Raw genomic sequence first — 72,089 nt, 5'->3', positions numbered from 1 at the left:
GATGTCATCTGCAAAGAGTATGAGAGTGTTGTGTTTGATGTATTCTGGGAATTCATGTAAGGGAATGTATTGAGCCCAAACAGGTTCCTTGAGGTACTCCTGATGTTACTGGATTTTTTTTTCTGATCGTTTCTCTTCAAGTACTACTGTTTGGGTACGGTGTGATAAGAAGTCTGTAATGTAAGTGTTTGTCTTATGATACCATAATATTTAAGTTTATACGGTAGGCGTTGGAGTCAAATGCTTTAGCAAAGTCGATGATAATGATGATTTCTGTGTTTTATTTTCGTTATTGTTTTGTGTTGTGTATGATATTGACTAGTTGTGTTTCAAGTGATCAGGACGCTTTGAATCCATGATGTGTCAATCATAGAGAATGCTTTTGTTTGCATGGTGCTTCATTGTAGATCTTATAATAATGTGTTCCATTAGTTGGCATGAATTTGGGGTGAGTGAGACTGGTCTATAATTGGTAGGGTTGGATTTTGTCTGTTTTTGTATATAGTGTGAAAGTGTGTATGCTTCCAGTCATTTAGCAGATTTCCTGTGGTGAGAGATGTCGTGAATATCTTTGTGAGAATTGGTGCAGTTACGTCTTTTAGTTCTTTGAGTATTTCCCCGTGTATTGGTTTATGTTTTCAGGAATTTCTGTAAATGTGTATATAGAGCATAATAGTGTGTGGGGATTGACCTTTGTTTAGTATTGTGGTTCTGTTCTGCTGTGATTGTTCTTTGAAATTATTGATTGATGACATTTGCTTTTCCAGTGATGTCTGTTAGAAGATGACCATATTTACGTAGGGCTGTGATATCAGTGTTTTCTTTTCTGTTTTTTGAGGTAGCTGAATAGTGTCTTAGTGTTGTACCGTTTGTGTGCTGTTGGCTTTCCTGGCTCATATGTAGGGAGATCTTTGATTTTTTTCAATGTAAGAACGACATGCATTACGTGTCTGTTTTTGTACCTCTGATTGAATGTTTACAATAGATCTGAAATTCCATAGATAATAATATCCATAAATTGTACATCACATAACACCTATGAAAATGAAGAATGTTAAACAAAATCATAATCAGATGTCAAAGTTCAAAGTCAAGTTAAACTAAAATGCATGTTATAGGCCTGACAAAGAATAAAATAACTAGAACAAGAAATTTCAAAGAAGGTGTTCGACTATCCAGTATTTAGTGAAATAGGCGTCTCAATACAAATATTCGTGTCATGCTAAGAATATCACTTTCGGTCAGTGGTTTAGAGCTAATGTACGCCAAATAAGGTCAAACCGGAATTATCAATGTCCATGCTTCCAGGAAGTCCTTGGAAATATACGTAACAAGTGTCACAGCATTCGAGTACCATTACCTTTCTGTTGCGATTATTGATTTTAAAACACTTCTATCTCTTCTCGAGATAACACGAAATCACACTCGTGGGTGTACCGAAATTTTTTTTCAAGATCCTGGTTGGCACAAATGTGCTGTTCAAGTCGCAATTGAGAAAATTAATAAAACTAAATCTGATAATCACATCCAATTGGTTTAGTTTCCATTAATGAACTCTGAAATGTCAAGGTCTCCTAACACGGATTTGCCCTATCTAGAAATTTAATATGATATATCATGTGGAGTTAAGGAACTGGGATCTATAATAGGATTTTAAGATTAGCTCAGGAGTCACCTAGCGATTTGTTCATGCTACTGCAAGAAGCAATTAACACATTATCTTAAAACATATACGAAATCTATATGTAAAAAAATCAATGGATCTCATCCTAAATTGGTATTATCTTAACTCATCTCATTTTAAACAAAAGATGGTAAATAGACAAAAGCAGAGATACAGATGAATTATCAAGCATGCGATTAAGGAAAGATAGAAGATAATTCTTGTGTTTGGTTTTGGTTTTATTAGTTTAACGACCTATTAACAGCCAGGGTCATGTAAGGAGGAAAACCACTGACCAGCGGTCAGTACTTGACAACTGCCCTACATGCGATTCCAACCCTCATCCCAGACGTGAAGGGCTTGTTGTAATATGTCGGGACATTTTTTCCCAACATAACGACAGTGTTGTATTTCCCCTAGAATCCATAAAAAATAACGATTAATTCAGTGTTTCCAGCTGTATATATATAGCACATCTTCGGCAAATATGTTTTCTCTTTTTCTTGTCATCATTATAAAAATGACTGAAAATAAAGTTTTTATAACATTGGATACAATCTTATGTATAGAATATACACATACATGATTGAATTGTTTCTAAACGTATGTATGGAATTGTGAAAACTAGAAATTTAAAAAAGGAATCTTCAAAGGGCACGGCGAAATACTGTGGATTGAAAATCAATAACGTAATTATTTTCTCCGTTATACATGCATAATATGTATTGTAAGCTGTGTATATCATTATGATATTATGTGATTATGATTACACATATCAACGAGAAAAGTAATGCAATGGTCTTCTGATATGCTTGCAAATTGCTATGATTTGAAGTAAAATACATTATCTATATCTATATTTCTCAGGTAACACGAATAAAACAACACCAAAATGAAAACATCAACTGAAAATTAAGCAAAGTAATGATTTCAAACATAAAATTATAAAAGAAATAATCCTCCCCGGCGGGGACATTTTAACCACTCGGCCACCGCGGTCCTACAATATTTGTATATGTGTTGATGGTAGTGTAGCATCAATAATGACTGCCCACTCTAGATCCATAAGTCTAATGACAAATTTCAGGAGACGATATAACAGCGGTCCAATCACTCGTGTTAACTAAGGCACTTCAAGGATGAATAATTTATCAGTAGCCAACACGTCTGACAGAAGAGAACAATATGATGAGGGGATATTGCTTGGGAAAGATATTTATCCAAAAGTCCCCCATGCACCAGTTCCTGGAACATTGCTTTAATGCTCCAGGAAAAAGGGTCGTTCGTATGAAGTCAAGTTAGTGTTTAGTTTTGTGACCTCATCACTCTTTGTTACGATAGGAAACTGTAATGGAAGGCGTGCCTCCTTTGTTTCACTATCGTTTTTTTCTTTACTTTATTCACATTTTACCTTAAATATCTAACTCTGTATTATGAACCTACACTCCAAACTGTTAAAATTTGTGTGATAAAATTAAATACAAAGCATTAAAATTAAATGTCATTTTAAATCATGCAAACAATGTAGCTATGCACGATCTGCATTATTTTTTTTCACAATTACACACAATTATGTCATATGTGTCACATACAACGACATCACACGTGAATTTCATGTGGCTTGTCATGTTTATTGTGAACAATAAACCGCAGGTTGCAGCAAGACCTTACCTTTTCCCTATTCCACATGTTAGTTTTGGGGCCTCATATGATTAATTTTGCTCCCTTGCCTCGCTAAAACTATTGCTGCGTGGCGCTATTTATTTTTCAAATTTTCACATGACTTATTGTACTAGTTTTATAACACAGTGCCGAATGAATGCAAGTTTGAAATATCTGTCCGGAAATGTCATATGCATTGTGCTTCAATATCTTACCATAAGATGATTCTATGTCGATATCGTTCTGTACGTAATTCAGTAATGAAGTTTGATCAACAAGATGTTAAAATACCTTATCAAGAGATGAAAATTATAAATACTTCTCAATGCCATGCTGAAAGTACACCACCATTACGCAGTGGTGTATGACATCATAATGAACACGAGCTTCATAGTGAGGAATACGCGACAGAGCAGTGGCTGGGCACTAGTATATAACATGGCCATACGACTATTATAGAGGACATCTCTGGTGACACGTTAATGTTTCATTGGGAAGAGCAATCGTCCTGTTCCGCTCCAGGCCATCTTGCTACATGACGAACAAACCAAGTGTGTGATACAAAGTTCATCATGCGTCCGCGATTCAGATCACGCTCATTGGTAGTGTATGTATTGAGTAACTTCGGTGTTTAAACAAACGAAAGGGAATACATCTCGGCCTTCCTTAGGCGTATCAGCGATTGCAGACAAATCGTATTTGCTAGCCAATTCACGGTCATTGCGAATTGCCTTTTGTCAGTTCCCAAGGTTAATACATGACTACAGTGGTAATCTGCAATCGCTTCTTCTTCAAAGCACTTTTAGCTTGATGAAACACAAATAAGCATAGCACTATATCACACATTTGCGGCGTTAATAATATAAAATGGAAAATTTCTTGTAATTCTGTTTAGAAGTCAAATACTTTTATAAAGCAATAAATGTTGATAAGGTAATTTTAATATTATGCTTATATATATGTATTGTGATTGTTCCTGCATACAGTTTGAAATCCAACCAATCTTTTGATTACGCTAAGCTGTCTATCTGGAGCTTTCGCCACCCAATCCCTAGTGCAAAGGCGATGGTGTTGGTGATTTCTATTTCTGGTTGAGAATTTCTTGACAACTCTCTTTTGTTTCCTTGTAATTATTTCACATAGGTCTATCTTAAGTTGTCGTAATGAAAAAATTGATGCACCGAAACGAGACATTGAGTAATGGTTCCTCTGCCGCGCACACCTATACGGAGTCAAGAACACAGTAATTGGTTCAATATTATGACACATTGTTCAAACTAATATAGCCTCTTGTGATATATGCTGTAGCATACAGCATTGATAAACAATGATCAAATTAACAGAGATGGATATATAAGAAAGTCCTTAATGAAAAATCGACCCTAAGTAGGACTACACGTAATTACTACAAAGACCACCTCACCGTCACACCATTCGGTAATGATTCTATTAAAAGTAAGCCTTACAGCACGTGTTATCTACGCTCTAATATCTATCATATGTTAAAAAAAATTAAACAAATTAGTTTCGTCCAAACGGAGAAACGTCTTCTCCTCATCCACAAACTACATCTCTGGCGGGGTTTACAGTATCACACCGATAATTAGGTAGGTCTACGTGGTAATCAGCGTTAATCCGTGGCTACTGAATCCGTTCAAGAAGAGGGAAAATTAATTTGTCAGAATTTACACAGCTCTGTATAATCCGAGGATAGCATGCCATCCATAACCTTACTATTCCATGTTCTTACCGAGTATATGTTATCCTTGTCTGTCCAGTGGTGGATCCTGATTATGAGGTCAATTATTTAATGCAAATTAATGTGCAGCAACCATGTGATTACAGGTAATTAGTAGGTATCTGTACATTTTCTCCCATGTAAATACGACTTTCTTGGGGCATGTGTATAGCTATATAGATCAGACAGCTTAGGCTGCCAGGAGCAAGAATCCATAGACATTAACTGACTGATTATAAAACACAACAGAGAAGCGAAACTTGATAGGAAGGTGTATACTTCATACGTATAAAGAAAAATATGTTGAAGCTTACATTATTCTGCAAATGTTCCGTCTAGCCTTATATATCGTCATAAGGAAGTTGTTCTTCATTTGTGATGTATTGTTATGTCGTTTTTTAAATCCCCGTAAGGTGTATAAGTATAAGAAAACGAGAGATTTGACATACTGGCTGACTCCTAGATGTACTTTATCGTATCTTGATAAAACAGTTTATTTTCCTGGTATCACTGAAATCATTGAATTATATCTATTGAATCAGGAAGCTTAACTTTGTTTATATCTTGTCTTGGAGATTAGTATCATTATGAGACTCGTTTTAGTTCCTTTTACAAACTTTTATTATATAAAACAAATGATTATCCCTGGGTTTTTTTCTTTTAATTACTATTATTATCCTAATTTTTTATTCTTTGAGATACGCGTATGTCACAACCAATAATATCAGACTTTCACACAAACTTTTAATCTTATATTAAGAACATTATGTTTAAACCAGCCCAGTCATATTGTTGTAGTTTAATATTGTATGTTTTTGCCCGTTCAATAATCTGCAAAATATATTCAGCCTTTTCATTGCAATCTTATTTTCATTAATTTTGTTTTAAAGTGTGTTAACCGTAAATGAATTACTGGATTTCCTTAGGATTCTTAATCAAGGCAAGATTTCTCGTGTGGTTTAAAGAAACAAAATAAATGAAAAGGCCAACCACAACTGATTTCATTTACCGTTTTGCATGTATAACCTTTGAAAATTGACCTTCTCTTCTACTTGTTAAGAAAAAGGTCAGTGGAATTTATATAGCTAACGCTATTGAAGTCACCAACTCTGATGACGCCGCTATACATGACTGCTTACTCTCACACTTTGGGTAGACGTTTAGAACTGACGTCCATCAAGAAAATAGATCTCGTTCTTATTCTCGCTTTTCAAAACTAAAAAGTAAATTTTCCTCTTTTAGTTTTAATAAGCATGTTTTAAAACATTGAAGTATGCCTACTATATTTATGACGAAGATGAGAGCATACTGGTATCACCATGTAGCTTATGTCCCAGATTGTTTCCATTTAAAATGTCATTTCGCGAGAAGGTTTTGGCAATACTGTCTAGTTGTTTCTCATGGACTGGTGAATAAGCAGACGTGCAATCACTTCCGGAGTATACTATCTGTCTGCCCGTTTTATCACGATTTTCATAAATCCATTCGTTGTTTGTATTTTCGCTCATTCAATCGGGATCGGCTTTTAGACTTGGTTTATTTTGTATTATTTCAGTATTAATTGTTTGTTGTTTCCCATCATAGAAAAGCGTTTAACTTGGAACTACATATAGAAGTGAAGTTCAAACGCATTGGTTTCCTTTACTACAAAGCTTAAAATTAGCGCCGTACATTAGTTCTGTAATTCGGATTATAGAATACCTATCGGGCTACAGTTTATGCCGATTGCTAGTTAAACGACCATTTTCTTGGGAATCCAATTAGAAGATAATTTACGCTCGCGTCTTTTTACAGCCAAGGGTGTGTGAAAAGTACAGCTCTGGTTATGTTTGTACTTGCCGATGACGCCAATGGTGAAGGATACTACCAGGGAAAATGAAGAAAATTTGACATATCACTTGCCTTTTGTGTCCACTGTACATGTTTGTCATTGCAGTGATGGTGTGCTTTTTCCACTCCCCATGCTGCAAGTCATGCCATACATGTACCACTATAGGCTGCGAGCAAGAACAGGCAATATCAAGATAGCTGTGATTCAGAAATTAATGTAAATTAATTCAGATGTATAGAAAAAAGGGAAAAAACAAAATGGCTTTCATTGTTTCTCATTAATCTATTGGTCTTGAAGTCCTTAACAATATATTTGCGTGGAAACATTGTTTCAGTGCGACATAAAATCCCAGTATTTGCAATTTGTATAAACTTGTACCAAGAAAGAGAGTGTTTTACCATAAAAGACGGTAACATTTTACCCCCGAGTCTCGTATTTTCGTTGACATATGCATAAAAGGCAAAAGATAACAATAATATCATTCGCTCCCCATACTACATTGTATGTTGTATTGTCATTACCTTTGTTCATGCTTTTTAAAATGGAAAATTTCGTCATTTTTATTTTTATTTTTCACTTTTACATAAAATCATGATCGTATAAATGTTTATTCCGATTTAACGGTCGAGGAACTACTGCATAGTATTATATCTTATCTCAAACCCCTCATGAGTACCATTAGCGAGCGAATATGCTCTCAAGAAAATCTTGGCGAAGCACTGGCAGTGTTGGACATTCTCCTAATTTAATAATTACTCGATGATTAGAAGCTGATAAAGCATGTTTTTCATCTGTATTAATTCTTGATTTTTCCGAATATTAGCTTTAATCCAATAAGATACATGTTAATGCAATACCGACATCTGTAATGCAAATTAGAGCCGATTGAATTAAGCATAAACTTTTTTTGAACTTATACGAGGTGTGAATGATCGGTTTAATGAGATTTGAAGACATAAGGACAAAATCTGGTCAGCACTCAATCATATTATCATCTCCATACATGGCGATTCGTGTAACTAATGTAATGTAACAGACTGTAAATTTCAATTAATTCTGCACAATCTGCCTCAATAGAATCGCCAATAATTGATAAAAAAAGACTTCTCCTCGACGCAATATGCTTTCTCATTCTCTCATAGAAACATTTCATATTACATACATGTAGCTTTGAAACTTTCGGACACTATGTTTTTCCATAAATTCCTGGTGCATTGGTTTCATTACTCCCTTATACTCACATCGTCCATTTTAGGTTTGTCGGTTCCGAATACTGTGCTTTTTACCATTCCTATACGACAAGTTAATTTTGTCTTTCTGGGCGTCATCTTTTCGTCACTGCTTACACCATGACATCATCGCGTCGGCACCCTTAACGTCATAATTTTGTAAGTCTTCAGTTCCCATAAATGTGTAACTCCCGACATCGTGTTTCCTTCACTCAAAACATCTACAGGATTAACGTAATTATATTTTTTATGTAATTGAGATATAAAATAAAAAAGCATTCAAATTCATCCTTATAATTAAAAAATACCAAAGACAATTTCTTCAAAATTTAAAACTGATTTCAGGACTGTCTTTTTTCTAACAGAACTGACGTTATAGACGTTGACGTTATTTTTTCCTTTGTGGGCTTATAACGTAAACTTTTAAGCCAATGGAAATGTTCCATTACAAACAAAATTCACTCATTGTAGGGCAACTTCCAACATCATGGATTTGTCAATCATGAATGTGTCTTCTCCCTACAAATAACCCTATCCTCCCTTTCCTCACCCCGTCAGCTCCCGCAACATTTTATCTCACAGAAACACAAGGTTCTAAACCCAGCGTCAATTTACTCCTTTTACCATATTTCTTATCCATCCTGTCTGTTTTAATATCTGTCTTGTTTTGTCAGAGGACCGCAACTCACAGCAGTGTGAAAGGGAGATCTTGACAGATTTGAGCGATCCAAACGTAAAACATTTAAATGTTGCACTTTCTCCAACTGACAATGAACATGTCATTAGGTTTTTGTCTAATCCATTTTATTTATAAAAACTAAAAGCATTCATCATTTCATTGGCGAGCTGAAAAGAAGACGTTTTTAAACATCTTACGCTATCGATTTAAGCTGCAACCTTTAACTTCGGAGATTGCAGCACAAATCATCGCATGACACTTACGTCCATTTTGTTTACTTTTCATCAGCTGTCATTACAATGAAACTGAATAGGTATCATGGGAGCGTGTGCACTGTTGGCCAGGGGCACGGGTCACAGGTCACAGTGACTTGTAGAAATAAGGTTATCAACATCAGTTCAGACATATCTATTGTTATGGAAAGTCTACACGAAATGTTATGTTTTGTCAAAGTGCACATTTCCTTCGAGAGGACAGCCCTTTACGTCTGTATTCTTTTACATGAAAGGAGGGGCAATTGACTGAGTAGAACTATTATTTATGTTAAAATCAACTATGGGAATTGCTATGAAAAGTTCAACCGACACTCGACGATACATCTTCAAACCGGACAAAAAAGTTATGACTCATAGAAGAGAGCCGTGCGTGTAAATTGTCATAATCATTTTCTCTGTATCTTATTTTTAATATACAATATTCCATGACGGCGTAAATATTAAATTGTTGTTGCATCATTCCGCAGTGTCTTTTCCTCGTTTTACTTTTAATAGTTGTGTAAAATAAATCTTTCCGTTTATGTAAAAACTGAGCTCTCACAGTTACAAAAGGATGGAGCATAACTGTCCTAGATGTGATAATTATATAAGTGATTAAGAAAGTAGCAAATGAATGAATCTAAATTTCTGTGATATTATGCGTTGAAAACTTATGACTCTGATGTAAAACCTTTATCTCCACAGTCAAACAAATTACATATATATTTAAAGTATCAATATTATGGAAATATACATTAACCTAAATGGAAGCTTCTGATTTATGAAACGTAATAGAGTATAAAGTATGAAATAACTCGATCATACCGTCTGTTCATTGTATACGTCATATTTACACCATCATGTTTTCGATTATCACAAAAAACACTGGTAATACGACTTGAAATATAACTCGGTTAGCCCTTATGTTATGTCGTAATCTTGATCGTTTCCGAATCCCCGAGATTATGATTGCAGTTAATAGTTTCCATTCTCGACAGAGAACCGACCAATGGGTCTGGGGCATGCAATAAAGCATTGTGCAATATAATACAGACTAAAGAATCTAGAAGGGCCTCGCCATCTGGTACTCAACGGACACAAGTCAGAAGTTATAAGATTCGGTTATCACGGCATCTAAGAAAAATAGATTGTACGTTCAGTTGGCTGCACTGCTACTATAAAATCTGGTCAAGGTCAAAACCGATCTCGCCATCTCGGCGCTGGCGAACACAAATGGCGAATATCAAAATCACGGTTTATATAGAATGACTATATTCTGTGTTAATTTAAGAATTGGGCCGTATCCGGAATAGTTATCAAATTATGTATTTAATTCATTTTAGAAATATCGGGAACATCTTTTCTCGTTGGACCAGAGAAAGCTCAACAAAATACCATTGATTGGAGAAATACGTAAAAACGATTACGATGGGGAAATAGGGTTACTTTATTATACATGCTGGCGACTTACGTAGGAATCTGTTTATCACAATGTGATCGATAGTACTATATAAGTGGTACAATTAGTTCTTAAATGTCTTGATCTAAAGTACCAGACTCACACAAAGTTCCAAGCATGAAGTGTGTTTGCTTTTTTTTGTCTTATTTTTTATCATCATAATTTTTTTTTTTAATTTGCATTTGTCCAGTTTTAAATATTGTCAATATATATTTGTGTTTTTGTACAAAATACTGAACATCATGAACAAAGCCTAAATCATAAAGGTTTCAAAATAGGCAATATATAGATACTCTACTTGTAATTGTCTATCGATATATATCCAATTTGTTTATACCAATTACATGATTGAACCCGCCTTCGTTTCGCAAAATCTATAGTTCTCAATGTGTTGAAAAGATTTCCGGAATCATATGTATGAAAAAGCAACAGAATATTCGTATGAGATGATAAAAGTTCATTTCATACATACTTCTTGACATGATCATTTGTGATGTATTCCATTCCTAAAGGTTATATACTTGGGTGATATTTCATGATAAACTCTAATCGAAAAATGTCTTAACTCGTGATGTATCTTAATACATAATTGACGAAAACAAAATAACTTTCTAAATTTCATCTTTACTCAACCATCATATGATTCTGTCAAAATAATGGCTACGTCTTGATACATCCGAAAGATAACGACGGAGGTCGGGATTATTTGGTGCGTTATCAATAATTAGTATTCTAAAATGTATCACTTCTAAAGTTTACCTTCTGTTCGTGTACTACAGTTATATATAGATAAACCTCAAACTAAGCAATATATGTGAATCGATGCCCGCCTGTTCTCACTCCCACATTGTACTGTTTTAGGCTTGTTTCTACCTTAAAACATAGCAATATTTTGTTGTTGTTTATATATATATATATTTAAAGTTTGCACTGACATGGACTCAATAACCATGCTTTCTAGTATTAGCATTATCAGTGTATAATGATAGTTCAACACGTGCGGCGATTCTATTGTTACGGGAATAGTCGCTGGCGTAGCTATATGGGGTCGACATGACCCCACTTTTGGTGGGAACATATGAATGACTCGATTCCAATTAGCTGTTCAATTACATTCGTTGACGATGACGGGAGAGAAAACATTATGGGTATCTTAATAAAAAAAATATGCAACTGTCGCGACAATAAATAATATTCAATTACGTGAAAAACTGTAAATATAAGGAATAGATTTTTTATTTTGTTGAGGTTATGAGAGTATGATGATAATGGAGCCCGTGTAAATTTTATATAACCCGCCTTTTCCGGGTTTACATAATTTACACGGGCTCCATTATAGCCTGATAGCATCAACAAAATAAAAATCTATTCCTTAAATACATGCCAATTTGCGTCCAACCATAGCAAATCCAATATAGAAAATGGTAACATAGAATAATAATGTACCTTAAGCTTTTTGCCTGTATTATATGTGGTATAATGGCATCCATGTACTTAATTCATTAAGTGTGTTTTGGGGTTTGACAATTTCTATTTGTAAATTCACTTTCACTATGTCCATTAACACTGAATATTACTTTCTTATTGAAGCGACAAAATATGTTTTAGTTATGTTTATTATATATATTAAGAGATTTAACACTAAAAAATGTATTTCAATATTTTCGATGTGGTAATGAAATACGGGAAACAACATATCAAACTAGACCAACTCGTGCGTTTGTTAAAAAAGTCCCTGCTATAAGTAATTGTATGCAACATATAAACATGCGAATGTTCTTTTTTCCGTTACGCCTTTGAGAAAATGTCGATGGGATCTAAAAGATTTAGGATTTTAGAATACGAATTGCGTGCACCATTTACTACATCGTTAGACGATATTAGGATAAGGCGATTGGATCTATTCAGTATTTTGTAAACCAAATCAGTTTCCCGGCAACATGATTTTTTGTGTTCTCAAGCCTAACGATATGCTCGTGGCGATTTTGTTTTGTCTAGTTTGTTTACGTCTTTTGTTTGGTTTTCCTCGGTTTCTACTGTAACTGTTAAGGGTTTTTTTCTCAGTGTCTTTTGCAATTCCCTATCCCCAGTAAAATACGCAAAATTCATCGGCAAGCAAAATGAGTTTGCAGTATTGTTCTAACGATCTGTAGCTTAGAATTTAGCGTTTCTCAGGAGCCGTCTCTCTGACGAGTACAACAATCGACACTTGCCCTTTTGATGCGAGTTTGATAGCGGAAGTCGACGTCTTATGTTTATGTCTCCTTGGATACAGCTAGTGTCGTAATTTTTCGTTCTCTATGTACTTTGGTCTCGGATTCGTTTTTCCATCGTCTACTAATTAAACATGATGCTACTCCCAGAAGGTCAATGGCATCACAAGGAGGTAATGTAATATTTCGAACGTAGCAAATTCGAAACATTTTGGCTTTTGCTGTTTTTGTCCTTTTTAACACTGTAAGTACAAAGGACAATAACCCAGCGTCTCGCCGTTCTTGAAACTTTTGTACCACTTGGTACTCATTTTGAATTATTTCGTTACGGTAAAGGTTACATGAGAAACGTTGCTTGGCTTTGTACGGCTTCAGTGCGCTCAATATATACGTTGTTTATGATACATGTACAATACAGTATTTCTATGTATTTTGAACAAATCTATATTACAGGTAAAATGCTTGCGATTTTCATTTTTTCGAGCAAGACATTATCACTCGAGAAAATACGTTTAAGTCTGGTCAAAGAGAGATAACTCCTAAATGCCTATTTAATGATGGTTTGTAATCCAAGCCGATTAGAGTTCGTTATACTACGTAGGCAGTGCCAAAATATACAAAAGCAACATAAACAATACGGTTGTGAAATAACTCCGAAATCAACGGTATCTCACGTACAATACACTCAACATAGTGTCATTTATTTGTCTGTATCCGACCATTGTATATGGACAAACCTTTACTAAAATGCTAATTAGGGTTTAGGTATTTAGTTATGTGAACAACTCCATTTTCAACTTGTTTCGAAATGATTGGTCAAACTCATTATATGCTTTACTTGCAGTAGTATATTCAAATTACCAGACCCGGGAGAGAGGCTAGATTTGATACATGTACAGTTTTTTAAACTTATTTTATCATTGCCAAGGATTGTGCACACATGTTTTTTTATGAAATTCTCTCCAACACCAATTAAAATCATTTATATCAACAATAGACTATTATGATGGCAGACGTATTACGCAAATAACAATATACTAACTATATCAAAACACAACATGGTGAGAGATTAATTTCATGATGTTAAGGATGTTCACTCACACTCAGTCATACACTTTACCTCCTGTTCGCACTCTATCTCGACTTTACTGTACCAAATTCCCAGAACCACTCATTTTTTTTAACTAGACGTCTCTCAATACTATATGTGCTCCATTTGTGTCGCTCACATCTTTATGGGATATACATTGTATACAGATTCCATTCTGATCTGTTAGTACTACTTTCCTTTATTTCACTATGACCATGGCGAAGTCAACTGACAGGAATGGAAGGCACACTGACAGATCAGAGATACACATCAAACCTTTATCGGGACAAACCTACGGGAAGGCCAATAAGGAGGTACAAATCGCAGATGTGTTTGCAAAATGGAAGAATCTGTCAGACGAATTTAAAAACTCCATTACATATAAAAATAAAATATATATTTCTAAAGATTAATATTTTCAATGTCTATCTATGTATTTGTCTAATTTGTATAGATACGGATGCGTACGTAGCGTAAACTTTTATTTTGTTTCTCCGTAAAAACAACCTCGGTAACGTTAACTCTGATTCCTCTCTATTTATATAATAAAATACAAAGTGGACAATTTACAGTTGACCCCCCTACGGGTACGAACCGATACTAATCCACGTAATCATCTCCAATGACAGTGGACAGGCATGTTTTGGGTAGATTGAGAAAAAGTAGTATGAAGGTCATTCAATTTAGTTTAATTCCAAATCTAACACATTAGGAATGAAACATATATACATGTAAAAGACATTATGGACGTCAGAGAACGTGCTATTTTAAGAATTACTCACACCCCTGATTATTTGGTAATTGAATACTTATTGTGTAACTCATCTTATTGAAAAAGATAATCTTGGTCCTTTAGAAATTCTCTATCTAATTCTACGGAAGCATACATATATATAGAAAGTAACGATCGAGTATATATTGCGTTTATTTGAATTTAAGGGTTATCTCCCTTTAACCATTACGATAACATGGTACTCAATGGATTATCACAAGTGTCCACATTTTCTGATAATTTCTTTGTACTTGATGATCTCTGTAAACACACTGGGTGGGCACCTGTCTTTGAGATAGTGGTCAGTATTGTAAGGTTAAATAGATGGTCGGGAAGTCCCGAATCAACGATATTACTGTGTTGTTTATTATCTAGCTACATTGTATATTGGTTTCTTCAAACTATGTTGCTTCCAAGACATTTCATTATACATTTTTTGCTATGGGATATACAAGTAATTGATTCGCTCACAGGGTAAGTGATACCTCTACATCGTATTACAATTTATAATGGTGTACATGTACGCTGTAGTTTGATACCCTTTGATAGATGGGGTTAACAATCATTATTTGCTAGTTCCAATTAGAGATGCAAGACTTTGAACATTCCGGTTGATAAAATTTCAATACCAGTGCGATTTCATTTGAAAACTAAACTAACTAAACTGCTATTTTCATTTAGTGAAAACAAACAACTATTTTCTAGCTATATTTCTTGGTTTGTTTGACAATTAAATAAGAAAATTGTAATTTAGAAAATCGGTTAATACTTACATGTAAATAAGGGAGACAGTTAACCTTCGTTAAGTCGAAATCAAAACACTCGAAGGACCTGATTAATTCGAAATAGTCTGCTCTCCTAAAATAAAAAAAAAATAAAAATTAAAACTCGGATCACATTAAACAAAAAAACAAAAAATAATTTAAAAAGTCGGATCACTCGAAGTGTTACTATCGTTATATCAAGTTATCAAGTTTGATTAGGTATAAATTTTACTCCACAGACATGTTTGTGCTCGAGAAAGGGCAGACAACGTGATACAATCCTTCAACCAGGCTTTCATTTGTCAAGAGAGGTACACCACGAGTTGTGGAACTTTAGATTGGAGGCGCTGCACTCGCTACCGGATACAAACATGTTATACTCCTCAAAATAGGTACACCACACGCTACCGCCAGGTGGAGCAGTGCTGTCCTGGATGGCGGGAAGATGACGCGGGCTCATGTTCAATTCGTAAGATATATTTTTTATTTAAGATATTTGCTATCAACCACAAAAACTTCGTAAATGATAACCTATATTAAAACACTTTGACGGCCGGCAGATACAAACGTGATAAGATTCTAGGCAAATCATCGTATTTGATTTTCTCATAAATTAATCAATAATAAAGTTTCTTAATTTATGTAGTAAGATAGACAAAAACAAATCCAAGTATGACAAGAAGCAAGAAGAAATTGTCTCCCTTTGCTAACAATGCTAGCTTAAAACCCCTTAAGAGTAATAAAAGAAAATTCATTTCATACTTTAAACTGCGGTTGCTCAGTTGATAATTGTTTGCTAAGCTTATCATGCACCTTTATGTTGAAATCAATTAGATGTACATGTTAATAACACATTTAAAAATATTTTTTCTTAGCTGTATGCAGTAAGTTGTGTCTAAATGGCGGAACATGCACTAACAAGAGAGGAGTGCCCGTATGTGTGTGTAAGGAGGGGTATAGCGGTGACGTCTGTCAGTCAGGTAAACTTAACGCTCATGTGCTTGTTTTTAATGATTAACCACCATTTGAATTTTCTTCAGCGTCAAATGATAAATGAGATAGGTACATGTAGCAGGCATCCTATAATAAATTGCAATATGCTAGATTATATTTCGTACCTTCGAATAAAGAGCTATACATAATAAGTATACAGATATTTGTTTGCGATGTTTCTTGATTGCGGTTCTACTCTTGATTTAGAACGGTTTTAGTAAAAAAATCAACCGATTTTGTATTAATTAATTATACATACAGTAGCCTACATTCACCAAACGACACTAATAAACAACCACAACTTTTAACGAAGGGAAGTAACTCTTGTAGACTTGTTTAATAATGACAATCCGAATTGTGTTTCTTTTTTTTCCAGCGAAGAGTCTATGGAGAGCGTGGTATACAATATTGATATGTGGTTTCTCTGGTGTGATCGTCATATTATTGATGTTTCTCCTATACTGGTGTAAGAAGAATGGGTACATGTAAGTACACACTTACTACATAACCGGTTATTTTTTCGCGATTTCGCGGGACATTGATATATGGTCGCGAAATTTGACGCACAAAATATTCAAATGAAATTTAAACATACCCTTATAGTTAATTCGCAAAATTTTAAAAGCGCTAAAGTTATATTTTCATTTCTTTTACCTTGTTATCCATTGGTTTATTTACTAGTTTTCATCTAAGAATATTATTATTTTTTTATATTTGTTCTTGCATTGGTATCATTTTTCATCCTGGTTCACTTCTTCTCTCCCTCTTCTAGTCCCAATTCCTTTTCTATCTCCCCTCTCCTCTATATAGCACAAATCCAAATGTAACTATATATATACATGTAGAAGGTTAGCAGTTTTGCGCAATTGTTTTGCAGGAGTGTTCCGTGCACAATTTACCTTCTCATTGAAAATGTCGAACTTTCTCTTTGTATAGAATGAAATCACACCCGTCCCCACAGAGAGCGGGCTACAGACGACTTATACAGACCAGTAGACTGAATCCCGGTTGCCATGAAAACTCCATCACTCCTTCGTCATGGACACCAATGGAAACATTTCCGTCACGTGTCAATCCCTCCGCACCACCCGACACTCGCTGTTGATAAACCTCACTGTCATGCGGGTTCCGAATTTCTCCCGCCGACATACTTCAACAATCGTCTATCAGGGTTTACTCCTTTGACTAGCCAAGTGAACGTAGTTACACGCATATGCTTACTGGACAATAAGGACTAAGTTAGATGGACAACATGACAACTGCCAGTTTATCGAAGCGTTTTCTTGCAGATACTCACAAGTACTGCTTTGTCATTTAGCGATAAACTCCTGTCTCCACTGACATTAGACCATCATCTTTTGGTACTTGTCCCTGTGGTTTGATACAACATTGATATCTCAAAAACATTTCGGTATCGTCTCTTTTTTTTTGTTATATTATACGGGAAATTAGTTATTTACAATGTAATGGACGATACACGAACAAAGAAATTATACATTTAAAGATGCAAGGGATTTATAACGTGACGACTCGTAGCCAATCATTTTGAGAAATGATCAGTCGACGCATTGATTTCAATAGAGAAATTGTTCCATTAGGAATTTGTAAACTTTACGAAATAATTTACATGTTCCCTGTACATACGTATATTGTTTTGTAGCAACTCCGTACTCGAGTCCGAGTTATTGGAGGTTGTGTGTTATCACGAGTCGTTTATGAAATAGCAACCGTTTACTTTTCCGATGCACCTGGCTATTTTATCTTTTAACTTTCCACGTCTCTCCGCACGAAATCATTGTTACTTTGTGTATCCATGTATTTTGCCAATGTTTAACTTATTTTGAGTTTAAATACACTTGTAACTAATTTGTAACTCTATATTTGTTATTGTTGTGTGATAGTTGTCCCAGATTGAGTATATAAACTCTTCCAAGCACTGTACTTAGGCCTTTGATTTTTGAGGGAGTCTCCCTGCTAATGAAGTTTGACACACCTAGTCATGTCTTTCTATCAGCGTCAGAGTTCTGTTGTCCAGGTCAGCTGCATATCAAAGTCAATTAAAGTGAAAACATCAACATAAACATGAAATGCAAATAGACAAGGAACACGTGTTTTTATGTATACGTCATCTATAAAACTAAATAACTACAAGGTATACCATTACATTCCTTGTTATTGTATCTTGTGTCATGTTGGTTGTTATATTTTGATTGTGTATTTGTAACTAACGGCAGAAAACACGCATTGTGTATTACATGCTGAAGATACACAATCTTTATTTCTCTGTACTGGATCCGTTGGCTACAGTGCTTCCAAGTTGTCAGCAGTTATTCTTGAATCACTAATGTGGAAATGTTAACGTCATATGAAAAAAAGATCTGACTGAAAATAACTTTATATCCATAGTCATCATCCGAGAAGACTTCTCCTTCGTTTAAACTTTATTTCATTCATCTTATAAACATTAACGTCAATACATCTTGCATTTATAATCGATTGAATAGGATTCGGACACCAGTGCGTCAAAACAACACTTATAATAAATCTGTCTTCAGTTCAGAAGTTGTTCTTGTACATGAAGTCGTGGTTTCCCTGTTTACAAACCACTCATAGATAAGACACTGGACATTGTTCATGGCTGCTTAGAAAACGATTAAATTGGCATGGAAACAACAACATTCAGATACTTGTGTTGACCACAATAATTATCAGGAAAACTTTGATACGGCTATTTCCTATTCAATAATCATTTGGAGAGGGAATCAAACCCTGCGGATGAGGTACGTAGGCGACATATATAAAATATTAATATTAAAAGATGGGATCGTAAAAATGTCTCAACATTTACACTTCCAATATTTTATCACTGTGCGAGGAAGAAAAGAATGACGCTATGTCATTCCTTGATAGGAATTTTATTTGGAAAACATATGGCAGCATCGGAGTAAATGTTTAACGTAAAAAATTTACACCGACCAATGCATTATAACTTCCATATATCTACTGCAACGATGTGACGGTTTTTCTTACAATTGAAATATATCTGCGCTTCGCTATATATAGATAAACCAAGTAAGTAGGCCCTTGATTAAAGGACCTCGATGACCTAGTTTGGACATCAAACAACAAATGACAGAAAGATAGCAAACAAAATATTATAAATAAACAACTATGTATAAAGGAACACCGAAAATATAAATCACATGAAAGAAGATCGCATCTCGACAGCCAAAGAAACAGTGATATCCTCCGTGATATAAAAACACACATGAATGATAAAACACGTAAAACGAAATACAGAGAGTATCAAATATGACGTAGTGATTTTGACGTCCCCTAGAAGAAGAAAATGTAAACAGCTGGCTCAAGGATCATGAAAGAATCTTAGACTTATGTTTAGACTTAGCCAATCATTAACAATGTAACCCACTGTAACGCCATCATTGATTGGCTAATTAGTCTCGACTTAAGACAGTTTGGGACTTCTGTTTTATGATCCTGTGGTCAGGTTTCAAAAAGAGTAATTCAGGGGAAATCTTCGCATCTAAATCAGAACACTTAAAAGAATATATTTCTAATGCTAAGTGTCCTATAAACAATTAAAAATTAGGTAAAGAAGATATCAAAAGATTAAAAACAAGATGAAATATGGGTCAGTTAGACTTGCAGAACTATTTTTTTATAATTTCATTTTTTTCAATTAGTTTTATGAATACATAAACACATATTGACATGTAAACTCACTCACTATCATTCACCATCATTATCATCGTCAGTATCAGTAGTTGTTATCTGTATGTTCTTACCATGATGATATAAATTCTAATAACTTGTTATTATACATTTGTGTTGAATCATTAAGAATAAAGAGCATTATAGATAAAGAAACAACACATACAGCACACTGTCACAAACACACAAACAAAGGAGAAAGAGGAGGCGCAAATTTAAATCTGGAAAAAGTACCACCAGATAGGTGTTTGGTTTTCAATGTTTTATTTATCACAGCTATGGGATATGACTATCACATCAATATATACGACAGTTGGTTCAAACAATTTAAATTACATGTTAAATCAACATACAACAATTCATCAATCACTTGACATTGTCCAGATCCATAATTTCCATTATCTGACATGTCTATTTGCTGTTACGGTATGGAGATTTTAGAGGTCAATTATCTGTTTCGTTTAAACATATAATTAACAAAAACAAAATCTAAATATTATTTTTTCTATCTTTTTTTTTTCTTGCGAACTGTTTGCTCTAAATACAAAATATGTAATTGTCCGACACTTTAACCATTAACCAGTATAAAATTATAATGTTAAAAAACTAAAAAAAAAAAAACTTGAAAAACAAAAAAGAGAGAAGTTTATACTGATATAGGCAACCACCAAAGGTAATCTATAAAAACTGTAACAAAAATATAATGTTCTCAAAGTTTCATTACCAAAGTTTACTGGGAAAATGACAAGAACAATGGCGATATATATTTATGAAACAAGGTGAATACGAATGTATCAGTATGCCGGTTTGGCGCCCGAAGTCAATCATGCCATTAACAGTCGATGTTTAATTGTTTAGTAAACGCCGGTCTCCCTAAAATTGTCATTACTAAACTATTATGGGGATGATTGAGGGATCATTTCATTGTGTGTTTACTCAATCGAAACAGCAGCTGATCCAGGAACTGCCTGTCGCTACTAGGCCCCCCGGTGGTTAACCACTTTATATATGATATAGCTGACGATAACTCCACGACAAAAAGTACAAGTAGAGCCCTTAAACATTGTGGATTGATAAGCCTCAATGAAGCGATGGATAAAAACGTCTGCTCATGCATTTGACTTGCTAACGCGCACGCGCAACCCACCTGGATGTAATCGAGTGTTATCACCTCGACAATAGCGCAACTACAATAGACAATAACTTTTCCTATGACACTATCGCAATGCAAGATTGTTCATCTCAAATACATCTGCTATCGTCAATATGGTAATCAGCAAGGCCAGCAATTACGATAATGTTGTATTCTATGGTAAAATTGAAAACTTCACAGTCTTAATATGAATATGTATGTCGACCATTCAGTCTGTTATAAAAGCAGTCCAAAATGATAAAAACCTGTACACGGGCGGCAGGGTGATATGTTTTAACACCCCTGTCTAATTCTACATTACGTTATATGTGTCATGTCATAAAGTGGATCAAATTTCGGACACAGATACTCCCAGTCAGGTGCAGCCATCAGCATCAACACGGCCTAATTATAATATCCTTTATATCCGATTTCTATAGAACAGCATCCTGGCAGATCGTGGGAGCGATAACGTGCATTGTGATACATGGTACTTTGTTACCATATTGTATCACAAAGCAACGCAAAAATCAATAGATTGTTATACAGATGTTTCAAACTTTCGTTCTTATGTATCCCAAGAAAGTCAAGGTAATGTTGCGTTTTGAAATAAATTGCGTTCCTCTGTACAATACAAGAATTTTATTTTATTTTCTTCTAAACATTTTCTTTTGTAAACCTAAGGTGTTCAAATATGCTAAAAACATGGAACGCAATTTTATATTACAATATTGTGTACGAAAAAAAAGAATGAAACAGAAATAAAGAATGAAAAAAAATAATGTACAACAATGAAGGAAGATACCTGACAGTTTACCGATAAATATCAAAAAATTATAAACAAATCTACCACGGTGATGTAATTATGTGTTCCTGTTAATTATTATGCTGGAATATTATATTTTTGTGAAAGTTGAACTTACATTACTTTGTGAATTTATGTTTTATCCATAGTTGTCGGCTTCATGTGGAAATACTTGTCAAAATATGATTTAGTTAACTTCTTGTTCGCTTTAGCGTTTAATTACAATTATAAGTCATTGAACAAATTAATTATGTCTCACACAATTACATCACGCACACGCACGTAAACCTCAATGTTAAATTTCGTCAATAAAAATCAAATATCAATATTACCAAGTGATGTAACTACTCGTAGTCCTATGTTCACCATGGTTAACTTGCTACAGTTTTTCACAATATAGATTGTGTGGATTAAAACGTTATGAAAAACCATGTAGTATCTTCATCTTCTTTCTGACTTTGTTTGCTATTACTCCAATATAATATTATAAGTGATATTATTTCCAACAGCAGAATAAAATAATCAAAAATAATATTTTTGAATTTTACCTTTATTTTGTACTGTGTTGATTAACATGTAAGGTATATTTGCATGATTACTTTAATAAAATATCTAAAACCATAAAGCAATCTACATTGAATTTTCATTTCAAATGGAAAAACCTGATTTGATTTCATCGACATAATCAATAAAACAGAGAAACGGAAATTGCGGTGAAGATGTCACTATGTTAATTTTGTTAACATCAATTTTCCTGCTCAATGAAAATTGCGCGCTTTTTTCTGACTTGATATTGACCCATTCAATATATGAAATAGCTTCAGATTCTAAGTCAACTGCACTTAAAGGCTCGACATCGAAGCATGTAGCCTATAAATGAAAACCACAAAATTGTCATCAGTAAAAAAAAACAGCCGCATGTATCCCATATTCTTGTACAGCTGTTACATATACGACGTGACCTTTGTGTACATTTGCAGAGCGCGCGCTGTTTACCGAAGGACGCATGCGCGAGGTAATCATTTGCCATCAAGCTGGGTATCACAAAGCCAACAGGTCGGCTTCTAACGGGTGTCTGCTCATTTCTGTGTGTCCATTCGTCCGCATCACTGCTCACATAATCTCACCTGTACCAGAGAAAGTAATAAAAGTCCATTCACTTTATAGATACTTTATCATTCGTTTGTGTAAATGAGTACAGCTATTTTCTCGGCATTGTATGGTAATAAGGCAGGCGCGTGCTAGTGGAGTAATTTTGTGTAAGTATGTTGAGTTTAGGTGATAATAAATAAAGATCTTATGTAATACCTAATGTCAAAATTATCCAATATATTGCAACATGTGTTTTTTCTGCATAGCTGTACAATTTTCAGTTACCTTGTATTTACTCAGGTATTTAACTTGAAAAAGGTGTTGATGGTATAACATTGTTTTTGTATCATTTTCTATGTTTCTAGTTCATTCAGATGCTTTACCCTCAGTGTAAAATGTGTAATTTTAGATAAAATCCAACCCTACATTGCTTTGTGAAAACAATTTAAAACCCTTGTCTAGAATTAATTCATATTTGTATGTACGATTATTTTATGGTTTGCATGATAAATGTCTGAAAAGTCTTTTCTGCAAGTCGTCAACTCAAATTCCAAATCAAATTTCATTTGCACCTAACACTAAAATAACAAGCAATGTGCATTTTGTAAATCAACATCATCACGCAAAGTTGGAGATGGTATTTAATGTAGCTGTTTTTGTAATCTATTTTCAGTATGAACTCGGTGGTGGATTTTAAAACAATATACAGTAACACGATGTAGGTCTTGTTGATGGAAAATAATGTCCGAATATTTCTATTGAATGGTGAATCTTTCTTTTCCCCTATGGTCAAAACAAATTATTCCCGTTGCTCCTATTAAGAATACGCTTTAAAGGGACAATTAACCAAATTTAATATCTGTTAATTGTTCATTAAAACCAGATGTTTTGGTATCTCTGTCTATTCGTCCGGATCACTACCTCTTAATCACACCTGTATATGCCAAAAAGGTGTTCAAACGTTCTCGTGTGATTAAATGATGGCAGCAACATTAGCATAAACAAACGGGCCTACCACTACAGCTGTGTTGAAAATGGCGCGCAAACCTTGTTAGTATGTCTGCATCTGGTGCCCGCCAGGTGTACATTAAGCCGAGCTTAATGAACAAAGAACGTATTATTGATTTTTATAATTCAAAAATAGAAATTTGTTATGAGTTCGGTCCTGTCTATTTAACACAGTTAAACAATAGCATTTTAGTCAAATAATAAAAGAAAAATACATTGTATATCACACACGATTTCATATGTCATTTCTAGGCTAGTTACGTTTTTGCAGTTCTAAGCTTGTTTCACGACCAAGCATTTGTTATGTAACTGATTTTTTAATAAAATTATTAACTTCAGTTTTAACAAGATCGAACATGGTTAAGAACAATTATCGTGAAAATACAAAAGAAAGAGAAATAATAAAAATAAAAGTAGATAATTATTCAGTGACTGTGACGAATCATTGCTGACCAAGAGAGATTAGCCATGGATGCACTTAAAAATGTTTATAGACTATTATTTAAAAATAGAGCTACCAACCCAACGATTAATAGAATATTATTATAGATGGGTCTGTCAAGACGAAGTAGATTTCTCTACAAAAGTGACAGATTTCCTCTAGTTACAACGGGATAACTGTAGTTTGAAACAATACATCAGTAAAAATGCATTTTTCAGAGGACAACAGTGTAGCTGGATGAAGTATCTCTGGGCGTTTATATTATCTGAATTTAAGTTTTCATTATTATGTATAATTTTAAGTTGTCAGCTTACAAATCATTTTATGGAGTTAAAAGTTTAGTAGGTCACAAATATGGCATTCATGATTATCTGCTTCACAAATGTTTTCCCCAGAAATATGTATTCTTTGCACTTATCAAAATTTATAAGCAGCTTAACTTACAGAAATCTGGTCAATGTAGTGGATCAAGTTACTTCTAATATCACTGGACTAGTGTGAAATACGGACAGATAAAGATAACAAACAGTACTTAGTGTGCTAAAAGATCAAATATAGTTAGCTCTGCTTCATTATAGACAATATGTGTACTCTGTATAATGGGAAAACGCAACAAAATCTCAATATTCTTGAGGTGAATGCTGTTATCTTTTATTATGACAAGGTTATGTAAATACAAGCAATAATCTTATTATATGTGTGTTATATTATTAAATGGAGTAAAGAAAATCATTTATCTTATCTTTTGTATCTAGGTATTTATACAGTTGTACTATAATTACGTGTATAGCTGTATACCTGTGTAAGTGACATTCACGTGTCATTGAGTGTAAAATATGCCAGTTAAATATCTGCATACGTTATTAGGGTTTGAACGCATGCGTCTACCTGCTGCTACATGCTTACGTTTTATAAAGATAATAGTGATATTAAAACTTTAAGTTTCTTTTGAATATTTATGTTACAACATATCAAGTACAAATAATTCCACCTCTCATGATCTACAATGATATTCATTTTGAATACTTATCTTATCTACATGACATTTATATAGGATGTCGTCACTAATTGTGTGGAGTTAGATATAATCCTCGGTAGTATAGTGGTAAGTATCCCCGCCTGTCACGCGGGAGACCGGGGTTCAATTCCCCGCCGGGGAGGATTTATTTTTATGATTTTATATTTGAAAGGTTCATGAACATATTGTTTAATATTCAATTGATTTTATTATTAGTGTTAAATGAATACATTAGAGATATAGGTTACTTCAAAACAGACAATGTTTAATCATAGGAAACGACCAATGCATGTTGTTTTTTCTCGTCAACATTGTGCAATCATTATCTGCCCTGCATAGGGGCAGAAATTGTACTTGCTGTCCCTATTGCATGATCGTAAAAGGCGTCTAAATTTAGGATATTGTGTTTTCTTTTTTTTTTGACTTAATTCTTCATAACGTCTCTCTTGGCACCACTTCACCTTTGGCCTTCAGTAGAACGCTTATTCCTCTGAGGAAGGCTCTAAATTCTGTTGCCTAGCCGAGACACATCATAACCTAAGTATAATTGGAGTGGGGACGACTGGTTTGCCTGTTTTCAGTATAATGGTGGGTTGCGCTTGTACGAAGATCGGAATATAAAAATGGCACAAGTTCCACTAATTGGAGGTCGTCCTTAATAAGATGTATTCACAATAATTTGGTTCTATTGTATTATTTCGTCTGCCAAAATCGTTTATAGGCAAGATGGATGATGTTTGGAAAATCGTGTTTTACATCCTGACTCTCAATATGAATGAAGTTTGTGACTTTTACAGTCGGAAAATAGATATTTCTATAACACTTTGCTGTGTCCTCCTACTGCAAATTATAAGCAATGCTATTATATATATAGTGTATAGTCTATTTTATCGCCAGTAATGCTTTTCCCCCACATAGATAGGGATAGAGAAGAGACTTTTTTTATTAGTCAATGTCTCTATAAAAATACGTTGGTATGGTTTCATTCTTTCCCGAGTTTAAAGTTGAATATAATGTTGTCGATTATGTCGATGTTGATTATTTGACCTTTGTTTTAAATAAAAATGTTAGCGATAGAAATCAATATATCCCCCACGACATTACAATGTACATATATCTTGTCTCTTGTAAAAGACTAATGGAAGCTTTAATACAATTATTATCATAACAGAATAAAATTTGCACATTAATGTTATTCTAATTGATTATGAATAACCACATATTAAGGCGTTCGTTAACGCATGCGTTAAGATATTCCTCGAGGTTCATGTTTTCCTCTTATTTATCTATCGTTTTGAATATTTGTTACAGCATATCGAATACAAATATTTCCACCACTGAAGATCTGCAATGATATTCATTTTGAATGCATATCTTATCTACATGACATTAAGATTGCATTTCGTTATCAAAGCTGTGGATTGCACGTTAGTTAGATATAATCCTCGGTAGTATAGTGGTAAGTATCCCCGCCTGTCACGCGGAGACCGGGGTTCAATTCCCCGCCGGGGAGGATTATTTTTTTGATTTTATATTTGACATCTTCATGAACATATTGTTCAATTTTCAATTGATTTTATTATTAGCGTCCAATGAACACATTAGAGATATAGGTAACTTCAAAACTGACAATGTTCAATCATATGAAACGACTAATGCATGTTTTTTTTACATGTGTCAACAATATGTAATCATTATTTGCGCTGCAGTAAGGGCAGAAATTGTACCCGCTATCCCTATTGCATGATCGTAAATTTCGAATCTTGTGTTTTCTTTTTATTCGACTTTATTCTTCATAACGTCTCTCTCGACACCTCTTTACCTTTGGCCTTTAGTAGAGCGACCGTCCCTCTGAGGAAGGCTCTAAGTTCTGTCATAGAATAAATGAAGTGGGGACGACTGGTTTGCACGTTTTCAGAATAATGGTGGGTTGCGCTTGTACGGTGTGTTCGGCGACATGTTTCAATGAAATTGGAATATTTAAAAAGACACCAGTTCCAATAATTGGAGGTCGTCCTTAAATGATGTCATGCATTCACAATAATTTGGTTCTATTGTATTATTTCGTCTGCCAAAATCGTTTATAGGCAAGATGGATGATGTTTGGAAAATCGTGTTTTACATCCTGATGGTATTTAATGTAGCTGTTTTTGTAATCTATTTTCAGTATGAACTCGGTGGTGGATTTTAAAACAATATACAGTAACACGATGTAGGTCTTGTTGATGGAAAATAATGTCCGAATATTTCTATTGAATGGTGAATCTTTCTTTTCCCCTATGGTCAAAACAAATTATTCCCGTTGCTCCTATTAAGAATACGCTTTAAAGGGACAATTAACCAAATTTAATATCTGTTAATTGTTCATTAAAACCAGATGTTTTGGTATCTCTGTCTATTCGTCCGGATCACTACCTCTTAATCACACCTGTATATGCCAAAAAGGTGTTCAAACGTTCTTGTGTGATTAAATGATGGTAGCAGCATTAGCATAAACAAACGGGCCTACCACTACAGCTGTGTTGAAAATGGCGCGCAAACCTTGTTCGTATTTCTGCATCTGGTGCCCGCCAGGTGTACATTAAGCCGAGCTTAATGAACAAAGAACGTATTATTGATTTTTATAATTCAAAAATAGAAATTTGTTATGAGTTCGGTCCTGTCTATTTAACACAGTTAAACAATAGCATTTTAGTCAAATAATAAAAGAAAAATACATTGTATATCACACACGATTTCATATGTCATTTCTAGGCTAGTTACGTTTTTGCAGTTCTAAGCTTGTTTCACGACCAAGCATTTGTTATGTAACTGATTTTTTAATAAAATTATTAACTTCAGTTTTAACATGATCGATAATGGTTAAGAACAATTATCGTAAAAATACAAAAGAAAGAGAAATAATAAAAATAAAAGTAGATAATTATTCAGTGACTGTGACGAATCATTGCTGACCAAGAGAGATTAGCCATGGATGCACTTAAAAATGTTTATGGACTATTATTTAAAGATAGAGCTACCAACCCAACGATTAATAGAATATTATTATAGATGGGTCTGTCAAGACGAAGTAGATTTCTCTACAAAAGTGACAGATTTCCTCTAGTTACAACGGGATAACTGTAGTTTGAAACAATACATCAGTAAAAATGCATTTTTCAGAGGACAACAGTGTAGCTGGATGAAGTATCTCTGGGCGTTTATATTATCTGAATTTGAGTTTTCATTATTATGTATAATTTAAGTTGTCAGCTTACAAATCATTTTATGGAGTTAAAAGTTTAGCAGGTCACAAATATGGCATTCATGATTATCTGCTTCACAAATGTTTTCCCCAGAAATATGTATTCTTTGCACTTATCAAAATTTATAAGCAGCTTAACTTACAGAAATCTGGTCAATGTAGTGGATCAAGTTACTTCTAATATCACTGGACTAGTGTGAAATACGGACAGATAAAGATAACAAACAATACTTAGTGTGCTAAAAGATCAAATATATTTAGCTCTGCTTCATTATAGACAATATGTGTACTCTGTATAATGGGAAAACGCAACAAAAACTCCATATTCTTGAGGTCAATGCTGTTATTTTTTATTATGACAAGGTTATGTAAATACAAGTAATAATCTTATTATATGTGTGTTATATTATTAAATGGAGTAATAAAAATCATTTATCTTATCTTTTGTATCTAGGTATTTATACAGTTGTACTATAATTACGTGTATAGCTGTATACCTGTGTAAGTGACATTCACGTGTCATTGAGTGTAAAATATGCCAGTTAAATAGCTGCATACGTTATTAGGGTTTGAACGCATGCGTCTACCTGCTGTTACATGCTTACGTTTTATAAAGATGATAGTGATATTAAAACTTTAAGTTTCTTTTGAATATTTATGTTACAACATATCAAGCACAAATAATTCCACCTCTCATGATCTGCAATGATATTCATTTTGAATACTTATCTTATCTACATGACATTTAGATAGGATGTCGTCACTAATTGTGTGGAGTTAGATATAATCCTCGGTAGTATAGTGGTAAGTATCCCCGCCTGTCACGCGGGAGACCGGGGTTCAATTCCCCGCCGGGGAGGATTATTTTTTTGATTTTATATTTGAAATCTTCATGAACATATTGTTTAATATTCAATTGATTTTATTATTAGTGTTAAATGAATACATTAGAGATATAGGTTACTTCAAAACAGACAATGTTTAATCATAGGAAACGACCAATGCATGTTTTTTCTCGTCAACATTGTGCAATCATTATCTGCCCTGCAGGTAGGGACAGAAATTGTTCTTGCTATCCCTATTGCATGATCGTAAAAGGCGTCTAAATTTAGGATATTGTGTTGCTGTTTTTTTGGACTTAATTCTTCATAACGTATCTCTTGATACCACTTCACCTTTGGCCTTCAGTAGAGCGCTTATTCCTCTGTGGAAGGCTCTAAGTTCTGTTGCCTAGCCGAGACACATCATAACCTAAGTATAATTGGAGTGGTGACGACTGGTTTGCCTGTTTTCAGTATAATGGTGGGTTGCGCTTGTACGAAGATCGGAATATAAAAATGGCACAAGTTCCACTAATTGGAGGTCGTCCTTAATAAGATGTATTCACAATAATTTGGTTCTATTGTATTATTTCGTCTGCCAAAATCGTTTATAGGCAAGATGGATGATGTTTGGAAAATCGTGTTTTACATCCTGACTCTCAATATGAATGAAGTTTGTGACTTTTACAGTCGGAAAATAGATATTTCTATAACACTTTGCTGTGTCCTCCTACTGCAAATTATAAGCAATGCTATTATATATAGTGTATAGTCTATTTTATCGCCAGTAATGCTTTTCCCCCACATAGATAGGGATAGAGAAGAGACTTTTTTTATTAGTCAATGTCTCTATAAAAGTACGTTGGTATGGTTTCATTCTTTCCCGAGTTTAAAGTTGAATATAATGTTGTCGATTATGTCGATGTTGATTATTTGACCTTTGTTTTAAATAAAAATGTTAGCGATAGAAATCAATATATCCCCCACGACATTACAATGTACATATATCTTGTCTCTTGTAAAAGACTAATGGAAGCTTTAATACAATTATTATCATAACAGAATAAAATTTGCACATTGATGTTATTCTAATTAATTATGAAGTAACCACATATTAAGACGTTCGTTAACGCATGCGTTAAGATATTCCTCGAGGTTCATGTTTTCCTCTTATTTATCTATCGTTTTGAATATTTGTTACAGCATATCGAATACAAATATTTCCACCACTGAAGTTTGTTAATGATATTCATTTTGAATGCATATCTTATCTACATGACATTAAGATTGCATTTCGTTATCAAAGCTGCGGATTGCACGATTGCTAGATATAATCCTCGGTAGTATAGTGGTAAGTATCCCCGCCTGTCACGCGGGAGACCGGGGTTCAATTCCCCGCCGGGAGGATTTATTTTTATGATTTCATATTTGAAATCTTCATGAACATATTGTTTAATATTCAATTGATTTTATTATTAGTGTTAAATGAATACATTAGAGATATAGGTTACTTCAAAACAGACAATGTTTAATCATAGGAAACGACCAATGCATGTTTTTTTCTCGTCAACATTGTGCAATCATTATCTGCCCTGCATAGGGGCAGAAATTGTACTTGCTGTCCCTATTGCATGATCGTAAAAGGCGTCTAAATTTAGGATATTGTGTTTTCTTTTTTTTTATTTAATTCTTCATAACGTCTCCCTTAACACCACTTCACCTTTGGCCTTCAGTAGAGCGCTTATTCCTCTGAGGAAGGCTCTAAGTTCTGTTGCCTAGCCGAGACACATCATAACCTAAGTATAATTGGAGTGGGGACGACTGGTTTGCCTGTTTTCAGTATAATGGTGGGTTGCGCTTGTACGAAGATCGGAATATAAAAATGGCACAAGTTCCACTAATTGGAGGTCGTCCTTAATAAGATGTATTCACAATAATTTGGTTCTATTGTATTATTTCGTCTGCCAAAATCGTTTATAGGCAAGATGATGATGTTTGGAAAATCGTGTTTTACATCCTGACTCTCAATATGAATGAAGTTTGTGACTTTTACAGTCGGAAAATAGATATTTCTATAACACTTTGCTGTGTCCTCCTACTGCAAATTATAAGCAATGCTATTATATATAGTGTATAGTCTATTTTATCGCCAGTAATGCTTTTCCCCCACATAGATAGGGATAGAGAAGAGACTTTTTTTATTAGTCAATGTCTCTATAAAAGTACGTTGGTATGGTTTCATTCTTTCCCGAGTTTAAAGTTGAATATAATGTTGTCGATTATGTCGATGTTGATTATTTGACCTTTATTTTAAAGATGCTCCACCGCTGACAGCGCATAAATGATATTCATTATATGAACAATAATTGGTGTTTAATCGTGTATATATATGTCTAATTAACACAAAAAATAATACAAAATAATTTGTTTTGCTTTAGATACATGCGTAATCAGTACTTCATTCCATATCGGATATAGTGCCAAGGCATTTTTTCGGGATGCAATTAATTCTTTTTTCATATTTTTAACTTGAAGAAAAAATTAGAAGCTCAAACTTTTCCATGGTGATAATGGTGTAAAGTAAGTACATTGTAATTTTGTAACTGAAGAAAAATACAAAATCGCCTGCTCTTGTTTTTGATAGTGAAAAAAGACCATTTGTCAGCGGTGGAGCATCTTTAAATAAAAATGTTAGCGATAGAAATCAATATATCCCCCACGACATTACAATGTACATATATCTTGTCTCTTGTAAAAGACTAATGGAAGCTTTAATACAATTATTATCATAACAGAATAAAATTTGCACATTAATGTTATTCTAATTAATTATGAAGTAACCACATATTAAGACGTTCGTTAACGCATGCGTTAAGATATTCCTCTAGGTTCATGTTTTCCTCTTATTTTTCTATCGTTTTGAATATTTATGTTACAGCATATCGAATACAAATATTTCCACCACTGAAGATCTGCAATGATATTCATTTTGAATGCATATCTTATCTACATGACATTAAGATTGCATTTCGTTATCAAAGCTGTGGATTGCACAATAGTTAGATATAATCCTCGGTAGTATAGTGGTAAGCATCCCCGCCTGTCACGCGGGAGACCGGGGTTCAATTCCCCGCCGGGATGATTACTTTTTATGATTTAATATTTGAAAACTGCCTGAAATTTTTGTTTAATTTTCAGTTAATCTTTTATTAACTGTTAAATAAAAAAAATATAGAGGTAGGTAACATCAAAGTAGGCAATGTATAATCCTATCAGACGACCAATGTATCGGGTTTTTTTCTCGCTAACATACACATAGGGCATTAGAATTGTAGCTTCTGTCCCTTAGGATCGCATGTTTTCTCTTCGACATTCTTCTTCCTAACGTCTCCCTTGACAATTCACTTCACTTATGACCTTCAGTAGAGCTCTAGCTTTTGTGAGGAAGACTCAGGGTTTTGTCCCCTAGCCGAGACGCATCATAACCTATAAAAGTGATAGTTTATGCTCCTGCTAATTAACCCTCAGTATCAAGGGAATGGGGACGACTGATTTGTCCGTTTTCAGTATAATGTAAAAGAGTGGATTGCGCTTGTTCGATGTCTTCGGTGACATGACTCAGTGAGATCGGAATATAAAAAGAGCAAGGTTCCACTAATATACCACAGTCTCCCAAAACATATACACATCTACACACCGCAACACAGTACATGTATTGGAGAACATCCTTAAAAAGATGTAATGCATTCAGAATAACTTGGCTCAGCTGTATTTTTCGGCTGTCAAAGTCGTTTTTATCTTGTCTTAAAGATGCTCTACCGCCGACAGAGCATAAATGATATTCATCATTTGAACATTTATTGGTGTTTAATCGTGTATATATATGCCTAATTAACACACACAAAAAACATAAAATGATTTATTTCGCCTTTGGTGCATGCGCAATCATTACTTCATTCTATATAAGATATAGTGCAACGGAATTTTTTCGGGATGCAATTAATTATATTTCATATCTTAACTTGAAGTAAAATTAGAAGCTCTGCAAACTTTTCAATGGCGGTAATGGTGCAAAGTAAGTAACTTTTGTAACTGATGAAAAATACTAAATCGTCTGGTCCTGTTTTTGATAGTGAAAAAATACCATTTGTCAGCGGTGGAGCATCTTCAAATCCTTATTCCCATTGTGAAATTTGTGACTTGTACAGTGAGGAAATATATTTCTATAGCACTTGTGTTCTCCTACTGTAATGTTATAGTCTATTTTAACACAAATTCTTTTTCTTACTTTACCAAAGATAGTGTTTTTTAACCAAAACAAGAGCGCAGAATACACAGTGTCTTTATAAAAATACGTTTTGGCAGTATTGTTTGATCTTTTAGTGAGTTAAAAATTGAATTTAATGTTGTCCACTACATGTAGTCGATCTTGATTATTACCTTTCTGTACATAAAAGGGTATGCTAGAAGCATGGAGATCACATCTATTTCCCACGACATTACAGTATACATAGATCTTGTCTCTTGTATAAGACTAATGGAAGCTTTACTACAATTATTATCATAACAGAATAAAATTTGCACACTAATGTTATTCTAATTAATTATGGAATAACCTCATTTTAAAACGTTCGTTAACGCATGCGTTAAAATTTTCCTCGAGGTTCCGGTTTTCCTCTTATTTTTCTATCGTTTTGAATATTTATTTTACGACATATCAAATACAAATAATTCCACCACTGATGATCTGCAATGATATACATTTTGAATACATATCTTATCTACATGACATTTAGATAGCATGTCGTCATCAATTGTGTGGTTAGCACACAAGTTAGGTATAATCCTCGGTAGTATAGTGGTAAGTATCCCCGCCTGTCACGCGGGAGACCGGGGTTCAATTCCCCGCCGGGGAGGATTATTTTTTTTATCATTTTATATTTGTAAACTTCTGTTGTTTGTTTTCAATCGGTGTTTGTATGTTGATTTTATTCGTGTAAAGTGAAGAAAGTAGAGTTTTATATACCTTCAAAATATATCAATCATAGCAGAAGACAGAGCATCGCTTTTCGCGTTAACTTTTTATATACTGTTATATATATGTACACATGTTGAAGAAATTGGTTTCACTGTTCAGTATAGGTTTACATTTACCTGTATTTTTCAGTGAGAGTTTTCTTTGTAGTCCCTCAATATGTTTTATGATAGAACAATTCCATTGTGTAAATGTATGTTAGCATTCCTATACACAAGATTATCCCTAATGATATTATATAATTTATAGTATTCTAACTTCCAGACATTTTTATGAAGATGCAAAGTAAGAAAACACATGCTGGAGGTGTGTGTCATACAACTGAAAGTAAAGAATTACTATCCTCTTTGTGTTGATTCTCTTGGCAATACAATTTATGTGAATCTACATTATTTAATGTGTTATAAGTTGTACAATTATATTGAAAACTAACATCACTTTTTTCGTTTAAAAACCATATGGTGTCGTACAATATATTGAAATATAAAGACTACGAAATTAAAATTTATCCTGTACATAGATATAATCTTCAGATCATTTTCAATGCATACAGTGAACAATATAGGTGGTCAGTTGCCTAGCTTGACCAGGAAAATACTCCTCTAAAAATAGAGCGTATTCAAGCTTTACATAGAACATGACGTATTTTTTCCCAAAACGAGGCCGCAGCAACGGCAGCGTGCAACAAAAAAGTAGGATGGCAGTGACAGTTTGCCACGGCATGTTCAGTTAAAAACAGCAACAACAACAAATCGAAGTACGATGGACTGTTTATACATATCATATAATCTAAAACACCTCATGTTACTTACGTGCGCTCGCTAGCTTAGTACACCAAACATACATATGTAGTTTGTCTGCGGCTGTATGCGCGCTGGCATATGTGTTGAAATTTAACTCACCACGTGCAACGCCGTTACACGAGTCCCAACAGATCCGGGCAAGTTCCGCTTGAGATGTGGCTTCTGTTTCTTCTATTACTATACATGCCATTTCTGAATTTAATTCCCTATAGATATCCTAGGGTGCAACCGATCCCATTATAATTTCATCCACTTTGTTGCCGATTCAGATATATTTTTTATCTCACACACTTTCGTTCAGCCATTTTGTTTACTTTGAGTGCGTGACAATGCGCATGCGCGAAACTTCGACAACACAATCCATCGCAGCTTCATTTGCATACTATTTTGTCTGACGGACACCGTAATAAAATCAAGGATTTCCTTCAATTATGTATTCAAGACACATTTGTTCAATCTCAAACGCATACAGAAATTAAATTGATGTATTTTTAATATGTTTTTCACTTTTTCTTCCGTTTATCGGATTTTACAAAAAATATTTATTTGATTGGGCTAAACACTTTTTTCGTTTAAAAACCATATGGTGTCGTACAATATATTGCTTTTGGTGGCATTTTGCTACATGAAAAACAAATACGATTAAGATACATTTTTAAAAAACAACATAGAAATATGTTGACACTTTCATCTTAACCAATTATATTCTTTCGTTTACTTGAACAAAAAGATGTTTTCATCAATGCCATACAATAATGTGGTCTCAAAGAAATGATAAAAATAAATAGAAGAAACATGATTCTTTGACACATTTTAATCTGTATTTAACAGCTCATCTTATAACATGGATTGTTTTTTGCTGGAATCAAGTTTGTTTCCCTATTTAAATCGTTCAGAGTATTGTATTTAACATAATATGTAATACTGATTTTTTTCACGTCACCCATAGGTCATTATCATTTCTTGTTTGGAAACATACTATTGGGGACATTTTTCATTGTGCGTTTGTGACTTGTACAGATCTTGCTGTAGGTTTTTATAGAGCGCTTTATTTTAACTTCCTTCTACAATTCTATAATCTCTCTTGTTTTGACTTAAACATATTTTATTGTGTAATTTTATATAAAATGGGATTGGGCACAAGTTTCCCAACTTATATGAAGCCCTCTCCCTAATTCTCTTGTCACAACTAATCCTCTTTCCCACTTTTGTCAGGGACAGACTTTTTATACAAGAAAGAAATAGCGAAGAATCCTGTTTTCTATGGGTCAATGAACATACATTTTAGAGTTGAACTCTAATCTGTTTTCTCTGTGTAGTTATTCATTGATACCTTTATTTTTTTTATTGAATTGCATTCCCACGACATTACATAGTCGCTACAGAGAGTTGTTTTCTTTCTATAAGACTAATGTTATCTTCCATACAATTATTATCATAACAGAGTGATATTTGCATATCAATGTTATTCTAATTAGTTATAGAATAACCATGTGTAAAGGAGTTCGTTACACACATGCGTTAAAATATTTTCTGAGGTTCCGGTTTTTATTTTATTTTCCTATCGTTTTGAATTGTAATGTTACAACATAGCAAATGCAAATATTTATACCAGAGAAGATATGCAACGATATTAATTTTAAATGCATATCTTATCTATATGCCATATCTTAGCCTCTATACATCGAATGTGTATATAGCACAAAATTCATATTTACTCCTCGGTAGTATAGTGGTAAGTATCCCCGCCTGTCACGCGGGAGACCGGGGTTCAATTCCCCGCCGGGGAGGATCATTTTTTTATGATTTTATATTTGAAAACTTTATTTTGCCTTATTCTCAGTTGATTTTTATATTTTTTATGCTTTATTCGTTTTAAATAAAAAAATAGATATACATAACACCAAAGCATAGCTATCATATCAGAAGACCATTGCATTACTCCACTCGTTGATATGTGCAATCGTAACCATATAATACTATTATGATATATACATTATATAATATAATATTATATGCATTTATAACGGAGAAAAAAATTTCACTATTCTTTGAAGATTTCTTTTTTAATTTCTATTTTCATAATTTCATACATTTAAACCCCTCATATGTTTTGTAATGAAACAATTCCATTATGTAAGTGTATGCTAATAGTATATACATAATATTGCATTCAATTTTATAAGAACTTTACTTTTAGACATATTTATAATGATGAAAAGAAAGAGAAAACCTATTTACCGAAGATGTGTTATATAATACAGCTTGAATCAACAGTTACTTCTTATGGATTGTAGTGGAAATACACCACTGTCGTTATTTTGGAAGATGCTTTGTTTGTTTTTTGTATTGAAAATATTATCATATTTATCATATTTTCAAACTACAATGTGTGATGCGTTGCAACATAATGCTTATGGTGACATTTTGCTGCTTGAAAAGAAATAAAAGTGTATCGGTATTCTACACCATCTTTAAAACAATAAAACAATTCATTTGACATCCTAAATTTACATGTTTTCAGTGAGAGTATTATTTGGACAAAAAGTATGTTTTCGCCGTTTTCAAGAACAACGAACAAGTCAAATGAATGATAGGAGAAAATCACTCTTTGATACATTTCGTGTAGCAGTAAAACAGTTTTTGTCTCCGGATGTTTCTGGAATTGTCAGAAAATCGAGTTTGTTTCTGTGTTTGTTTTACCTTTTCTGGATATTGCATTTAACATCTAACTTTAAAATGATATTTCTTTTTTCTGACGTCACCATTGGGTCAATATTATTGAAAAGAAACGATCTCCATGTGTTGACAATGTCTCGGTTTATTTGATGGATGATGTTAGGAAATATATTTTATTTTACGTTTGTGCATCCTTAGTTAACATTGTGAGTTTGTGACATGTACAGATCGGGACGTATATATTTATCACTTTGATCGATGTAGTCGATATTTTTTGTAACTTTTATGTTAAATTCGATTGCACATAAAATAACAATGTTATTCTAAAAGAATGAACGACTATAATTTCATCTTTCACAACATTACATAGACGTTTTCCTTTCAATAACACAAAGGAAAACTTGAATACAATTATTATCATAACTGAATAAAATTTGCACATGGAATAAGCGTGTGTAATGTAGTTCGTTAACGCATGCGTTAAATGTTCTCTGAGGTTCCGGTTTGCCTCTTATTTTCCTATCGTTTTGGATATTTATATTACAACATAGCAAATACAAATTTTCCACCAGAGAAGATCTGCAACGATCTTAATTTTCAATGCATAGCTAATCTACATGCCATTATATAGCCTGTCGACATTCAATCTGTATACAGCACACAAGTCATACATAATCCTCGGTAGTATAGTGGTAAGTATCCCCGCCTGTCACGCGGGAGACCGGGGTTCAATTCCCCGCCGGGGAGGATTTTTTTATCATTTTATATTTGTAAACTTCTGTTGTTTGTTTTCAATCGGTGTTTGTATGTTGTTTTATTCGTGTTAAGTGAAGAATCTTTGTACATAGATATTAAGTATGTAAATATTATGTATTAAGTACACATAGATAAATAAATAGATGATTTATGACAGAAATGCAATTTTATATTTTATCATGCAATTATCTCATTTTTTAAGATATACATAAATATCCGATGTTCCCTTTAACAATGATTTTACAATGGAATGTTACATTCATGTGTTCATATTAAATAGAACAGAAAATCTTGATAATGATATACCATTGCCATATTGAGTTCTTACTGTTACCAAAGATATAAGAAAAGATCAAATGACGGACAAAATATCCAGCTGAAATGAATGACAAATGAAACATGGTTCTTTACATGTTGATCTGTAGAGGCTTGGAGATGGATTGACTAGACCACATTTTATCAAATCCCCTCCACCTCCATAATTTAAGTTCAACTTGGAAAAATAGTTTTGCATTGTATGTGGTTTGGTTTGGTTTGATCATTTTAACGTCCTGTTGCAGCCATGGTTATTTAAAGACGAGTCAGATTTATGTTTGAAAAAAACCGGAGAGCTGGAGTACCCGTAGAAAATTATCGATCTACGGTCAGTACCTGGCAACTGCTCACAAGGGATTCGAACTCACAACTCAGATATGGAGAGATTGTGGTAATATGTGGAGACATCTTAGCTACCCGGCCACCTCATCCCCTTCTTCATGTGAAGTATGGTCAAGTTCATGTGAATTTGAGGTCATCGAGTTCAATTCTTGATTTTTTCCTCTTTTCTGTTAGGTTTGATATGCATTCAAATTAACATTTATGCTTTAAAATAGGATGTAGGATACGCATTTTGTTTAAACCTTCGCTGTTTTGGTGATTATACGTTTAATTAAGAGCAATTCACGGTATATTCTGGAATATTTTGCGTAATATGTTTCTGGATATTACTAATAAGCCAATGTCCTTCAGCAGCATAGTAGACGTTATGTGTGTGTATGTATGTAGTATTCACATTTACTCATGGGAGCATATGCTGATAGTGAAGCGGTACACAGATTTATCACATACCTATCGCTATATGCTATGTTACAATAGTGATAACTAATATCCCTGAATATTTACTGTTTGTTTGTATCACAAATGCGTGACATCAGTTTTAGGAATTTAATGTATTCATTTCTTAAATCATAGTTTGGTCAGCATCTCATGAATGTGAAATTGATGCTTAGAAACTCAGATTATTTTTTGCACAATATAGACTAGATGCAATTTCGCGTGCTCAGCAAACAGGAAGGAGAACTTACGTTCTCGGGAAACTTGTTGTTACAATACTGACAAGTAAACCTAACAAGTAAACCTAATGCGATGCAGAAATGACTAAAACTTAAAATATCAAAAATAAAAATCATAAATCGTCATAATAATAATGGTACCTGGTATGTGATAAATGCAAAACCACACATGTGTTGATGTGAAGAGTCGGATCGCATGAGTTTGTGGTGTGGAGGAAAATATCACGAGTGTGCGTAGCACATGAATGATATTTCCATCCGCACATGACGGATATAATTAAGATATGTGTTTTTGAATCTACTTGGTTGCGTATACTATACTGCTTGTGGGTAAAAATAAACATTTTCAATCCATATAGAAACAAATCATTCTTATTGCACTCCAGTCCTTAGCGAATGTATTTCTTTTTGTAGGAGTGTTGTTGGTGTAAAGGCATGTTTTCATCAATACCAGAAAACAATGTACAACTCACAATTATATAGGATAAGATATTATAATTTTCTGATACAAGTGAAGCAGAAATCCCAAACGTGACGGATGAGTTGCTTATGACTGGACATATTGTTTGATGTCATTGTTACCCAGATATGTATTATTTTTATGCAGATGTTCATTAATAACTGCAAAACAAATTCTTTCTGTATTAAAAGTCTTAATGTTTAATATTTTAAATTGAAAAAATATGTAATGTTTTATATGTAGCACTTGTACATACTGTACAATTGTACAAAAAAAGACGTTTCCTAACAATGCCCTCTTTTATCCATTCAACACATTTGCAGGTAGATTATTGAATAAAATGATTTTCAAAGTTGCAAATATTTCATTTTTAACACAAGAAATTAAAAGTATTATATAACTTATGTTATGCAACAAATGATTTGCGTTTCCCGATGTTACAACTTAGTAATTGTAAAAGTTGTTGTTATTTATTTATTTTTCATTTAAATCGATTTCCATTATTGTATCAGTAGTTTTTTATGTTAAAATGTGTTTAAACTTCCCGGGTATCATCAATTAACCATTGTTGGTAAGAACAGAAGACCTTATGTATATGTATATCCTAAATATTCTTTTTATTATAAATTCTTTACTTTTTCTCTGCCAAAAACGTTTACCCACAATATTGTAAACGTTCATTGTTGTCATCAAAATCTTATCAAGATACATTTTGTTGACTGTTCTTGTATTATTGGTTTGAGTGTAGATTTGTGATTTACCATTTTCTGCGGTTGTCTAACTTTTCATAAATACCTTTTGACGGTGTCGGTAGGTTTTATTGATAATCATTCGTACATGAAACAGAAACATTGTGCCAGAAAAAAAAAGCATAACAATTGTTACAGGGACGTTTTCGTTTTTGTTAATGAAAGCTTGAATATAATTATTATCATAACAGAATAGAATTTGCATATCAATTGTATTCTCATTAGATATACGGAATAACTTCTTACAGAGTCATTCGCCAACGCATGCGTAGTAACACGTTTCATTAAGGTTAGGTTTACTTTTGTTGTTTTATATCGTTTGATAACTTCATATAGCTTTACTGTAAACAAATATATTTTCTAACATCAAAGATCTTCAAACATGTTATATCTACTGCATGTCTTATCGTGGTGTCAATTAGATAACCTGTTGCATTCTTATTTGTGAATACCTACACATTTTATCTAATCCTCGGTAGTATAGTGGTAAGTATCCCCGCCTGTCACGCGGGAGACCGGGGTTCAATTCCCCGCCGGGGAGGATTATTTTTATTTTCCAAACGTGTTTAATATAATTATGTGCTTAATGTTAGAATATTCTAATTATCATAAGTATGTATATGCTATTTTGATACTCAATAATTTCTTCTTCACAACTACATCTTATATATTGTAATTGTCACTTTTATCTCAAAGATAAAATATATATAAAAGAACGTGTTTAAGAAGCCGCGAAAAGCCGATGAACCTGGAGAAAGCAAACGAACAGTATTCGGTAACTGGGATTAAAACTGGTGTTTTAGCGGTAATGGTGAAAAGAGTAGTGGTAATATGTCGGAACACGTTAACCACGATTCCACAGTGGCTACCGCGGCCACCGAGATCCTTCTCTGCAATGATATGATTTAAAGCACTACTGCACTATTGGTCCCTTCCTTATAATAGCCTATGTGAATCTCGTTGATTTTTGAGGTACAGGGGGTCTTTGTGTTTAGTGACACTGTTGAAGCTATTATATTCCTAACAACACTATACCGTGCAATAGTTTTCTTGTTTCTGGCTTGAAAATAACTCGTAAATAAGTGTCAATTTAATCAATTTAATTCTTGTTTTTCATCCATATACTTTCTGAGCCAGCAAGCAATGATTACTACAACTTACGAAAACAGCATAACAAAAAATGATACCAGTTGAACAGCAGTTGCCTTAACATTAGTTAGATGAAAAAAACTGCCTTTTTAGTGTATATCCTTGAACGAATAATTTTCAATTGTTAAAGATATAAAGAAGTAATTTTGATGTAGTCCGACCTGTTATCAAGGCAAAGATAAAGGGTGGATTGCCTAGAAAAAATGACCTTTTTTCCACACTGTTAGCATTACGTTTTTGCTCCATATTCACAGACTCATGCAACTCATGTAATTCTCATGTATGTTTGTAAGGATCTATTGTTATCTGGAATACAACTTTTGATATTACTTCTTCAACTCACATAACGTCAATATAAACGTATGGATAAGAAGGTGCAGTGACCGAATATTTTTGAAGCATTACCATTTGTCCTTTCGCCTGAATTGCGAGACCGAACCACATGTCCGCGGTTTAAACTCTGTCATATTTGGATATAAATCGCTTTTTAATAGAAACAAAAACATTACCAGGTTTATAACTATAACCGGGGTATATACAGGTGTTGTGTGACTATTTCATCTATGACCTCGCTCCTCCTGAGGTGACCTCGACCTCACGATCTCCACGTTCCTGTGATAAGTGTCTGTATAACTTGACAGGTGATCGAGTCTAACATATTGTTCTTTTCCCTCGAAGTTAACACATGACATTTCTCCCATAGGGTACCTGCCAAAATACAACACAGAATTTATAAATCAAAATTCGTCTGAGAGAACTAATGCTTGAACTCCGTCCCAAGTAAAGATTATTGTCGATTCAGACTATGAGATATCAATCTATCAATTCAAAGTGGCAGATAAACCAAATTGAATATAAAGTATCAATAAGGATTATGTACTTTTCAACAAAATATTATTATGTATGTTAAGAAGCAATAAATCCATCACTAGAAAGAAACTATAGCAAGTTATACTGGAAGCTCAAGCCGAATTATATGCACATGTAATAAGTAGTTCAATTTCAGATAAAATGATATTCATTTTTTCACGACCAAAGCTTCCTAAATCATTGTCCATCGACCAAGTGAATATGTACCTTATGCTTTGTTCTATTCTGTTTATGAGAATTTAATATACCTCTACTTTATTTACGCTATATAAAAGTTACTTGGTTAAATTGACTAGCTCCCTACGTTTTTCCAAAACCCTCGCTCAGCTGTGTGTTAGTCTTCGAACTAGCACACGCCTGGAAGCTAGCCCACACCCGGACTCGGCTATTTCCGTTTAACCAATCAGATTCGAGGTGGGCGGGACTTGTTTCCGATCACGCCATCTGTTGCTAGGTGACGTAACAATTGGGTGAAGCTAGTTTCCACACGCCATCTCCGTTGACGTACTCAGACGACGTTAGTATCGGCGGAAACTGTTACCGAACACGTCGTCATGTTTATCTTGTAAGTGAGAGGCTTGTGAAAAATGCAATGGGGTCAGAGGACAATACCTTTTATATGTACATGTACGTACAGTTGTTATGCATATATTTAGGCTACCTGTAAGTGGTTAACGTCTAGGAATTTCAACAATACTTGTATATAAATTTAGTATTATGCCTAGTGGTATAAATGTTGAAATATTGAGAAATCAAAGCGGAATCAAATTTTAACCTGCGGTTTGAATAGAAGCAAAACAAAACGGACATGAAATCACAAATATCATCTTGGAGTAACTTATATGTTTGAAGACAAGATTACGTAGATCGATTACAATGTAAAATTTTCTCAATCTCTAATGAGAGAAATATATTTTTAGTCTAATCATAGCTTTTGTATGTATCGGTATATTAAAACAGTTAAAGTATGGGATTGAGTGATATATCAAGTTTCCGGTTTCCCTCGAACTTGCCTATTTCCCTCGGCTCCGCCTCGGGAAAGAGACAAGTCTCGGAAAACCAGAAACTTGCTATATCCCTCAACCCCATACTTTAACTGTATAATAAGTATCCGGTTGTCATTGAAAAAGTAGAGTTTCCCTCTTCTAAACAACGGTTCCCCACAGTTACTCAATCTCATTCAACCATGCCATAGAGATTTTCATTTTTACTATCAAATTTACTGAGCTCTAGAATAGTGTCATGTATGAGTAGTTATGAGTATATATGTAAATATGCTATTTAGGAAAAAGACATTAACAAGACTAATTCATTAACTGCAGTTTGGTCACAAGATTATTAGAGATCATCATTCCAGTCATTACAACATAGATATAACTGGCGTTATATCCACGAAGTGGATACAGTATCGAGAATGATCTAAGAATGAGATAACAAAAACCATTGTTTTAATGTTTATATTTATTATTTAATATGTCAACTGATAACATATAATGTCATAAACTGTTAGCAACATTTGAATGCATATGATCATATAAGAGGGCTAATTTTATGTATGTGGGCTGGTTATACGTATCTGCTTTTTCTCTGGTAATTACAACACCAACAAAACTTATTTGTATGTATTTTCTCAATAGTGATTAGCAGTTTACACTTTAAAAAGAGTCTTCGAAAACTTCCTCAATGTAATACATGTACTAGCTTGGTCAAATTTTCCTGCATCAAAGGTAATGTTACATGTCAATTTTTAACAAAGTTACATTAGTTTATGTTATAAAAGGGGTGTTTTGTAAATCCTGAGGCTGATCATTGCAAATTCAATGATTTTATTACATTTCAATTTAATATTAACAGAAAAATTCATCTTCAGTTTTGGAGGCGTTACAAATTGTGACGCGACCAATAGGTCGAAAACGATCAACCTTGTTACAACATAAGTTTATGTTAAAAAGGGGGGTTTCTGTAAATCCTAAGGCTGATAATTGCTAATTCAGCGGTGTTATTACATTTCCATTCACTACAGACAAAAATAATTTCCATTTTTTGACTTGTTACAAATTGGCACGTAACAGAGGTTATGCTCTTTCTTTCCGTTAATATCGAGGAATTATGCTATAACATTGTTATATCCTCATCCTGTAAGTTGATATTTGTGTGGAGGAGGTGTGATTTACATCATACAGGGACATGGTATATATTACATAATAAGTATCCGTCATGTAGAAATATTTGCCCAGTCATCCAAATGGTGACGGAGCAATCAAAAACCCCATTAAAACGATCACGTGTGGGGAAACTTAATCACTTCAAAAAACTAAACATCGGAAATAGCATATCTTAAGGTGTATTGTAGAGTGGGCGGAACGTGGACTCAACGGTCACGGTTGACTTGCTGGTCACGGTAGACCTGCCGCGTGCCGGTCACGCTCCTGACGTAGGCCGCCTCGAGTCTGGCACACTACCACTTCATCGTACACATATAGTAAAATAGCGCCGGTTGCCAAGCGTGAAGGAGAATTCTAAGGGAACACAGGCTCTTTAATAGATATTAGGGAGTTTAAATTTGAATGATTTGAGTATGCCCTTAACGGGGTAAATAAAGGGTTGTTTAGATTACAAGTCGCCAATTCATGCCTCACTTGATATCTTGTATTGTCGCTTAGACTTTTTTCGGGGACTTACAATGACTGATTTAACGGAATCGATTGTTGAAATTTAGAATTTAAAATTTCTTGTTTCTATTTCAACCTTTCGGGGGCCCCAATTTACCTGTATTCGACCCTGCTGACATGACTAGCTGGGAAGGTTTTTTGAATTGTGGCGGTATGCAGAAAGGTGAGATGCACACAGATATGTGGCATCAACACTGCATTTACTTGATAAAATAATACCCATAGGAATGTACTATGCATCATAGGATTCTCCATTTTGATTTTGGATTTGAATTTCGACATCATTCCCCGATAACATTTCCCGGTGGATCTAATCGACAAGATGTTCAAATGTCGGATGCCATGTGCTAAGACCAGCGATGTAAAGATACGTGTTTGATGACTACTAGTATGGCGGTATCTCGGAATACACACCTTTAGTCAGTGTGTGTCGATTCTTCTTGGTTCACGTCAATAATGGTGAGTATACGAATGCTATATCGATATGTTCATCATGCCTCGATTAGAAGGTCTAGGTGGATTTATAAAGTTGTAAATCAGCTTAAAGCTTAACGCCTGTATATGGATACATGTGCGAGTGTTTCATCAATGGCTCAATTGAACCTATAAGACGGTATCATATTACAATCTAGAATGTAATATCTTTTCCACTGACCTTATGCCACACAGGGCCATAAAGTGCACACGAAGACATTCCAGGTGTTGTTCAATATCATTTGCATTCTTTTTTAAATGATATAGCTTACGTCGTCTATCCCAACACACATAGCTATTCACACGAAATGTCCAAGTCTTATTAGATATATGGTAGAATCATGGATGGCCACGGTGTCTTCTTCTTGTGGTACATGAGAATTCTTTGCAAAGTCGTCGAATATTAATGGTCCCGAAGCAGTGAACCATACACAATGAAAATACAGATTATCTAGATACAATATTAAAGAAATAATATTTTCTTAATTCAAACACTCGTAATACTGAATGATAAAATAGTATGCCAAAATCGCGTAATTTTCCCTTACGCGGTAAATTATTAAGGCAGCTCTCAAAAAAAAAACCTTATGCACAACTGACAACTCGCGGGAAAATATTCCTGAAGCGTTGCATCACATACTTATGAAAGAGGACACGCTATGATAAGTCGTCCGTGACGACAAACCCCGCCCCCTCCGAGGGAAAAACACCTAGCCCCACGCGCTAGGGACATGTTTTCATTGGACGTTACGCATGCCATCTGCACGCGCGTCCGACTCTTGAAACCCTTTGATGTTAAACACAGGGCAGGTGCTGGGGGTTCACGATAAAGGGGCCGAAAGAATAGCGGTATTCACTATATCAAAACTGACCGCGAAAGGCAAGTAATTAATAAAGCACCAGCATTATTTTTGGGGACGCTGCTTCTAGTTGGAGCCCTAGGTTACATCTGCAGCCTATGAGAAGAGCTCCTATTGTCTTTTGGCCTTTGATGTGGAAGCATCACAGACCCTGAACTGAAGGTTAGGTCTGTTATGCCTGGAGTCTAGTTGGAACTGTTGTGTCGTTAGCTTCACCGTGTTTATTCCTGATTATTTACTAGTTTATATTGGAACAGTAATCTAACGGGATCTGCGAATCGAGACAATGTCTTTGAACGCTACAGCCTTGGAGGTGAGTGTAGTAAAGTGATAACTTTTTACCAAGCATCCTAGATAACATATATAAGCTATTGGTAAAATGATAAAACACAAAACAAAGCTGTCGGTAACCACATTATTTTAGCAGGGTGACTTTCACAAGTGTCAGACATATGCAAACAAAATGTAGCATAGATGTTGCACAATTACATAATTGAAACAAATGTAAAAACTGAAAAATATATTACAACTTACTTAAAGAATACAACGCAGTTTTTAATTTCAATCTTTAATACAGTATTTGTTACGCATTATACAACTTTATAAGCGAGCATATTTTTAAGAGAAAAATCATATCTAAGTTTAGCAAATCAATAATACAAATTATTGGATTCCGTAATGTTTTTTCTACAACATAGGAAATAATATACACTGTATAAAATACACTTTACATACTATCAAACATAAAACATTTAACATTAATAAAACGAAAACTAGATAGGTATGCGATGTTGTAATTATCCCAAAAAGACTTTAAGTGTAAAGTCACCCCTAACATACTGTCGATATCTAACATTGATAATACAAGAGTACAAGAACGAAACAACCTTATTGTTTTTCATTTGTATTTTGGCATACATACAGTGCATTGTTAAAAACAGTAATTCTTCACAGAATCTCTGATGAATGTTAACATATATAATATTATATATTAACGTGTCTAAGACACCATACTGAAGCTTAATCTTCCTTTTCAAAGACAAGTGAATATTACTTCGCACAATCATTTCAACAAGGGTTACCTAAACTCATAATAGCCAACATTTGGAAATGTATATGGCATTTGTTCGGAATAATCGTTATAATTTAATATTGAGTAATATTTTAAATGATAATTCAATCTTTTCAAAATTCTTGCTTAAATTTAAGATGGGATTTTAAATAAAAATGTAGGTGTATTTTATAAAGATATATTGCTTAATCATCATTTTGATATTGTCTCATAATTAAATATATTTAAGAACAGTTTAAGACGACATTGTTATTGTCTAGGAAAATATAATATATTTAACCAGGATACTAGTGTTGATGACATATGGCGCCAAACGTACGGAGGGTGTTGGTCGTAAGATAAGCCCACCTATTGGAGCGACTCACCTGATATTTTGCATACAGGTGCTAGTGAGGTTTTCATATGCTAAGTACACACACACAAATCTCACACACTATTTTACTACTAGACCTGCACATATTTCTTACTATCATCTACGTGGCAAGAGTCAGCAGAATTTCGTCCATACAACATGTGTTTTGTTTAATTTATAGTAAGAATTGTAAAAAAACAACTTTGAAACAGTTTATGCGTATAATACTAAAAATACGTACAAATGTAGAAATACAAATGAATTATATGTTAGCTGTAGCAACAAAACCTAAGGCGGTTTGGCTTGTGAAAGGACATGATAGATTTCAATCCTGTATCACATTTCTAAATGAAATTTTAGAATTGCAAACGCATATGTGATACAACAGTTCATACTATAATTGATGTGGCTCGTCCATGACTACCGGGTCATGTTTCCCTGTTCCATACATATAAGGTAACATGTTAATAGCAAGTCCAGGTAAGAAATACGGGCGGTCCGAGAGGGGGAGCTGTCCCTTACAGCAGGTGCTTCACTCCTACATCTGTAAGGTCAAGTGATCTGATTGGATGGTGTGTGCACACGTATACACTACAACAAAAGCCCCGTGCACTTATGTCATTTGTTGGCTGAGCGACCTTCCGATAAATCAGAATTATCATTTACCTGGCGTAACGTAACTTGTCTGACAACACTGCCATGTAAACAAGATAATAGTTGAATGGCATGAAAGAATGATCGACAAAAGATAGATTAATTGAAATATAATGACTGCCAATTAACGGCTGCATTTGTGTGGACAAGAAGGCTGTCGGAAAAGGAGCACCGTCTACGTAGAATGAAGAAACGAATATAGATGTAAATGTATGGACATTATAGAACTTTTACAGTTTACTGTGGAAGTATCAATAAAATTACTTTACAAACTTTTTTCAAACAACCTTCACAATTATTAAGAGACAAATTTCTGTTGTGGCCTTTACAGACTGAATATACCATTGGAAATCATTGCATTGGATACATGAATATGTGTAGTGCAGCTATTTCAGTATTGTATGTACCTTGTCAGACTGTGAACGTGTCAAGAGGCATAGTGTCATCTTGTCGTGACGCTGTCCAATCAGAACTTGTTAACTTTAACTCTGTGCAGAAATAAAACATCCGCGCGTAATGTCGCTAAAGTCAAATTGGTTTACTCAATGAGTACCTTTAACATTTTATTGCATTTAAAATTGATAGAACAAAAAATGGGAGCAACCACAAAAATGATCAACATTGCCATGTTTAAATAGCTGCCAAGCTGCTCAGTCCTGGCTCGGTATTTGTAAGCTAGGAGTGTGTCAGGTCGGGTGACGGGAGGACGCCTAACGCGTGTCGTTCACACAACACTGGGTCTTATGTCGCTTTAACACACGTAGTAGATTCCTTTACTATCTAAAGTCAACAAACTCGGCTACCCGCGGTCTCTACCCAGTGAACCGAGGGTACGGACAGAGCATCTGTCGCTCTGTGACCTCTACCCTCGGGGTCGACGCTCGGCCAGGGCTTTTACACCTCAGTTATTCTAAAGCAAAATATAAATATTGAAATATTTATAATACACAGGTACAGCTGTGTAAGAAAGCATCAGGTAGTTCAACGAGAGAGATTCATCGTCAAGTTACCAGAGCCATGTTTAATCCGAGGATTAAGATTATCGTTTAGATAAATAAAGATAACAATTCAATGTAACTGATATGACACTAAGGCCCATACAACTTCTTCAAACAATTGTTTAGAAACATCTTTTCAGGCCATGGTAAACACTTAATGCTTGTTTACATAAATATCCGCTTTATTTTAAGGGATATCTTAACCATGGCAATTTTTACCCGAAGAAAAATGTTGATTTATGCAATGTGACATTTAAAAGAATAACTACTTACTACATCCGGATTTATAAAGAAAATTAAACAACATTTTTCCGTAATGGAATTTACGATTGTTTACTTTGATTTGTTCAACATGATGCCATCAATGGCGTTAGTAAATTTAATTTTGTTCATAAGACTAACGTTGACACCGATGGTTTTTATTTTATTTCTGTATTTTGGATCTTATAATGTACAACTGTATCTTGGTCATACGTTAACTATTTTCAAATTCAGATGAGGCTCTTTTTAATTTATTACGTTTATAACTAAATACTGCGATACATTTTGTTGTAGGCTTTTTTCTTGAAATATGTTACTTTCTTTGTTCTTATTAACATCTAAAGAATGGAACGAAATACGAATGTATATCCGTGTTTTATCAGTATTCTAACTTATTAAACTAACAGTAAATCTTTACTAATATTTTGGAATACGTCGGAAATTAAAAGTCATGGTTATTCAAAAGATACCAGATGATGCTGCAACACATATTTGTGATATGTATGATTTTATCATTGTGTGAGCTGTTAGAGACACAGAACATAACTGCTACGTAAGTTAACCTACAGTGCATATTATGTAATGATACAGTTGCCATCTATTTATGTATTTTCCTTTTGTCATTGAAAATGGTCAGCTTTCTGACATTTTTGTGTTTAATTATAACGTAACTCAGATAAAATAATATTAAGTATTTTTATCACTTGTATATTTTGCTAAAATCTTGTTGAATTCGGCGTAAAGGCGGTGGTTTAATTATATCATTTTTGATATACTAAATATCGCGATCTTTTTTTCACAATTTGCGAGCCTGGAAACCTGTTCACTCCATGCTTTTAACTATGACAAGGTATTTTCAGGCGCAACGTTTAGATTTTTTGTTGTACAGGCAACCTCAAAATGAAACATCTAAATTTGATAGCACCTATTTTCGTTTAAACATTAGCAAATAAATTTTACGAAAACATTGACATTAAACCGAGTCGATGTACACAATGTACTTCATTGATTGTTTTCTCAACTGTGAAATAGTTTTCCCTATTAAAAATTCAATTGAACTCAACTTAATTATTTCCTCTCATTAATGATTCACGTGGGAACTCGATGCTATATAACATTATACCTATTTTACATAGGCAGAAACGTAAACACAATGGAGTAATCAGTTTATGTTCTGTAGCAATCACGAACAAACTCGTATGCTTCCTCACAACGAAAACTTCATGTTATATACTTTGTATCATTACTGATATACTGGCTGTTCGATTTTCCCATTGTAAAATATAATCAACAAAATAATTGACTATGGTCTCCAACATCAAAGGCAAAGTCAATCTCACTTCAAACACATTCATTCATGGTAAAGCAAGAAACCAAAGTTGCACAACAATGTCGATTTACCCATTTCAAGTGTTCCTAAATAAAATAAGATACAATAATTATGTTAGATAATGTACGTGTACCAATTTATTATTTTCGTCTTCATTCTGGTGTAGTTAAAAAGAAAAATATTCTTAAATTGCTAACTTACAAGAACGTATGTATCAAATCAAATGCCTGGCTTAACCTAATGGTATGCAGATATCGGTGTCGTGTGTCAGAATACGTTTACGTATAACTGACAGCATCTTTGGCCCATCATGGCAGGCATCACCCTAATATCAACAGATCACTTCCGGGATCTTCTCTTACATGTCCGGTATCATAATTAATTCCAGTACAGCACGTGTGATCGTAACACTATAATGTATATCCATACCACTTGTAGCCAAATTGTTGCTAGTTTCAAGCTTTATTGAAACTTTGGGTCTTTGGCCCATCAGGTATGCACGGTATAGAGAGTTGTATCCTGTCAAAATTGTGTCATTAAAAAGGAAGCGTTATCAAGCAAGCTGCATCAATAGCTGTTCTTAGACGACAATATCCTTTCGTAGTTTTTTCGTGATATATAGGTGAATATCTTTATAAAACGAATTAGAATCATATATTGAAAGTTCGCCAAGTTTACTCGTTGCATTCCTTCTTGTCGTTCGCTGCAGATACGCTTGATAAAAATATTTATAAGTGTATTTTTCAGGTTTTGTTTTGTTAACCAAAATTCACGGTGTTTTTATTGCATTTTGTTATAAGTTTTTATTTTTCATGAATCGCTTATTTTTATTCCATCTATCGTTTTAAAAAAGGGAAAGGCATTTGCTGGTTATTATCAACCACTGAAGGTTCGAAGTTGATACAAAATCTAAAAGTACATAAATTAAACAGGATTTTCTTAAGTTTACCAAACTCAGATTTTATGATTTAAAAAAATGAGCATTTCGATGCACTGTATTTAATTACAATTGCATGTAGCCAACTTTCAGCTGATCATTAGAGAGCATATAACTGCCTAAGGTTACTTACGAACAGTAAATGCTCTGCTGCCTACACTATTATAAACTATAATATTTAGTATGATATATAATATTTTCAAGACTTTGTTTGATTAGACACATAACTTATGACTGTCTATTTGACACACATTTTCGTGCCACCACATAATGGACCTAAAAGCAACGGACAACTATTTTTGTTTTCTATGATACACATTTCTATTAATGGAAAATTTGTAATTGATTATTTATCTTTTTTTTTGTCCTAAAATGTAGTACTATAACTTTTTCTGAAATTGTATTAGTTTAGTAACCAATAATATGTTTATCTTTGCAGTGCTCGTCGTTTGAGAGTCACTATGCTGTGGACGTTACCTCTGCTGTGGTACAAAGTGAACTGCTGTCAGACAACTACTATCAGGACACATCAGGTAATTATAACATAATTTTACTTATATCTTATCTAACATGTATCGCATGACTGGTTATTAGACCCGAAACATCTAATTGATCACGACTGCGATTCTAAGAAAAAATTATGTTTGTAGCTGGAACACATAAGGTAAAATGTCCGTTTGTTGCGCATGATTTTTTTTCATTTAAAGGAACGGTTTATATTAGACAAAATGAAGTTTCCTATGCGTTAATGCCAGTAATCTTTGTCTCTTTTCCAAAATAATTTTGCCATTGTTGGTATTTAAGTGTACTGTTGATTGGGGTTTATTTTTTCTGGTGACTTGTAGCAAATAATAAAATCTTAAATGGATACTCTCCGTGGAGATATTTTTGGGTTTTCTACATTCCCGCTCTACCATAGTCATGAGTCAGGGGCATCTTAATGGTAATACCCAATAATAGGTTAATGCGATGTGATCTCTATACGAATGAATGTACGACTACTTAAAATACATTTAACTGGCAGATGACATTCCTATACATACTTGTACGGTAATTGAAGAACGATCAGCTAATCGGGATCAATTAGTGATAAGGAAGTAAAATCTCTCTACCAGCCATTGTATTGTATCCTTGCTTTATCGTGTTACGTCATAACGACGGTCGTTCCTGTACTTATCCTTAGTGACAGTTGTGACACTAATCTACCTGACCAAAGACTGACCATTACACCTACCTGGCCATACAATTGACGATTGACCACTACACCTTCCTGGACTCACCTGTCGGGCGATGCCCTGCCCATATGCCACCTGCCTTTTCTTAGCCTAACAGGTATCTGACACCTCTTGGTGCCAGATCTGTCAACAACAGCAAACGATGTTCAGGAAGGTGTGGGAATGCCATGGATGGTCAAATGTGTCAATTTAATTTTCTTTTCGGAGCACGTGCACACTGGCCATCGTGATAATTCTGTTGTATTTGATTGTTGATCACTGAAAGTCACTATCTTGAATATGTTAGGTTATTTGCGATTTATCACATACAATTAGGTAATTCAGAAGTTCTTGTTGATTCTGCATGGGACATGTCTTTGTTTGGACTTAAGGAAAGTGTTAATTAAAGTCGTAAACATAAACCGAATATTTTTTCATTAATAAAACTATTACCAAGCTGTGCAGTTAATGAATGTAAAAATGTGTATCAATGTAAGAACTGTTTTTATTTTTTGAAATGTGATATCTATTATTAAGAGCAAATGCAGTATCTATCATCGCTAATTCAAATTAGGCATTTCTTGTATGGTCATAAAAACTGGTGACTGTCAGTACATTTGGTAGTTATTTATCTCTAGACTCCACTTGTTTTCCTAATCCCTCCATCACTCGATCATAATTAGCTGATATCGTATGGATCGTGATGTTTATTATTTACTCTTTCAAACTTTCCCATCAACGACGGGCTGAAATGAAACACTTCATTCATGTTGTTGTGATTGAATTGAGTACATTACTCTCTAAAATGTACAGACCACGAATCCCTTACGACTCCGACAGAGAGACGTCTAGTTATCATTTATATAATAAAAATTCTGATTGAGACATTAAACTGACATGATAACTGCCTTACACGAGTTAATTTATTTCTACATTATTTATTTTCTATTCCTTTATGTACGATATGACGGTGAATAGTACCGAGTATTCGTCTGTCAAGTACAGGTGTCCGTCTAGGTACATATACTTTTTATAACAATTTAGTACTTCATTCACTCACTTTCTTAAAGATGTCAAGTCTTATTTATAGACACGACTTCCTTTATATGGGTTACCTGAACCTTTATTGTTTCCATATAGAATATCCTTATCATTTTGTTCAGAACTGAATCAAGATCAAAACATAATACAACCCGCATAGAATGAATTGTTCTGCAGGTACAAGAATATGGCAGGAAAATTTTAATAAGACATTGTAAACATTAGCATCGTCAGCCGTAGGATGTGCTGGTATTTCGCTAGATTTTTTACAACTTCTGAAGAATCCAAATCAGACTTTGAAAGAAAAAAAAACGAATAAAAAAATGAAAGAAAAAAACCTATTCATGTATATGAACTTTTAATAGCGTCGCATCCGAGGAACAGGTGCGTCACGGTAGGTAAAGTGCTGATGGGGCTAAACTTTCAGGTGACGAGTCTCGTTCTTGCAGTAAATCGTATTGCACCTAAAAAGGACTACACACAATAGAGCAGCTCGTTTGATCCACAGTAATCCTACTGTAGCTCCAATAGTCTCTTGTTATCTCAGTCAAGATTAAAAAAGCACAAGTTAGATATATGTGTTTCGTATTGAAAGAACTTTCATCTATATCAGATTGTGTGGGCTGTTCATTTGTAAATTTATAACCTGGATATAATAGAGGCGAATAAGTGCAAATTGTGTATGCTTATAGAAGTAATGAAAATGCTGATTCTTGTCATGTCATTATATTACTCAAGGACGTAGAGGAAACTTATAAATCCTTGTATTACTGATGCCTTCAGTTATAATGCTGCATACTTGAACTGTATCTATAAATAAGCAAGCTTTGATCTTATTCCTGTCGTATGCATCAACTTTTATATATCTAACACATTTTGGTATACTGAGGATAGCTATAGAGTCGCGTTTTTCATTGATGTACAAAAATAGTTCATCGAGTAAAGGCACAAACGCAATATTATGCCTAGACATTCCTAATTAGGAAACTCTTCTTTGGTGAACAATAATCTTTTAACAAAGAACATATTTTCCTATTAATGATTTAGAAAAAGTTAACAAATTAAGTCGCCAGCGATGACCATTTTACTATTCTTATCCCCTGTTTCCATATCGAGAAGTGTCACTTGCACGAGTTGTACAATGCCTCTCATTAAGACGCCAGCGACGACTGGTCTTAAGCAAGGTGTCGAATATTGATCATGCTTTCGATTTTAATTTGAGCGATATCGATTAGATGTTAGGAAACTAACGCCCGTGGCCGGGCTTCCTGGGAGACGGTTGGGCAAATTAGGGGCTATTATCACGGGGAAAGGGACTAGGCATTCCAGTACACACGTGTGACTTCTCTCACACACCGTCAGCTGTGCAGCAGGCCCCTCCTTTGTTGTGAGCCGCCGGGTTTTGTATGCGTTGGTAGACAGATGTGTACACTCGCTGTTTGAGACGTGAAGGCAGAACAGCTGTGACCCATTGTATAGTAGTACGGGAAAAATACATGTGGTAGTGTTTACAGTCTAGCAGTCTACTAGGGCTCACGGATTTACACAGGGACGTACTGAAAAAAAACTCTGAAGGAACATTAAGATGAAATATTCTCCAGGTTCGTATTTTTTACAATGTAGAATTAGAAAAATGTGGTTGTATTGATAGTAAATGTTAATGTTGATGCAATTTTGGCATTTTAAAACTTATATTTATAAACTAAATTACATGTATATCAAGGATTCATCAAAAGTAACTTGCACATATATATATATATATATACGAGTTAAAGTCTAATAAATATTAATAGATAGTACTAGTTATGGTGTGTTCTTCGATATACACATATTATATGCTGAATCAGTGAATACGAATGAAACGAATGATTAATTAAATTGTAAGTTAATACTGATATGAGTGTTGATTACACTGTTTAATTATACTATTATAGATTATATGTCATCAAATGATATTGGAACAAGTACTTAACATAATGTTGAATCTTCCGCGAATCAAAGATAGCTTGTGTTAATTTCTAATAAGACATCGACAAACGGGAACGATGTTGATGCAAAACGTCACTAGTGACATCAAAACCACATCTTGCTGTGTGGTAAGAATGAAAGTTAGATACGCGTACGTCTCAGTAATGCAGAGTTCATATTCAGATTGAATGTCAATAGTATCATATGAATGATAACATGACAAATATGCCTTGTTTTCAATATATTAGAAATGTTAGGTGAGATTCCATGTGTAAAATATTAGCTGTAGATTGGAGCATGTTTGTAAATACGGAACAATTAAAATCCAAAAGTTTGATTATCTTACTAATAATAATAATGTTTTGGTATTTCGATGTGTATTATACAAGGTTCTGGATGTCAAGTTATATTAAATAAACAATAATAGTGTAGTATTGAATTCTGCATCTTAAATAAAATCCGAAATATTGTGTTCAACAAACTTTACAACTTGACCTCTTATGGGCTTGAACAATATACACCACAAAAAAATTCTATCCCCAATAATTTTGTCAAAAATAATTTTATATAGAATCAAGAGAGTTGTAACAGAACTTTTGGAGGGCAGTGTATATACACCACAGATAACGTTACAGCGCAACATTAACATGCATGTACACGTGATTTTAGGATAAGACGTCATGGCACAACTTATCAAGCCTATTTTATCGATTATTATTCTGACATTATTGGTACTTTTGAATGTCACTTTCTGTAGAAATGGATTTCCTGTACCAAAAGGTTGGTCGTGAATACAAAACGAAGTAGTGAAATAATACGGAGGACTTGTATTTACTGAACTTCCATTAAAAACGGCTCTATCTATCAGCTGTTACCGGCGTGATCAAATGGAAGATATCGATAAAAAAGGATCCGATTGTGTCTCAGGGCTGTTGAGCTAAATATCACAATTCCCCTGAAACAATACGCATGCCGTTATATGGTGGGTGACGTCGTTCAGGCCCTGACGGTATCGACGATAGACAGCACGGCCGAAGGTCGCTCTGTTAGTTATCAATATGGCTGTTGCATTCTTAACAGAAAACGTAAAAAAAATCAATCACCTAGCTTTTTCTACCATTGACATGTACTTGGTATTTGGTCGATACACGGAAGCTGGCTGCCGGATCACGGCTGCCATCAGAAGGCCGTACCGAAGAGTAGTTAGGTTTATGAGAACCAGATGTGAACGCCGGTAGCGTCAGCTGTGGGTCCATTCATTGCAGCGCTCACCCTCCCGTCCCCCCGGCCTTCCTCGTGCACACACGTATGTGGGTTACAGAGCTAATTTTGTCGGAAATATGTGCTTGTTTGTGCTAACCTCAATGGATAAATATTGAGCTTGTGCTTGAAATAGGGAACCTTGGAATCTCGTGTTGTCTATATTTGTTTTGTGAAATCGACGATTAATTTGAAGGTAAGTTTTTTTTGTATGTGTTTTGTGTGTTGTGCAACATGATAAAGAATGCTTTCTAAATAGGCTATAGAGCTCTCTGGTAATGGAGAATGATCGGGATAATTAGCGTTCCCTTTGGTGCTGTTCTGGGACTAGAGCTAAGGATGCTGGAATGTTGTGAGAAAAAGTATGAAGCTGTGAGTGTGTACAATACTGTAGTGTTGATAATGTTCTGAGGTATAGGGATTCCAGACAATGCCTTGGTAGATTGATAACGTATGCTGAATATTCCACATAAAATATCAAATGCTTATCATAATCTTATGCAGGATTAGACATAATTCTGTGGTCTCTGGTATGGTGTTGTTACATTGGTGTTCGTTGGAAACGGTGCACGTATCTGATCGATATACAATCGATACACTAGAGCAGTGCTGATTGTATATTGGATGTCGTTTTTATCCTTTTCATAATAACCATCTCGATGCACTGTCATACCCGATTCTGTAGATATATTTTTATATATTTATTGCGTGCATCGATTGTCGAAAGGTTGTTTTGATGGTTATCGTTTTAGTGTTGAATTTGTTTAATACATTGTGTAAATTATGCTTTCCTTTGAAAGAGACCCCTTGCATGGCATTTTATACATATTTGTATTACTGCAGGCTAAAACACTGGGGTAACATGTGCAATACATAATAATTATGATAGTCATAACCTCGAGGATCTTAAATTTGTTACTTATATATATAATTATAGACGTATGACGTATCACCGCCCTCGGGTTGACCCCCTCCCACACTGCCCCCTTCCCCATATAATGTTGGTCAAGAGTTGACAAACAATTCACACATAAAATCGGTGACGCCATTATAATGACCCATATCCGGTCAGTGTCTTTGACCTCTGTCGTTATCCATGACTGACCACTGCGCTATTCTATCCGATATACCAATTCATCAGCCACCCCTTTGAGTCGTCTCTATTGTACAACAGCGTAATGGAATACCTGGACTCTTCAACACGCGACAAAAGGAATAGTTTTTCGTGGGCGACATTTTACTCCGACAAGAGACGATGTTTTCTGTGTTTGACAATTTGGCCACATTCTTTGTATATACCAAACTAGCCTATTGTGATATCTACATTGTACTGACGAGTAACAGTAGAACATCTGCTCCCATTGGCAAACTCACTGAACACACCAAGGACACCTTTGTCGGTACCTTTGTACCTACGTAGACTGACTTCACTAAAACTCCCGCACGACACTAAAAACAACGACAATGCGATATCAGGCGTAACTATGCCAATATACTTTGATGTTTATAAATGTCCGTTTGCGTAACAGCAGGTAGATAGAGTCCGACCTGGTAATCATCGATATAGATGATGTACAGGTGTTTGGCGGGATATATTGTATGCAATAACGATATATATAATTGGATATACAATAGTGTGTTAAAGAGACAATTCACTCAGGCAAATTCTTTTACATAACCAATAAGCAAACTATAGCATAAATGTATTGTTCTACATTTCTTATGAAACATATAACGTAAAACATTGACAAATTCCACAACATTGTTAAGTATTTTAATTAATATCGTTGAAATATCAAATCGTTTATCAATACGATTAAGCAGGTACAATATTAACTCTGTACCCATACCCGAGCCAAAGTCACGCACGTTAAGCAAATGAACTATATAAGCACTGAGAAGGTGATAAAATGATTTTTAGGCAAGACAATTCACCTAATAAGGTAAACACACTACTGTCAGAGCGATTTGAGCAGTTCTAGCCAAAAGTTGCATTACTTTACGAGCAAGGGACAGGGTTCGACATACAAGAAGTTCGACCACAGTGTGTAATGGCGGACAGCGAGCAAGTTTGAATATTTCACACACGTGTCACCACCATAGGCGTTTAATGCATATCACAGTAAAACTGACTTATGTAATTTCCATTAGAATTTGTTTTATCTGATATATATACAAATTTTAATGTTCTCTTAGACTGAATTGTCCCTTTAAAGCACTACAGTGATGCATACATTACTGTTCAATATTCAGAAGAAAAACATATTCTAAATTGTTACTGTTTAACTCAGTACTCAGTACTATTTTCAAACCACGATGCGTTAAACAGATACCAAGTATAATTGTTGTGTAAAGTAGAACAGAGAAAGAAAACAACAATAAACAACAACAATAAATATACATGTACCATGCCGTAAACATATTTTGTTTTAGTGTAATGTAAGGGTTCAAATCGCGGATGTGATCACGGTACACGAATAGCTTCAGAGGCTGTATGACTCAATCTATCGGGCATCCAGCCTTTCTGGACCTGCTGGCCCTATCTACACTTGAAAGGGACTGTGTTATTTATTATAAAACCGTCTAATACTCTAATAACCTATGTTTCATCAGCAAAGCTCCACTGGCGCTGATTCTTTGAGATGTAAAGGCGCACATCATTTCTGCGATACACTTCTTATTTATCAAAAACAGCGGGTATTAGACGAATGATTTAGATGACTTCCGCTTGTACTTGGTTTTTAACCCGGATACAACCGCTAACGGATCTAGATGGTAAAAACACTTGAAAATGAACAGCTCAGCAAACAAGTCTCAACAATTACTTAATTTCGATAAAAAACAAAAATGATTTTTTTGTATTTTCCGTTGAAAACGTCTTTATGCCGAATATTTAGTTCCCTTTGTGCATGCTATATGGAACAGAAGATAACCCAGTGTATTAGCATATAATTACCCTTTGATATACCAAATAGTATTATTATCATACTGTTTATGTTTGCAATCTTTTTATATATTCACAGTTGAGGTTATGCCAGCAGAGACGATGACGTCACACGGAGGTCATGACCCCATGTCGATGATGGGTATCCCACATCCAGCCATGATTGGGTTGCCATACAACGAGGCGAGTATGGTATTGGCAGGATACAGAGACTGCGCCGCTCAGGCTATCAGTTACCTGGTCGAGGTAGAACACATGTCTATCGACGATCCTTTCGTGGTTGGATTGCGAAATCACCTTCAGGACTATCAAAAGTCTCATGACTTTGGACAACTTTTACGTCATCAGTTAGATGACATGGTGATATCGCCACCACAACACGAACATTCTTTGGACGATTCTGGTATTTCAGAAAGTGATAACAGTTTTGAACAAACCCATTTGACATCATTACAGACAGCTGATATTACACAATTTGTTTCTAATGGAAATACGGACAACAGGAGTATAGACATTGGTGATGGTGAAACCCTAAATCTACATGCTTTACAAAACGGAAGTCCGGCAATTTCTGCTCTTGCTCAAGAACTCTTGTACCTTCTAGAGGAAGAGGAAGCGGAAGTGATGTCTGAATCAGAGACAGAGGAAGATGTTATAGAACAGTAGCACGTGCTAGAACGAGAGAGAGCGAGAGAGTGTGTTAAAGAACGTGATGTGGAAGAGTATGTCGCCTTAGACAAATACATCATGACTTGTAACGTGCTAAGGCTAGTCAACAATTTGTGCCGTATTTCATGGACGTGTGTGGATAGTGTTTTATAGTACATGTGACATAGTATTAGGTTTATTGGATAAATCTTTGCAAAAGCAAAGAGAGTTCATACAGAATCTTACAGATATTAATTGTAGCTACTTCTATAAAATAATCCAGCTATTTGAGCTAATTCTTTTATAAGCATTAGCAGGCAATCGGTACTCAAGTCCTGTCGTGACCTGTAATATTCAGAGATACTTTGTTAATTAGGGAGCTAAATCCTTTTCAGTAAATTTTGGTCCTGTTACTCGTTGATAAAAACCTAACGTCTTATAATGTGGAGCCATTCAAAATATGTGAATTTGAACAATCCAACACAATGGTCTTCTTTGCACTCGTTAGTTTGAAAAACTGAATTCTTAAGTTAAACAATGTAAGTAGTTGTTTCTCGTAGATTTGTTTTCTTGTTTCTGTTCTCCTTACCTACCCCTTTCCTACAAAACTTTGCAATTTGTTATTTGCAGAGCAGCTATTCAAAGATATTATCTATTTCGTTATATAAAACTTTATGTCTATCTGAAACCCGAGTGTGTTCGAAATGTTTGTTAACTTAATGTGAACGTCCATTTCTTCATTTTATGTAATGATAGTTACGTGCTCACATTTAAACAAAGAAACATCTTTGCATAAGTTCACGTGCTTTGATCATTAATTCATTGGCAAGTCTAACGAATTGTACAAATTGATTATTTATTGCTTTAAATAACTTAAAAAGTAAATTAAGTTTAACGTATATGGTGCTGTCTCTAATTTTATTTTTGTATTTGTTGTATTTTTTGTGTAAAATTAATTTATATTTATCATATTGTACATTTTCTTTTTTGCTTCATGTCAGAATATCTGCATTATGGTTTTGCTGTTTTAGATGACTTTGAAAAATAAATTTCAAATTCGAAATGAGTTTACTTGTAGAATTATTATCTTTATTTTGACTACCAAACGTTCTGCTACAGTCACATCAGACTATCACGGGACTGCTTATCTAACATCGACCACAGGTCTGAATTGGTTATATGGTCGTTTTGGCTGTCAACCATGTATTACGTTATGAACACCAAATGTTCTTATTGCTTTATCTTGTTAAATTGTCGCATTGGAAAGTGACATTTACAGTTTGAAATACCTTCTAAAATTGATGATATAAAGACAATTTCAGTCTTTGCATATCACAGACTTATCGGTCTTCCGGATAAGTACTCAACGTGACGTCATCATGTTGTTGCGAAACTAAAGCCATTTTGTAATATTAATACATACCCGTTGTAACTTATATTACTCTGTGATATGCAAAAACACAAAACAGAACATAACAAAAATGTTACCAAATCTTTACAAGAGTAAATGTAAAAATAATGACATTTGTATGCTAATGAAGACACCTGAAATATATGGACAGCATAATCGTGTTCTGAGGAGTAACCGCTCTCCAAAGATACTCGACCTCCTAACCCGGTTATGACACCAAATCGAGAGGAATGGATCAAGCATTGGGTTTTAAACAAACTATTTTTCACAACAAAGTATACACACCATACCTACTATGCATTGTTTCTCCCCTACCTGACACCACAGGCTACTAAGATACAACAATTACAAAAATTACCTTGACTTGACAAATCTGCAACACAACTTGTTTTGGGATATTGCTTCTTTATACGTATGTATTGTTTGGAGAAAACACACCAGAGAATGTAGAATGAATGAGCAATAGTAAACATTGCCTTTGGTCTGGAAAACCTGATATTCAAACCAGCACAAGACATTTTGATTACCTAGATATATTTTTAGTTTGAATCAGTGTAAAATGAAGCCTTTAAAGTGCTTACATCAATACCATAAAATTTTCATTGAAATAACTTTCTAACAAAATGAGCAACCCTCGAAACTTGTTCCATATATTATGATTTTCTCTACATACCTGGTATGCGCAAGACAGTATTTCAGTTTGCCCGTTTCAGTGATAAGGAATAAATAACGTTTAAGTAAGATACTAAATTCTCACATGTTACAGGTAGTCAAACACATCAGACTTACTTTTTAATGTTGACACGTGAAATAATTAAACGAATTAAACTTATTTTGAGTGAAAGGTGGATAAACATGAAATTACGGAATAGCATTTCACTATTAAAACTCTCATATAATTCGTGAATTTGTAGCTTCCAAATTGTGTCACCATCAAAAGGCTGATATTATCATCTTAAACCAAGGACTTATATTGAAATAGTTCATCACTGTATCCTTTGATGTTATTTGTGCCATAACTGGCCGAAAACTTTGGCATGCAACGTTTTCTACAGTAATCTACATATGTATTGAAAACCATAATCATTCAAATGGACAGAAAAACATGCAGAATGCCTTAAAACGTTAGTTACAACACAGAATACATTTATTGTAAAATTATTGTTTTATGCCTTATGTATATTTCTTATGTATATTTATATGCAGAACAAAACTGCAGATATAACTTTAAAATTACCAATAATAATGCAAAAATGTTAATGAAATTTGTAGACCACACCTAAGCATCATGGTATGACCGTATGCACTCATTAGACTGCACTTTAAATGTAATTATAATGATTTATTGGCAGTACTGCTAAAATCATTTTCAGCTCTTGTTTGTAATTGTAAAATTTAAACCTCTGCATTTGAAGCATTGTCATTCTTAAAATGTTGGTATTTTTTGGTGGTGAATAACATATCAAAAGCTCTTCTTGATTCGATAGTATAAACAAAACACAATACATATAACTTTAAAGGTTCAATTTTATTCTATACATAAGCATTTGGTGAGTGATTTTTGTATTCAATAAAGGATTAGACATCTTTTGAGAACAACATTAATAGTAATGACTTCAAGCTGCTGTTAGTCCTTCAGCTTAGACGTTTTACATCATATGACCTAATGAATATTTACGCAAACAAATATTCTTACACTAAGTGTGATCCCATCAATTCACGAGGCTATATTCTTTTTAGACCTTCAATTTTATACGACTGGGGTGATTGTTAAATGAGTTTCACTCACTGCATCATATGTGCAATAACATATGTTCAAACCAAAATATAAAAAATGCTTTCATTCACGTTAAACTACCATAATATTACCTAAATGTATGAAATGCAAATAATGTTTTGACTTGTAATAATATACAACTCATGATTTAATAACAATAGCAATATCGACTTTCTATGCATGTTATTTCCTTAATCAATGTCTACAAATGCAGTACAACACCCTATCTACTCTATGAGAAAAAAAATGGTAGATTTAGAGAGGTTGTATGGGCAGCCATTGTAAGATTTTTTATGAGATAAAAACAAGTAAGATACCTACAAGTAATAGCTATTAATTAAACCTACATAACAGTTTGTAAACGTCTTGTTCATATCGCAATTACAGCTTGAACTGGCAACCATCGATCAAATTAATCAACCGAACAAAACAGGCGGACTTTCTGTTGCAAATCTGTCAGAACATCTTAACCTCTCGGCTACCGTGAATTTGGAGAATCTTTATCGATTATCGTTTAGTTCAGATATTTTTATGTACGCATAGAACGTAAATTTATGCCTCTTTCTCATTTAATGCGGCAATCTTTTTTAAAACATTTTGTAGGCTAAACAAGATATAGTGCTATATATAAGTAAGGTATATTTACATGAATAATAATCAATAAGATTATACCTGTTATGGTATGTTTATTACGTATATTTTTTAATGCGTAAAAAAACTCTTATACACCTTCGCGTTACTGAAAATGTAAATCATGACGAGTATGAAGCGAAAAGGTTATCGTAACCAGTACATTTACGAAGCAAGAACATTATCGTAACCAGTTAGTTAATTGGTTGTATTCATGAAAGATGTACACATACTGCTGTGTGATATATCACATATATCTTTTTCATCATAATTAGTTAGAAAATTGGAATAAATTAGATAAACGGGACCTGACCACTACCAGTGTATCATACCAATTGTTATTTTTGTAATACAGTTAAGAACATTTCAATTCTAAATTTTACACTATGTAAAAATATCATCCCATAGACACAATTCTCTTTTATACAAAATAAGAAACTGTCATTAACTTTGGCACAAAGAAAGGAAACGCGTGAATCTTTTAATATCAAATAGCTATGCATCGGTTCTCTAATGCGATGTCTCATAGGAATTCCTTGGCACGTTCAAAATAGATCAGAATTTGAAAGGCGAGATAATTCTATTTTTCAAATGAATGGACGTAAATTTAGAATCAACTAGACACATCATCTTAATGCTGGCAAATGTTACGCCTTTCTCATCCCTCGAGAGCTGATGTCTGGACAGTACAGCTGTCCAGCTTTTGTCCAGATGAGGACAGCGTGACCGGCGCTATCTGACACTAATCGACGGAGTAGTGGTCAACGTTGTGACGTAATTGTCTAACATGACCGCAGAGCAGAACACAATTCACTGTGAAATCTCAGGACACCAAATTAAGATCGAAGATTTGATTGGTTGAAATCATAAGGATAGGTTACGTCTGTCAGAGACACGTTTAGTGGGTAGCTAGTTGTTGTTCTTAATTCAGTTTTGATAGCTGTTATATACCAGTGATATACCAGGTACGTATAGCCTAAAACCCTACAACTACAACGCTTTACATCTGACATAAATGTCCTTGGTTACAGCTATGTTTCCGTCAGAATGACTATCCGGTCTTATTACTATGAGGGATTTTTTTTTTCAATTTCAGTCGTTCGCCAAATTGGCGAAAGTTGATTACACGCGAATAAAGGTTGGTTTACAGCAGGCCTATGGGAAAACAAACACGATCTGCGAGGTCAACCCGGTGTTGATAGAGCTAATTTTATATTAATTTGAAAACTATTAAAAACGTCATGTTCAAAGATAAATTTAGCTGTGAAAATGCAAAACATATAATAAATGTACTTAACATCCATTTTAAATAATTAAACTAAAACATATATTTATTACTGTGTATTAAAAGTTTCTGAGAATTATTAAACCTTTTATGAAAGAAAATTTATTTTTAATAATTATACAGTTTTGTACATGTATTGACTAACTATGCTATCGTTACAATACTTTACGCAACACATTTTAGAGCATTATAATAATGATTTCTTTTATTTTCATGGTCGTATAATGTTTCGTGTCAAAACATAGAACACTATTGAAAAGATTAGAAACTGCAGTGGAAAATAATTGGTTTCATTTGAATGCACGGGAAGGAAATGATACAGAGTCTATAATTAAAATTCTAAGAAATATTTTCAAATAATTCATCTGCTATTTATCATAGCGCTTTTGATAGAACTTTCATCAATATAAGCGTTCTCGCGATGAATGACTACTGCAATGTACACATAAATATCGATGAGCGGTATTCGAGACATTGTAATTGATAAACAGAGTTGCGTACCTAGTTCAATGATTAACAAAGCTTGTTGTGTCCATACAAGCTCAGTCAACAAAGTAGGCCCTAGTCCCACTTCCTTGAAAGAAATAAAGCACAGAATCAATGATCTGGTGGTTTTGATAACCTCGGAGGGTTTGAGACAGGTAAAAGCAGAACTTTCCTCGAAGATAATTGGCACTGGTATAGAATATTAAGCAGACATTTTAACCAGGCACCACACGTCTCCTCGAATCTAACAGAAAACAACATGGCACGGATATTGGTTGTTTTCCTCGCTCTGGCGGTTGTTATAGGATGTAAGTAAAATAATATGTAACTTGTATGTTTGCATTATTTAAACAATCTATAAAAGTTAATAAAAGCAACTTAAATCAGGAAAACAAATATTTCAAAAAACGATAATCGGAATATTTACTTATTAGATACTGATTACATTGGCTCGAAATTACATTGCACATGCTTACTGTACATTCGAAAATTCATTTTGCTTATTTTGATTATCTGAAAAATTTGATTAACACATCATTCTATACTGTGTTACACATACATGTATTTGTCGGATTGTTTTTAATGTCTGTATCTGTAATACTACATTGTGTAAACTGTGAAGCAAAAATACACGTGAATTTCTTTCGTAATTTTAAAAAGAAAAAAAATCAATGGAATAAACAAATTGAATATCCAAAAAAGAAAACATATCAAAAATAGTATATTTGTACCACTATAAATAATTTCCACTATTTTGTCATTTTATCATTATATTTGTATATACCTACTTAGTCTAGTACTTCGTGTTGTAAACATAGTCTCAAATTTCTCAAAACTTGTCACTGTTAAATGCTTTACAAAACCATACCATTTAAATTAATTTAAACATGATACACGAGTCCTGTCATTTGATAATTAAAAATGATAAAAAAAATATAATATCATTGGAAATAGATTTCGAAGACTGAACAAATATTTAATAATACAATTGAAAATGTCTACATGATAATTGAATACTCACTACAACAACATTAATTATTACATTCAATTAAGATGTTCTACCGCTGACAAGTGGTATTTTTTCTCTATCAAAAATAGGAGCGGACGATTTTTCTTCAGTTACAAAAAGTTTCTTAATTAACACCATTACTACCATTGAAAAGTTTGAGCTTCTAATTCTACTTCAAGATAAAAATATTAAAAATAATTAACTACATCCGGAAAAAAATCTGTGGTACTATATCCTACATGGAATGAAGTACTGATTGCGCATGCACCGAAAGCAACATAAATTATTGTATATTATTTTTTGTGTTAAAGAGACAATTCCCTCAGGCAAATTCTTTTACATAACCAATAAGCAAACTATAGCATAAATGTATTGTTCTACATTTCTTATGAAACATATAACGTAAAACATTGACAAATTCCACAACATTGTTAAGTATTTTAATTAATATCGTTGAAATATCAAATCGTTGATCAATACGATTAAGCAGGTACAATATTAACTCTGTACCCATACCCGAGCCAAAGTCACGCACGTTAAGCAAATGAACTACATAAGCACTGAGAAGGTGATAAAATGATTTTTAGGCAAGACAATTCACCTAATAAGGTAAACACACTACTGTCAGAGCGATTTGAGCAGTTCTAGCCAAAAGTTGCATTACTTTACGAGCAAGGGACAGGGTTCGGCATACAAGAAGTTCGACCACAGTGTGTAATGGCGGACAGCGAGCAAGTTTGAATATTTCACACACGTGTCACCACCATAGGCGTTTCAGGCATATCACAGTAAAACTGACTTATGTAATTTCCATTAGAACTTGTTTTATCTGATATATATACAAATTTTAATGTTCTCTTAGACTGAATTGTCCCTTTAAGCAAACACATATATATACCATTAAACACCAATTTTTGTAATGTTTATGCTCTGTCGGCGGTGGAGCATCTTTAACCAAAAAACAGTATTTTATTTTAGTTCACTATCTTGTATCAAGCAAATATTACAATAACACATATCGGGGAATGATTTTGTGTAATCTAACATACTGCGAGTTTCCAAATAATCAGGAGCGGATGATTTCGAACACCACCTGTAGAATTCCTAAAGTCGTAATTTTAATATTACCACAAAAGAAAATATTAATATGTTTTCATTCATTATCAATTAATCTTATTTAATCAAATAAGCAAGCATAAAAACTAGCTTTTGTTTTGAATGTTGTTTTTAGCATACATTCAATTATAAAGACCAGCATTGATATATTATTTATGCCTGGTTTTTCTATATCTTTTCTACACAATCTGGATTGTAATTAGTTCGTTGTCTTGTTTTCTAAAAACCTAACAATTTTAGTGTCCGTCTGTATAACTGATATATCTGTAAATAATGGCGTATACTCGTATAAAAATACTGAAAAGTTCTAATATTTGCGAGGATTTGAATTTCGCTAACTTCGTATATCCATCGAAATTCGCGAAATTTAAAGCCTCGCGAAAAATATCAAAATCGTGGTTTTACATATTATAGCCTGTCGTGTGAACGACGCTTCCAAACGATACAAAGATAATTCTCGAAAAAAAAAACCACAAATAAGTCCCCAACATAACATGAACATAATTTTACACCCGTGAAATTGAACAACTATACAGTATTCGTCTATATCATTTGCAGACGATTGTGTCCTCGGACAGATGAAGTCCTGTGATTGTTCCTGTTCGAACCTCGACAACGCTTTGGAGAACGATCCAGTCTTAAAAGCAAAAATGGAGAAACTGGCTAAGGAGATGACGGTGGATGCGAAGAATACCAGTGCTCACCTGCGGTCTCTGACGTCAGCCTCGGACGACCGTCCGTCTGCCCAGGCGGCTGGCTACGTCGGAGTAACAATACTTACTCTAGTGTTTGGCCTGCTCCTCTTCTTCGACGGTATCGGCGCCTTTACACACGGACTATTTCCAAAAGAAAAAGAACAGTAAATTGCAAAATCCATTAAGCACTAAAGCTTTTCCTGTAATGGACTGTCATTTACTGCGATGAAGTATAAAAAAAAACGTTTTTACTTTAACAGAAATCTTGAGCTAAAGTTTATTTCAATCATTCTATTACAATGGTATTATGAACTGTATTTTAACTGCAATGCAATGTCAAAATTCTGGCAAATGAGGGAAGGTCAAATGTACTATTTACTGCATTGGAATGTCAAAGATTTAATTCACATTCATATTGGCAATTCTTAAAGCAATATGTAGTTTGTGTATACTAAAGACACTGATATTAGTAAGTTGTACTGTTTTGTTGATCTTATAGTGAAATAAAATGTGTTTGTTGATCAAATTGATAATATTTGAAGACACCGTGTGTTTTCCGCTGTCGTGGTTCTCTTCTTTTTTTTTCTTTTACGTACGTGGCGACCGAAAGTTCAATATTTCATATACAGATAATGAAAACTTTTCACATAATATATTTGAAAGGTTGTTGCACAACGAATTGAATGGAACATGTATTTATGACGATTTGGAGAAGATGGCATTTTGAATTTTTGAGTGACGAGACTACTTTTCACTGTGCTTGATTATCATTGAGGACTTATACTGCTTGTGGTTGAGGATGAACAAAAGAATATTATATTTTTGCGCGCGTATACTTCTTATTTCTTATTACTAAGTTATGCATCTGAAATATGGGGGTTCCACAAAGCCCCTGGTGTAGAAAGTGTTCATTTTAAGTTTTGTAAACAAATATTAAAGGTAAGGAGATCTACCTGTAATTATCTAATATACTGTGAGTTAGGACGGTTACCTCTAATCGTATGTAGAAAATTAAAAGTGTTTAGATATTGGCTGAAATTAAAGCAAACGGATAATTTGATATTGAAAACATGCTATGATGAATGTGTGGGCCAAGATGATGTGTGGATAAGAAATGTAAAAAACGAGTTAGCAGTCCTAGGACTTAATTACATGTTTGAATCTTCATTATCTTTTCATGTTGCGTTTAAAATATTAGAACAGAGACTTATTGATACTTCAAAACAAAACATATTATCAAACGTAACCACGTCCCCTAAAGGATTACAATACCAACACCTTATAGATAGCCATTGTATAAATTTTATTTGTGCAAACCGATCGAAAATAAATACAAACAAATGTTAACCAAGTTAAGGATATCTGCTCATAAATAAAATATAGAAATAGTGATAAGAAGAAACAGAATGCGTGACAAATGTAATTTAAGGGATATAGAAGATGAGTTTCACTTTATTTTGATTTGTCAATTTTTATTGATCTCAGGCGCCGATTAATTAAACAATATTATTACAGGAAACCA

General features: G+C 34.1%; 2 protein-coding genes, 1 long non-coding RNA gene and 6 other non-coding genes across 12 annotated transcripts; all 9 read left to right on the top strand.

Annotated features, from left to right (window-relative positions):
• Nucleotides 1–14,755: 14,755 nt before the first annotated feature.
• LOC138310560 (uncharacterized) lies at nucleotides 14,756–18,449 on the top strand. Its single transcript, XR_011206451.1, has 4 exons — nucleotides 14,756–15,823; nucleotides 16,230–16,334; nucleotides 16,724–16,832; nucleotides 17,284–18,449. It is a non-coding gene; the product is annotated as an uncharacterized lncRNA (long non-coding RNA).
• A 7,197-nt stretch (nucleotides 18,450–25,646) lies between these two features.
• Nucleotides 25,647–25,718, top strand: Trnad-guc (transfer RNA aspartic acid (anticodon GUC)). The gene has a single exon. It is a non-coding gene; the product is annotated as a tRNA-Asp (tRNA).
• A 3,889-nt stretch (nucleotides 25,719–29,607) lies between these two features.
• On the top strand, nucleotides 29,608–29,679 carry Trnad-guc (transfer RNA aspartic acid (anticodon GUC)). The gene has a single exon. It is a non-coding gene; the product is annotated as a tRNA-Asp (tRNA).
• Nucleotides 29,680–34,485: 4,806 nt separating this feature from the next.
• On the top strand, nucleotides 34,486–34,557 carry Trnad-guc (transfer RNA aspartic acid (anticodon GUC)). Its single transcript has one exon. It is a non-coding gene; the product is annotated as a tRNA-Asp (tRNA).
• Nucleotides 34,558–37,197: 2,640 nt separating this feature from the next.
• Trnad-guc (transfer RNA aspartic acid (anticodon GUC)) lies at nucleotides 37,198–37,269 on the top strand. The gene has a single exon. It is a non-coding gene; the product is annotated as a tRNA-Asp (tRNA).
• A 1,564-nt stretch (nucleotides 37,270–38,833) lies between these two features.
• Trnad-guc (transfer RNA aspartic acid (anticodon GUC)) lies at nucleotides 38,834–38,905 on the top strand. The gene has a single exon. It is a non-coding gene; the product is annotated as a tRNA-Asp (tRNA).
• A 3,018-nt stretch (nucleotides 38,906–41,923) lies between these two features.
• Trnad-guc (transfer RNA aspartic acid (anticodon GUC)) lies at nucleotides 41,924–41,995 on the top strand. The gene has a single exon. It is a non-coding gene; the product is annotated as a tRNA-Asp (tRNA).
• A 4,287-nt stretch (nucleotides 41,996–46,282) lies between these two features.
• LOC138329247 (uncharacterized) lies at nucleotides 46,283–63,176 on the top strand. Of its 4 annotated transcripts, none has more exons than XM_069276092.1 (3): nucleotides 46,283–46,604; nucleotides 53,523–53,616; nucleotides 61,590–63,176. In XM_069276092.1, the coding sequence occupies exons 1-3, from the start codon at nucleotides 46,602–46,604 to the stop codon at nucleotides 62,174–62,176; spliced, it is 684 nt and encodes a 227-aa protein (XP_069132193.1). In that variant the 5' UTR covers nucleotides 46,283–46,601; the 3' UTR covers nucleotides 62,177–63,176. The 4 variants fall into 4 exon arrangements, with proteins under 4 accessions (XP_069132193.1, XP_069132184.1, XP_069132202.1 ...); XM_069276083.1 differs by lacking the exon at nucleotides 46,283–46,604 and adding an exon at nucleotides 47,658–47,792; XM_069276101.1 differs by lacking the exons at nucleotides 46,283–46,604; nucleotides 53,523–53,616 and adding an exon at nucleotides 56,700–56,939.
• A 4,682-nt stretch (nucleotides 63,177–67,858) lies between these two features.
• On the top strand, nucleotides 67,859–71,123 carry LOC138329261 (uncharacterized). Its single transcript, XM_069276124.1, has 2 exons — nucleotides 67,859–68,055; nucleotides 70,431–71,123. The coding sequence occupies exons 1-2, from the start codon at nucleotides 68,007–68,009 to the stop codon at nucleotides 70,733–70,735; spliced, it is 354 nt and encodes a 117-aa protein (XP_069132225.1). The 5' UTR covers nucleotides 67,859–68,006; the 3' UTR covers nucleotides 70,736–71,123.
• The last annotated feature ends 966 nt before the right edge of the window (nucleotides 71,124–72,089 follow it).

Source organism: Argopecten irradians, chromosome 1 (genome assembly GCF_041381155.1).
Source record: "Argopecten irradians isolate NY chromosome 1, Ai_NY, whole genome shotgun sequence".
NCBI lineage: Eukaryota > Metazoa > Mollusca > Bivalvia > Pectinida > Pectinidae > Argopecten > Argopecten irradians.
The sequence above is the reverse complement of the archived record's forward strand: the minus strand, read 5'-3'. Positions and strand labels throughout refer to the sequence as shown.

Excerpts from the sequence above, each read along its gene's own strand:
- LOC138329247 (XM_069276083.1), top strand. The coding sequence starts at position 47,766 with ATGTCTTTGAACGCTACAGCCTTGGAG. Across the intron at positions 47,793-53,522 it reads TGAACGCTACAGCCTTGGAG|TGCTCGTCGTTTGAGAGTCA; the intron begins GTGAGTGTAGTA and ends TTATCTTTGCAG. Across the intron at positions 53,617-61,589 it reads CTACTATCAGGACACATCAG|TTGAGGTTATGCCAGCAGAG; the intron begins GTAATTATAACA and ends ATATATTCACAG.
- LOC138329261 (XM_069276124.1), top strand. The coding sequence starts at position 68,007 with ATGGCACGGATATTGGTTGTTTTCCTCGCTCTGGCGGTTGTTATAGGA. Across the intron at positions 68,056-70,430 it reads TCTGGCGGTTGTTATAGGAT|ACGATTGTGTCCTCGGACAG; the intron begins GTAAGTAAAATA and ends TATCATTTGCAG.